General features: G+C 39.4%; 1 long non-coding RNA gene and 1 pseudogene across 2 annotated transcripts; both read left to right on the forward strand.

Annotated features, from left to right (window-relative positions):
• Nucleotides 1–5,414: 5,414 nt before the first annotated feature.
• LOC308506956 (small ribosomal subunit protein eS10-like) lies at nucleotides 5,415–6,155 on the forward strand (annotated as a pseudogene). The gene is made up of 2 exons: nucleotides 5,415–5,547; nucleotides 5,779–6,155. The product of its transcript is annotated as a small ribosomal subunit protein eS10-like (transcript).
• Nucleotides 6,156–13,638: 7,483 nt separating this feature from the next.
• Nucleotides 13,639–42,456, forward strand: LOC308506649. The gene is made up of 3 exons (XR_013994745.1): nucleotides 13,639–13,783; nucleotides 39,181–39,367; nucleotides 40,165–42,456. It is a non-coding gene; the product is annotated as an uncharacterized lncRNA (long non-coding RNA).
• Nucleotides 42,457–72,089: the final 29,633 nt, after the last annotated feature.

A 72,089-nucleotide genomic window follows, 5' to 3' on the forward strand; every position in this document is an offset into this window, starting at 1 on the left:
ACATCTAATTTAAAAATGAAACCAAACAAAAAGCAAAGCTCTTGATATCTTTTTTGCCTGAAAAATTTCCCCTTTCTCTTACTCTTGCAATAGCAATAACTTTTACTACAAGTCAGGTGCTACTCAGTGCTTCACAGGTTTTCAACTCATTTAATTCTGTAAGTATTATCATTTTACCATTTTACAGCTGAGGAAACTGAGACAAGAAGGGATGAAATGACTTAACCAAGGTCACATGAACTCATGGCAGCATATCTGGGAACATGAATATAGGTGTCTGAGACTACTGCTGTGCCTCTCACCACTACACTGCTCTGCCTCTCTCAGCCATCAAGACCATCTCCAAGAAGCCTCCCTTCGTCCTGACCAACCTCACTGCCCTGCTGCTGCCCTCTCTATAAGCTCACACCTGTGCATGATGTACTCTGAGGCAGCTCTCCTGTCAGTTGATGTATCTGTGATTCATTTCCATATTAGACTATGAGATATTTAGGAGCATGAACCTCATCTCATAATTATTTTTGAATTCCTGGTGTCCAGTTTGGTAACAGACACAAAGCCAGTTCTGGTAAATGTTTGATAGATGAATTGAATAAGTGAGTAAACTTAGGGATATGGGGAAAAACTGGGGCCAAATGGGGCCTGATTGGACCTAGTAATAATAGTCATTAATATTTATTGGCCACTTGCTATGTTCTAAGCAGTGTGCTGAGCACTTTTCATGCATTATACAATCCTCTGAGGTCAGTTCTGCTACCTCATTTTACATTTGAGGAGAGTAAGGTTCAGACAGATTGAGTTACTGGAGTTCACACAGCTAGTAATCTGCAGAGCTAGGGTCCCAGCTAAAATCTGTCTGATGCCAAAGGCATCGATGGTAACCTTGGTAAACCTAACAATGTTTTGGTGCTGTTCAAATCCCTGCTCTGCTTGTCTAACCTTGCACACTTGTGATAAGAACAACAGAGGCTTTTTCAGCTGTGTTTTCCCACCATCTTTGCTGTGGATCTCCCTGAAACAATGCTGCATATGGTCTTCTTGAAAAATCTCCATTTTTGTTTTTGCTGTTACATAATCATCACATTGAACCCTTGCTGTAGCATATAGCTCTAGGTATTTTTAATATTTTAGTGCATTCAATCCTGTCAACAACTGAACAAGGAGGGTATTAGGTTGGTGCAAAAGTAATTGCAGTTTTTGCAACTATTTTTAACCTTTTAAACCGCAATTAATTTTGCACGAACCTAATACTTTTAGTAAACTTGTTTTACAAATGAGGAAATTGAGGCCCAGAGAGGCAAATTACAACTTACCCAAGCTTCTACCATTAGCAAGAAACAGGTTGGTTTTTAGTTCCAGACAGTCTGGTTCCAGGACCTACCTTCTCAACCAGCAGTGCTAGGTATTCCACATCCCTTCCTGTGGCTGCCAGCCAATTCTCCAATTAGCATGGGGTCTTCAAAGGCCAAGGCTATGGGCTTGATCGCTGATAGCATTAGTCTGTACTTTAATCCTGGCCAGAAGTCCTGCAAACATCTCACAAACCTAGGCCCTTGGTTACCAAGGAGACCAGGTGGGGATGGATCAGTTTGCCAGCACTACAGGGAAAAACTGCTGCTGATAAAAGGTCAGAACTAGCTTCTCCATATCATTAAAATACCCATTCAAAACTGTTAGTCAGTGAATGTGGCTTACTTGTTTCTCCAAGTACTAAACCTCTCTCCGCTGGCTTTACATGCATAGAATGTTGGCTTTCACATTCATGACTTGTTGAAAGTGTCATATTTCACACTGGCCATTTCATCATAAAGGTAAATAGTGCATGTTTAGATATTTGATGTGCTTAGACAGAGAGCATTTTCCAGTGAAAGCTTCGGAGGTTTGCGAGCAAAGCTTAGAGTCACAGGACATTAGCGCTGCCAGGGACTTTAGGGATCAAAGTCCAGCACCATCCTTTTGTAGTTGAAGGAAGACAAACTGGTGGCCTGCATCCAAGCAGCTAGTGAACAGCAGAACCAGTACTAGACTCCCACCTACCATTCACAGGCCAACTAAAACTATGACATCTGCCAAAAATTCTTTGGGAATTTATTATGGCTTCATTGGCACAGCTCAGGAATTGAAAATGGCTATTTCATCAATGAAGAAGGGAAAAGGATGTGCTATTAAGCCATTAGCATCTCTATAGTCAAACTGAAGTGAAAAATTGATTGACTTTCTGGCCAATATGATAAATCAAGGTAGTCAATAGGAAGTTACTTCCTCAAATAGCTGGGGCCTATATTTGAATTCACTACTCTGTGTGTATTAAGGCTATGTAACTACTCTGTGTATTTCACTGTTCTATAGATAGAATCATATTTAAAATTTTTTTTATCCTTGACTATTATGAAAATTGTCTCACCATTTAATAGATCTTTATACGGTTTGCCTTTCACAAATCTTTTTTTTTTTTTTTAATTTTATTGGGGTGACAATTGTTAGTAAATTTACATAGATTTCAGGTGTACAATTCTGTATTACATCGTCTATAAATCCCATTGTGTGTTCACCACCCAGAGTCAGTTCTCCTTCCATCACCATATATTTGATCCCCTTTACCCTCATCACCCACCCCCCACCCCCTTACCCTCTGGTAACCACTAAATTATTGTCTGACCTTTCACAAATCTTTGAACACAAAACAGTTCTGTCACTTTAAAAGTAAATCTGTAGTATGGGGTTTCCATTTGGGATAATGAAGAAGTTCTGGAACTAGAAAATAATGGTGGTTGCACATCATAAATGTGCTTAATGCCACTGAATTGTACACTTTAAAATGACAAAAATGATAAATTATATGTGATATGTATTTTTCCATAATAAAAAATAAATGTATAAAGAAACCTTGTTATTGGGAATAAGGAAAACATTAGTTCAGTTGCAAATAATATGTTTCATTGATTTATTCAATAACTATATATGGAGTACCTGCTATGAGTCAGATGTATATTTGAAAAATATTTGAAAGTGCTTGCTCACTATAAGGGGTTATGAAAATGTAAGATATGTGTTTGTGTGTAAGTGTGTATGTGTTTGTGGAGTGAGTGCTGGATATTGTCTATTCACTCTTCACTCTCTCCATCTTGCTTTGAGTTTGGGCAGTCTCCCCTGAAGGGACTACAGCCACAGACTCTCTTAACATTTGGCTTCCTGTTAGATTTTGGCAATGGCAGTTTCCAGAAGAAGAGAGGGAGAAAGGTGCATGAAGTTGGGATAACTATTCCCTCAACTCCTATCCTGCCAGGTCATTGTAAGTTGGTTGCATCTATCTACCAAAGGCCAAAGCCCCTAATGGGAAGCTTTTTCTTGCAGCTATCCTCTCAGAGTTTTAGGAAGGGTCTCTCCTCTTTCCCTTTCTGGCTGACGGTAGTAACAGCTTCTAGCTGTTGCTACACCCAGAGTACTATCACAATTCTTCATTTCCTTTAGCCCTACCTACACAGCTGTAAATGATCCTTTTATTAAACAATCCTTGAATGCCAATGAGATCCCAGTGGGAAACCTGAGGAATACAGGATATGTATGCGTATTTGTGTTTGTGTGTATGACTTTGTGCAGCAAATAGTAGACATTTTCTCTGTCCCAATTCATGTTATCTAAGGCAATTAGAAGTGCAAAAATTAAACTTTGTCTTGTCTGAGAAATCCAGAACTATTCATGTCATTCAGGGTCTCAGCTCCCGCTCTCCACACAAGAACCGCAGAATATGGTGAGGCCAAAAAGAAACAACAACGAAGCCATAGATAGGGGAGTCATACCAGCATATTCTTGATGGCGGCTAGTCGAGACACAAAAGCAAACATCGCCAGTACCCCAACAAGGGGTCTTCCTGCACCCCAGTCTCCCTGGCGGCCAGGTGAGACACAGGCAGTAGGATCTACACGATTGCAATGTAATCCTCCTGCTAATGGCACTTGCCTGCCACAATCTGTTTTCTAACCACATTTGCTAGCCGCAATCCCCCGTCTGCTTCTCTGCCAGCCAACCAACCCTCTAGCGAAGCCTCAGCAGTTATATTAGTGGCTAATGGCTAACCGGTAACAGCTGATGGCCAACTAGTCACAGCTGATGGCCATCTGATTACAGCCAATGGCCATCTAATAACTGAGCCAGCACCTTTCCACATGAGGCCCAGAGCCTGGAAACTGCTCTCCTGGCTCTGTTACTACAATTCAGAATAGAGAAAAACTCAATGTTAAAGGCTCTTTCCACTTAAGGTTGCTTCTGGGGTTTTTTTGTTTGTGTTTTTTATTGTGTCTCATGATTTAGAGGATGACCATTCTCCAAATGATTAAGATTGTCTTAAAACTCCCAGTATTTTAGAAAAAAATGGACTTCCAATTAACAGAGTTTTGAAATATCCAATATCTTTTATTATAAAACAGGGAGGCACCATCTCAACTAGGGAGTACTGATTGCTTAAAACCATATGCTTTTGAATAAACCTATATTAGTTTAATGAAGTTTTCCTATAATCAGTATGTGGGGACAGAGTCCCAGAGAGCAGTTTCCAGGCTCTTGGCCTCACGTGGGAAGGTGCTGGCTCGCGTAGTAGATGGCCGTCAGCTGTAACCACATAGCCAATTAGCCACTGATATAACTGCTGTGGCTGCGTTTGTTGTTCAGTCGGTCGGTTTGCAGGCAGAGAAGTGGACAGCAGGTTGCAGGTTGTGTGGATCCAGCCTCCAGTGAGACTAGAGTGCCGCCAGTGAGACGATAATGATATGACTCCCCTATCTATGGCTCCATGGGTGTTCCTTTTCGGCCTAGCCATATCCTGCATTTTTATGTGGGGAGTGGGAGCAGAGACCCTGCATGTCACCTCGCATGACAAATGGCGCAGTGAGCAGGGTCCCCCACACAGTATAACTTACTACAATTGTATTCAAACCCCAAATTATGGGTATTATACACATGAAATACAGCACTGATTTAAGGCAATTAGTTTAATCACTTTCCTGATGTGAAATGAAAGAGGGACACTGCAGAGCAGGGCTGCCCATTAGCACATGATGTGAAGAGGCAAGCCCTCCTTTTTGGCCCTTGCAGTACAGATCCTTACTCTCTTTTGCTGTCCTGTCCTCCTACAGAACATGGCATTTTCCAAAGCAACACCCCATAGAGTTGTACCTTGTTGTTAATCAACATCCTCAAGCTGTGTAGTCCAGGATTTTCTCATCACTCACCTGAACAATTGCCACCACATTTCCTCATAAGCTCATGAATGGTGTTCATTGCATGAGGGTGCATGGGCTGAAGCTGGCCTTAATCCGGCCTGCACTCTGCTCACCAAATCTGTTTGGGTGGCTTCTATAAAGAAGTGCCTTTTCTAATTTACTTAAAAGTAGCAGCAACAGGAAAAAGCCATAACAATGTTGATGCCCAAGAAGAACTGGATTGCCATTTATGAACTCCTTTTTAAGGAGGGAATGATGGTGGCCAAGAAGGATGTTCTTGGCCTATGCCTAAACACCCTGAGCTGGCAGACAAGAATGTGCCCACCATGTTTCCCCCAAAATAAGACCTAACCAGAGAATAAGCAGTAGCATAATTTTTCAGAATGCTCATAATATAAAAATAAGCCCTAATGCGTCTTTTGGAGCAAAAATTAATATAAGACCCAGTCTTATTTTCAGGGAAATATCGTAGGGCTTATTTTATATTACAAGCATCCTGAATAATCATGCTAGGGCTTATTTCCCAGTTAGGTCTCATTTTCAGGGAAACACGGTAACTTTGTATTATGAAAGCCATGCAGTCTCTCAAATCACAAGGCTATGTGAAGGAGCAGTTTGCCTGGAAACATTTCTACTGGTACCTTACCAACGAGGGTATCCAGTATCTCCGTGATTATCTCCACCTGCCCCACCCCCATCCCCAGATAGTGCCAGCAACTTTGCACTGCAGTGGGCCTGAGACTGCTGGTCAAGGCCCAAAGATCTGGAGGGCGAGTGACTGCAAAACTGACTCGAAGGGAAGCTTACAGACCCATCTACAGACAGAGTACTGTGCTTCCTGGTGCTGACAAGAAAGCCAAAGCCGCACCTCGGTCAGCAACCGAATTTCAGTTTAGAAGGGAATTTGGTTGTGGACATGGTCAACTACCTCAGTAAAGTGGGATCGATTATTTGGTGTTGAATTAGCTTGTGGCAAGAAAATAATCTTGTGTGCCCCTGTTTTTGCATAATGTAGCTTGAACAGGAATGTTTTAAAGGTCAGAAAATAAACAGATCAAGACTGGATTGGTTGGGGGGGTAGTCGGGGACATGGTCAACCACCTCAGTAAAGTTGGAGCAATTATTAGGTGTTGAATAAACTTGTGGAGAGAAAATAATCTCAGCAAACTGGGAGAGATTGTGTGGTGTTGAATAAACTTGGAGAGAGGAAAATAAAAAAGCAGCAACAGCAGCCTTGCTGCTAGTGTCTTCTAACTGGTCTTTCTTCCCCTAGTCTTGCCCTTCTTTTATTTATCCTACCACTAGAATACACTTCTAAAATGTGGGTTTGAAAACACTGATGAATGAAATTGAAGAAGACACAAATAAATGGACATTCATTCTGTATAATATTGTTAAAATGTCCATACTACCCAAAGTGATCTATAGATTCAGTGCAATCCCTGTCAAAATTCCAGTGGCATATTTCACAGAAATAGAGAAAAACAATCCTAAAATTTATAGGGAATCACAAAGAACCCCAAATAAGCAAAGCAATTTTGAGAAAGAGGAACAAAGATGGAGGCATAACACTTGCTGATTTCAAATTATATTAGAAATCTATAGTAATCAAAATGGTGCGGTTACTGGCATAAAAATAGACATAGAAACCAATGTAATAGAATGAGTAATCCAGAAATAAACCCTGTATATGTCCTCAAATGAACTTCAGTAAGCGTGCTGAAAACACACAATAGGGAAAGGATAGTCTCTTCAATAAATGGTCCTGGGAAAATTGGATATCTATATGCAGAAGAATGAAATTGGACCTTTCTCATTCCATATACAAAAGTCAACTCAAAATGGATTAAAAACTTAAATGTAAGACCTGAAACCATCAAACTCCTAGAGGGAAACATAGGGAAAGTCTTCTTGACACTGGTCTTGGCAATGATTTTTCAGATATGACCCCCCAAAAAAAGAGAACGAAAGCAAAAATAGACAAATGGGATTGCATCAAACTAAAACACTTCTGCATAACAAAGGAAACAATCAACTGAGTGAAGAGAAAACCAGTGGAATAAGAGAAAATATTTGCAAACCATACATCTGATAAAAGGTTAATATTGAAAATACATAAGGAATTCAACTCAATTTCACAAAACCTAATAACCCAATTTAAAAATAGACAAAAGACCTGAATAGACATTTCTCCAAAGAAGACATACAAATGGCCAAGAGAAACATGAAAAGATGCCCAGCATCACTAATCATCAGGGAAATGCAAATCTAAAGTACAATAAGATACCACCTCATTCCTGTTAGAATGATAAGTGTTAGTGAGGACGTAGAGAAATGGAAATTTTCTTATGCACTCTTGGTGGGAATGCAAATTGGTGCACCCACTTTGGAGAACAATATGGAAGCTCTTCAAAAAATTAAAAATAGAAATACTATATGATCCAGCAATCTCATTTCTGGGTATTTATCCAAAGGAAATGAAATCAGTATCTTCAAGAGATATCTGCGTTCCCATGTTCATTGCAGCATTATTCACAAGAGCCAGGATATGGAAATAATCCATGTGAACCTTGATGGGTGAATGGATAAAGAAAATATATCTATAATTTGTGCCAGCATGGATGAGCCTGGGGGATGTTATGCTAAGTGAAGTTAGACAGGCACAGAAAAACAATTCTATTATATCTACTCATAGAGGTAGAGAGTAGAAAGGAGGTTACTGGGGGTGGGATGGAGAATTGGGAGATGTTGAACAGAAAGAATAAAGAAGAAAAGTGTGTTTGACCATGCTGCTTCTGCTTAAAATATTTAATGGCTCCCCATTCTAGAGAGTGGTATGTCTCAAACTTCTATGTGCACATGAATCACTGGGGATGAGAAAGGGGAGTTGGGTGGATCTTGTTAAATGCAGATTCTAATTCAGTCTGGGATGGAGCCTGGACTCTGCCTGTGTAACAAGCTCCCAGGTGAGGCCAATGCTTCTTGTCTGCTGACCACTTTGAGTAGAAGGGTCCTAGAGAAGTGCTGTCCAATAGAACGTTCTATGATGACAGAAATGTTCTCTATCTGGACTGGTCAATATGGTAGCCACTAGACTTATATGACTATTGAGACTGGTCAATGAAATGTGGTGATTGAAATGTGGCCCATGTGACTGAAAAACTGAATTTAAAATTTTGTTTTATTTTCATTAATTTAGATTTAAATAGCCACATGCCGCTAGTGGTTACTGTATTGGACAGCACATCTATAGAAGATAATATCCATACTGTGCCCTATGACATATGGATCTCTCTGATGACCTGTCCTTTGCCTGTCTCCTGCTCATTTCCTGTCCTTCCTTGTCCCTTATTTTATGGTATAACATCACTGAGCAATCATAATTTTACAAACAGATCAAGTGTTTTTCATGCCTCCACTTTGTACATGCTGTTCCCTTTGCTTGGAATGTCCTTTTTCATGTTTTGTGTCCAATGATGTCACACTTTCTTCTGTGGTTCAGTCCCTGTACCACATCCTCTGTGAACCTTTCCCTGAACCTGTCCTTTTAACAGCAACCATTTACCATCTACAGGTTTTGAAGGCACTCCACACACATTATTTCATTCAATGTGTGCAGTATGCCTGGTATAGGGAAACTGAAGCTTGACATGGCTTACCCAGGGTCACAGAGCTGAAAGCAGAAAATCATAAATTCAAAGAATGTCTGCATGATTCTGATGTCTATTCTTTTCCTACCACACCATGGTGCCTTCTGCAGGCACAGTGCTATGATATGCATAGTAGTAATTACACAAGGGTGAAATTGTCTACAGTCTCTCTTCTCTACAGGATCATAAACTGCTAGAGGTCATGGACTAGGCATCATTTATTTCTGTCTCCATGAGGCCTGGCACATCATGAGTGCATGACTGTGTATGTTTCAGCTCTCCAACTCCATTGTAAAGTCCCTAACTGCAGCGGCTACAGTGTGCTCAACAGGCCTTTAGCAAGAGTCTGAATAAGTGAATGAATAACTAAATGAGTATGCTGATTATGGGCAACATTGGCAAGGATTTTGTTAGGAATCCGAGGGCAATTGTTCTTGCTAAACAGCTTTTGGATTTCAAAATAAAACAATAATTTTCATAATTTATAAAATGCTGTTTTTCTACACTGTGTCACTTTCTGTCTCTTGAGTTGTTTTTATCTAAACTATACATTTGAATTTAGTTAACTTACTTTACTTAGCAAATATTTAACAAATTTATCACAAACAAAGTTCTATGCTAGGCCCTAAGGGGTACAGAAGAATATACATTGAATCAGACATGTTCTTATTCTCAAACTAGCTAAGACTACTGCAAGAGAGAAATGGGTACCCGAGTAGGAAGGAGAAAACAAGAGAGTCTAGAGGGGTATGAGAAGGGATGAATATGGAAAAAAACTAGGATGGTAAAGTTTTGATGTATACTTCCCTTCATATCTGCCTAATTATCATGGCCAGTGTTCTCCTGAATTAACGTCCTGTAAGATACACTTTACTGAGAATATGAAAAAAATGAGAATGTGTATACACCACCAGCAGGAAGCAAGAGTGTAAATTAGCACAATCTTTATAAAGGGATTTGGAGTCCTGTCCAAATTCTTTAAAAACATGCATGCCCTTCATTCTAGCAGTTCTACTTGTAGGAATTTATCCTAAGACAATCATCATGGCTATGCTCTGAGTTTTATTAGCAAAGACTTCATGGTAACATTGTTTATAATGATTTAAAAAATGCAAAACGACAAATATCTAACCCATAGGGAATTAAATACTCCCAATCCATATAACTGTGTCACTAAATGCTATTTAGTCATTAAAAGTGATATGAAATGATATGGAACAATATCATTATATGTTTTTATGTAAAAAAAGAAGGTTACAACATAGAATGTGCCAAATGATTTCCAAATTTTTTGGTGGGAGGGATTTGAGGGTGCTTATATATGCACAGATGAAACAAAGACTTTCAGAAAAGACCCAGAAAATCTCTTAATGTGCTCTCTGGGTGACGGATGGGCTTACATTATTTGTGTCTATGCCTTTCATCTGTTTGTGCCACTTTTTATAACAGAAAAATACATTTAAAAAGAAAATGAAGACACAAATCTGTTTAGTGGTGTCAATTTAGCCTGGTCTCTGATTACAAACTATCTTCTTGAAGATCCAGGTTACCTCATAGGAAATCCATGGGTGGTCAATTGCTTAGAAATGTCTCCAACTTGGGAAAGTCACACTCTCTCTTATCTTCATTCAGTGTCCTCTTTCCTTGATTTCCAATATCCATTATTTTCCTGTCTCTGGTTTCAAACTCAGCCTAAATTGGAGTCATCTCTCCTTTGTCCAACCTTTACTTGATCAATGTTCCTCAGGGTTGGGCCATCTGTGGCAGGAGTAAGCCCACTGGTGCCCAAAGGACTGTGAACTAGGCACATTTCTTGCTGCCCCGTTTCCTTCTGTTTGCTGTGCTCTTTTGATGTAAGAGATACAAAAAAGTGATACCTCATTGCTGAATATCGCTGCAGTTACCTTTGAAGTACTCCCCTTGGGAAGCTATGCACTGATACCAGTGCCTAGTCCACCCTTCAAAGCAATTTTGGAACTCTATTTCTGGAAATGGCCAACAAAGCTGTCGTCGTATTACACTTGATGTCCTGAATGCCATCAAAATGTCTTCCTTTCAATATTTCCTGTATCTTCATGTAAAGAAAGAATTCATTGCAGGCTAGATCAGTGGAGTATGGCGAGTGTTCCAATACAGTTATTTATTCACTGGCTAAAAAATCCCTCACAGACAGTGCCGTGTGAACTGGTGCATTGTTGTGATGCAAGAGCCATGAATTGGTGGCGAAAAGTTGAGGTCGTCTAACTTTTTCATGCAACCTTTTCAACACTTCCAAATAGTAAACTTGGTTAACTGTTTGTCCAGTTGGTACACATTCATAATGAATAATCCCTCTGATATCAAAACAGGTTAGCAACATCATTGCAATAAGCTTGTTAACTTAATTGTCAGACCTCATATAACTTCTAATCCATGTTGGTCTCTTGCTTTTTGTTTTGGGGATGCTCTTGTTGTCTTTCCTCTTTTCTGCTCTCATCTTGAGCTTCATGAATGAGGACTACGTGTCACTTGCTGGGGACCTAGTGATCGTTCCACTCACCAGTAGACCCTGTAACAAAAAAGAAAAAAGCTAGGTACTAAACTTATGGACCTTGGGTTCAAAGAGCATTTTATGAATTTGACTCCAAAGGCAATGGAAGTAAAAACTAAAATAAACGAATGGGATTATATGAAACTGAAAAGCTTCTGCACAGCAAAATCAACTATTGACAAAATAATGAGGCAACCAACTGAATGGGAGAAGATTTTTGCAAACAGTGCATCTGATAAGGGGCTAATATCCAAAATATACAAGGAACTCATGAAACTCAACAACAAAAAAACAAACAACCCAATTGAAAAATGGACAGAGGACCTGAAGAGACATTTCTCCAAAGAGGATATACAAATGGCAAATAGACATATGAAAAAATGTTCAACATCTCTAATCATCAGAGAAATGCAAATGAAAACCACAATGAAATATCACCTCACCTCAGTCAGATTGGCTTTCATCAACAAGACAAATAGTAACAAGTGTTGGAGAGGCTGTGGAGAAAAAGGAACTCTCATACACTGTTGGTGGGAATGCAGACTGGTGCAGCCATTATGGAAGGCAGTGTGGAGATTCCTCAAGAAATTATGAATAGAATTACCATATGACCCAGCAATCGCTCTCTTGGGTATCTACCCAAAAAATCTGAAAGCATTTCTCTATAGAGACACGTGTACTCCAATGTTCATTGCAGCTTTGTTTACGGTGGCCAAGACATGGAAACAACCAAAATGTCCTTCGATAGATGAATGGATAAAGAAGTTGTGGTATATATACACAATGGAATACTATTCGGCATTAAGGAAAGATGATATAGGAGCATTTGTGACAATATGGATGGATCTTGAGAGTATAATGCTAAGTGAAATAAGTCAGACAGAAAAAGCAGAGAACCCTATGATTTCACTGATATGTGGTATATAAACTAAAAAAAACAAAGGAACAAGACAAACAAATGAGAAAGAAAAACTCATAGACACAGACAATAATTTAGTGGTTACTAGAGGGTGAGGGGGTCGGGGGTGAGTGATGAGGGTAAAGGGGATCAAATATATGGTGATGGAAGGAGAACTGACTCTGGGTGGTGAACACATAATGGGATTTACAGATGATGTAATACAGAATTGTACACCTGAAATCTATGTAAATTTACTAACAATTGTCACCCCAATAAATTTAATAATAAAAAAATAAAAAAGTAAAATAAAAAAAAGGAAAAAAGAAAAAAGCAAAGAAGTACTTAGAGCCTATTCTAGCATCTAGACATTATTTGATCTGTAAAACAAACATGTAGAAAGAGAAATAAGCTAAAGTAGCTCCCTGATTTGTTCAAATAAGCTCAAGATATGTTTTAGAAGCATTACATTAGCTCCTTCCTAGAAAATTTATGTTATCATTCTGAAGTATTCTTCAGCTTTGCATAATGTGGGAGAAAGATTGTTAAACACAAAATTAGAAAGTGATTCAGACCAAATTTTTTTCTGCATGAGAGTGTGGCTTAAGCCACCTGCATGTGTTTTTCACAGTACTTTTATAACAGGTCCTGGCTCTGTGATATCTCGCAGCATTGCAGATTTTGTGACAAGGGATTCAGGAGTCAGCCCAACACATGGGTGTGAGGAGAGACCTGTGTACATAGGAAGTACCAAAGGAATGTCAGAGTGGAGCCAGGCCCCAGGAGGCCGTGTCCATGAACCAAGGGGAATAAATCAGCAACTAATCAGCTGACTGTTAGGGGAAGCAAATGCCAAGAGCAAGGAGATGCACACCTGCCTGAAGAAGGGACTACCTGTGACTGGTATGGCCGGGCCACACCTAAGGCCACACCTCCCTCTTTCTTGGTGAGTGTATGCTGCTCATTCATTGGTCATCCAACAATTACTGACTTCCTGTCTCTCCAGCCTCATCTCCCTCCATATCTTGTGTTCTACGTTCCATCCAGGTCCTCAACTACACTACAATCCCATCTGCCTCAGAGCCTTTGCATATGTTCACACTGTCAGGAATTCTCCTTCCTGTTTGCCTAGGTAATTGTAGGGAAAGTAGAGTCAGCCTGGCTCCCTGCCTAGCCATCTGGTGACCCTGACCCGGTGACCCGCCAGGCACATGTGATAAAATGTTGTGCAAGTGCCGCCCATCCTGAAGATGTTGTTTATATATGCTTACGTAAGCACCTTGGCTATGCGCCACTTTTGTCTCTGTATGCTATAAAAGGGGTCCGACCATTTTACGAGGCCGGCTATGTGGGGCTAGGTGAGCTATGGCACTGCCAGGCACAGTACTAAGGGTGAGGAACAAATAATGAACAGAAACACCATGCTGATGCTTATGGAATTTATCTTCTAGCTTGGAAGACAGATGTGAACCAAAGAAACACACAGGCAAGTATTATTAAACACCTACTAAGTGATAAGCTCTGTTCTAGATGCTGAGGGCAATGTGAACCCCTACCTTTGTGGGGTTTGTATTTCTAATTATACCATGAGCAGCTTACAGTGGAGAAATTCATCATGCCATTGGGCTTAGAAGACATGATTTGACCTGGTCTGAGTGGGTGATCAGGGAAGGTTTTCCTGAAGAAGTGACTATTTTAAGCTCTACGGCCTGTGCTTAGGACACAGTAAATTGTGTGTGTGTGTGTGTGTGTGTGTGTGTGTGTAGATCTACATCTCAATCTAGATATAGATATAAAGCCAGATGTAGAGATGTTAGCATATATATATATATATATACACACACACACATATATATATATATATATAGAGAGAGAGAGAGAGGTGTGGGGGGGGTGAGGATTCTGAGACCTGAGTGTGAGAGAGTTACTGTCATGTCGATTTCTGAGTGGGTGGTGTCCCAGGGATAAGGTGTCTGTGACTCTGGTAGCTGGAAGAAAATGCGTGGAGCCAGAGGCAGAGCAGACATGTTTTATTTACAGGCTTTCTGGACATAGTCAGGGTTTCTCACTGTTGTACACAGCTGGACATTTTCAGGTTACAACCCGTAGCCAACAGCAGCCTCATGTCTCAGCAGCCCACAGCAGCAGCTGTCGGGCACGGCCCTCACAACTCCATTTCTCAGCATCCCTCACACACTTTGGGCACAGCCCACATAGTGCCAGGCAGGGTACTAAGGGGACAGGCAGGCAGACTCCTGCTATTCAACGCGATAAGTGCTATGAAGAGCTTGAGCAGGGAGCTAAGGAAACTGTGGCTTTGGAGGAGCATAGTGCCAAGTCTTACAAGCAAGGGGGAGAGAAGACAACTGCAGATTGGGGTGGGTCAGAGAAGGCTCTCACGGGGGAGGCATCTAAGCAGAAGAATAGGAAGGTGTTAGGCCGGTGATGACAGGAAGGAATATGGGTATAGTCACTCCTGTTGAAAGGAGCAGAGGCAAGATCTAAAAGGGAGTTGAGGACAGAGAAGCAGAGACCCAAGAGGATAGAGACACATGGACTGGAGGGGCAGGCCACCAAGCTCAGTGTGGAGGGGTAAGGGTTAACCTTGACTAAATTTACTTCTTTTGAGGAGGACTAAATATTGCATAATGCTTGCAAAAAATGCATTGCATGGAATAGACATCATCTATGGAAGTGTTTGGTTACATTGGAAAGGTTCAATTTGTAAGCAGGGGTAAGCCTGCATTTTCTGACTTCATAAAGCCCTCTTGAAATGTCCTCAAGATCTTTGTTTCTGCAGAGCACAGCCTCAGTTGATCAGGTATCTAATTATATTGGGGAGGATTCTGCTTTAGGGCCTGAGTGGCTGGTAAATTGTCTCTCTGTGAGCTGAAACTACTGGTGAAGAGAATATATAAACAATTTTTAAAATTATAGTTGACATGTAATATCATTTTAGTTTCATATGTACAACAGAGTGATTAGACATTTATATGTCTTACAACATGATCACCCTGATAAATCTAGTACCTATCTGACACTGTACTTAGTGATTACGATGTTACTGAGTATATTCCCCATGCTGTACACTACATCCCCATGACTTATTATATAACCTTCACCTCTTTACCCTATTCCCGCTCCCCCCACTACCCACAACCATTGTGTGCTCTGTACTTATGACTTTCTTTCTGTTTTGTTTTTTTTTGTTCATTTGTTTTCTTTAGATTGCTTTTATAATAGAATCAGTACTTGCAGACTTTTTCTCCTCCTAGAAGCTACCTCTGCTCTTCAAAAGCCCTGGTCATGTGCCTCCACAGCTGATTAGAGATGACATACTTTTGATTTTCTATCACCTTTCCCACACCGTAAGCCTCTCAGTGACCCCTTCAGAGTTTGTCATATGCCTCCTTGGGCTCTCTGCGCAGTCCAGGGAAATCCACAGTATTTGTGTTCTTGTGTACCTAGAACTGGCTTAGTTGTGCTCTGAGAAAGAGAGTGAAAAGTAAAAGCCATAGTCCTTAGCATCAAAGAACTTACATTTAGTTGAGGGCATAAAATACATGTACCTGAAGCAATTAGTATACAGTATTAAGGTTCTTTTATTTACAAGTAACAGAAACCAACTCTTTCTTCTTAAACAAAAGGGGGAAATTACTGGATGGAGTCAGGGAATCACACAAAACAGGAGAGTCTGACAGTCAGGATGTAGTGTGTAAAGAATTCAGGGTGACTCCAGGATCTTAGTAGCAGGAATGTGGACCTTTCCTTTAGAGATCTGTCATACAAGGGTTTGCAACAGGGGCAAATGGGGGAAGGAGTAGCTTCTCTGATCTCGATTATAGACAACTTGACAAGTATAAAGAAGAAAATGAAAACCAAGCAATATCTCACCTCCCAGAGACGACCACTGTTTTGCTTCTAATACATATTCTTCCAGTCTGTTTTTTTTTTCTGTGAGTGCATGAGTATGTGTATTTTTCACAAAATTGAGATCCTACACTTTATGCTATTTTGTGTCTTGTTCTATTCAGTTAACATTGTACTATAAATGTACTGAGTTAATGGCATGGGTGGAATTTGAACAAGTCTTTCATGACTCCAAAAACCAAAGGCAAGTTCTTCCCAACACACCATGCTCTTATTTTGTATTGAGTTAAATTGTACCTTCCCATCCCTCTATCCCCCACACCTCCTCCAAAGATATGCCCACATCCTAAATCCTGGAACATGTGAATGTGAACTTTTTTGGAAAAAGCATTTTCACAGATGTAATTAAGTATCTTTAGTTGAAATTATTGCACATTACCTACACTGCCCCTACATCCAATGACAAGTATTCTTAAATACAGAAGAGAGGAAGACATAGACACAGGGAGAAGGTCATGTGAAGATGGAGGCAGTGATTATAGTGATGCAGCTATAATCCCAAGAACACCTGGAGCTTCCATAAATTGGAAGAGGCAAGGAAAGATATTTCCTTAGAACCATTGGGGTAGGGGGCGTGTGGTCCTGCTGGCATGTTGATTTCAGACTTCTGGCCTACAGAACTGTAAGACAACACATTTCTTTTGTTTTAAGCCATGCAAAAGGTGGTAATTTGTTGCAGCAGCCCAGGAAACTAATGCAATTTTTTTAATCCTCTATCTCAGTACTAGCACATATTAGAGACTGGCACATATTAGGTGTTTTCAAAGAGTTAATTACTTATTAGATTAATACATGCGTGTGTTGAAACAGCTTTAAATCATTTTCAACTAACTTGGACTGAACATCATAAAATCGTACTTGATAGATTCCCATTTTGAGGGTTATCTAGGAAGAGAACTAATATTTGTTGAGGGCCTTCTTTGTAGTAGACACCAAGGTAAGTTTCATTCTTAAATTACATCACAGCGAGAGTATTATAAATTACAGAGACAAGAGCAAGATTTTGGAGTCAAATTTGAGCTCTGATTCTTAATAGCTATATGACTTTCAGCAAATTACTTAAACTCTCTTAACCAAAATTTATTTATCTGAAAAGTGGGGGAAATAATTCCTATCTCCCTGTCCTGTTTTTAGGATGAAAGGAGATAGTGTATGGAATAGTTGAGCACAGTGCCAGGCACATAGAAAAATCTCAACAAACATTAACTATTGTGAGTGTAACATGGTGGTGGGTGCAGAGGGAAGGCTGGAATTCCGAACTGGGGCCCTCACCTAAGAACTGGCGCCAAGTGCCCCCCTTCTAAAAGTTCAGAGAGCTGCTGCATTTGGGCCAGCTGAGTCTCTGCGAGCATGCTGAGACAAGCCCTGGGGGTCAGTTGGGCCTGGTGTAGGAGTTGTGGTTTAAGCTGTCCTGCCAGTATCCTTCTCTGGAAAGTCCACCTCATGGCAGGTAAGGGGCCCTCAGCATCAAGAAGGTATTGTAGGGGTTACTTCTAGCAGAGGGATGAATTCAGGAGGGCAAACTGAAGCTTAATCTCCATGCCAGGGACCAGGCAGAAGGAAGACCTTCAGAGGCCCTCCAAAACACCAACAAATGCACTTCAAAGAAGAGCCCATATTTGGATGCCTGCCATACACTAGGAGTAAATGGTCTGTCAGTGTCAAATAGAGATCCATGGTGACCAATGGAGAGGATTACTAGCTTACAACAGGCAGTCTAGTAAGATGAGACCTGCCTCCCCTTGCTCTACACTTAACCCTAAAGCAGTGCATGCTGGGAAGCAAAAGGTGTTGGTAGAACAATGGGAAACCAGTATACCCTATGAAACCCCAGCAATAGACTCAACCCTGGCTGCATATTGGAATCACTTGGTGAACTTAAAAAAAAAAATCTTGATATGCTCAGATATTCTTATTTAATTTGTGTGGAGAAGAATCCAGGCATTAAAATTTTTAATGAGCAGCCTTGGTTGAGAACCACTTCCCCGAAGTCAGAGTAGTAGCCTGTGCTTGGGAGAAGGTGTAGGATTGCCAGATTTAGCAAATAAAAATAAAAGTATTATGCGGGACATATTTATAAAAATTATTTGTCTAAAATTCCAGTTTTACTGGGCATTCTGTATTTAATCTGGCAATCCTAAAATGGGAGGAAAAGTATTTGAAATGGATAGAAAATTGAAATTTTAAAATGAATACGGCAGAATCTTAAGGACTGAAAGTAACTGTTTAGTAATAAAAGGTGACTGAAATATTAAGGAATTGGGCTGATCTGTCATTCAAAGGAGCTGCTACCCAGTGAGAAATGGGGTGTGTGAGAACAGTTGGGAGCAGTTTTACAAAAAATAAAACCATTTCCTAGTACAATATCATAATGTCCATTATATCTCAATAAAAAACAAAACCCATTTTATGTTCTGTCCCCAGTGACTTGAAACTCCCAGTAAACTAGGTATATCATTCTGACCAATAATCTTGCCCCAGAGATGAGCAATCAGAAGCCAAAAGTATTTATGTGATTTGTGCAAATTAAACAAAGCTGATAAGTGATAGAGCCAGGATTTGAACCCAAATTAATTTGAGAAAAAGAAGAAGAAGGATAAGAAAAAATAGAAAGTTGTTTCTACTGTGCCAAAATGACTTTCAGAAGTTTTCTTTGATACTAGTAATACTAGTAGATTGATTCCCTAAAACACAGTTGACCTATGGGAATCTCCCAGGGACACCCACTCTCTTTAAAGGGCAGAGAAAGAGAGGCTGGGGCTGGAGTTGCACATTTTGGAGACTTCAGGGCCCAAGCCCTGCAGACTGATCTTGCTCCTGCCTTCCTGCACTGCCCTAAATGAACGGGATGAGGGGCTGAACTGGGCGTACTTTAGTCTTCTTGTCCTCTCAGTTGCTGACCAGCCAAATGGAGGTGGCTACTTGAATGTTTATTTTGTGGAATTTTCTGCTGCTCCATCATGATGTCTACTGCTTATATCTCTGTGCTTTAATTAAATGCCATCTCACTGTGCTTGAGCCCCAGAGTTCTTTTAGTAAAGAGTTCAATTTTGTAAATCAATGGAGAAAAATAAACAAAACCACCTGTTCTGCAAGACTTTGCTGCCAAGTGTGAAGCTCTCCCCTCACTTCCTCCCTCCTCCATCCAAAAGTAACTCGTAGATTGGGGGTTCCTAGCTGCAGGACCTTGACTTTGGGGCAGAGCAGCTGTCGTGACAAGCGGGGGCAGCCACTCAGGGTGTGGGGGAAGATGGGCTGCTGAAGGTGTCAAGTCCCAAAATTACCTTAGGTTCACATATGTGAGAGGCACAAATCTGCTTAGTGAGTAATATCAGCCTTCTCCTCGCCCATTCCCACCACCTGTTAAAGGAAAATATGTCTTTTCCCCCTCAGCTTCCCTCTTTCCTCACCCACATGGAGAATTCTAAGTTTGCCAGCCTGTCTCCTGGAATTATGAGATGTGGGAAAAGGAGCATGGGTACAGAGACACAGGGCTAGAAACATAGGAAGGAAGAGAGAAGGGAACTAAACCTACTAGGCTTGTGGACTGGGCTTTGAAGAACAGTTTTGGTAAAGTTGACAGTAAGATACAAAAGCAGTTTTAGGCTGGGAGACAAAAGGATTTTTTCCCCTAAATAGTTTATTGAGGTGAAATTCACATAACAAAACTAGCCATTCTAAAGTGAACAATTCAGTGGCATTTCATTACATTCACAACATTGTACAACCACTACCTCTATCTTGTTCTTATTTCCATTACTCCAGAGTAATATACCCTGAGAAAGAGTAGTTTAAGATGTGTTGATATGGATTATGAATTGGATCCCTTAATGCTCTTCAAGAGATATAAATGAAAATTGGAGTTTATTCTTAATAACTTAGATATTGTGGACTTTGACCTATCGAAATTGGGCCATGTGGGCACTGGGGTTATTTGGGATCCGTACATGCATATAGTCATCCCATGGTGACCCCATTGCCCCCGGGGGCAGGAGCACCTCACCCCAAACACATTAGACCCTGCACTTCCCAGACTATGAGTTCCCTACAATGCCCGTGATAGATATTCATAATTGCATGATTTCACCAGGTCAGATGTTGGAGGGAGAGAGGCACTGTCTCTGATTTGTCCTGCACCTACATCCTATTACTGCTTTACCCCAAAAATAAGACCCAGCTGGACCATTAGCTCTAATGAGTCTTTTGGAGCAAAAATTAATATAAGACCTGGCAATATTATATTATATTATATTATATTATATTATATTATATTATATTGTATTGTATTGTATTGTATTATATTATATTATATTATTATATTATATTATATTATTATGTTATGTTATGTTATGTTATTATGTTATGTTATGTTATGTTATGTTATCTTATATTATATTATAGTATATTATATTGACCTGGTCTTATGTTATAATTAAATAAAACCAGGTCTTATATTAATTTTTGCTCCAAAAGACACATTAGAGCTGATTGTCCGACTAGGTCTTATTTTCGGGGAAACATGGTAGGAGAATCTGGTCTTCGTATCCCTCAAAAAAGGCCCCACCAGCAGCCTTGAAGTGCGAGTTCTGAGTGTACCCAGAATCTTAGAAATAGCCCTCAGGTAAGCTTAAATACTCACTCTCATCCACACATACCCTGAACTTCCCACTTCATCTTCCTGAGTACCTATCCCCCCACCGCTCTCCCCTGGATAACCAGATGCTAAGAGCCTTTTACCTTTCTCCATGCTCATACAACTATATACAAATATATATATACACACACACATATATATATATATATATATAACATTATATATATTATATTATATTTATATAATCTCCATATATTTAGGGTTTTGTAAAGTTCATTGCTTGCTTTGGAAAAATTAGATTATGCATTTTCTGCATCATCTATTTGTTAGTCAAAAATACCTTGTAGAAATCCCTTTCCCTGGTACGGTTATGATTCATTTTTTTTGTATTGGCTACATAATAATCCACGATGAAAATCTTCCATAATTTATCCATTATTATCAATATAAAAATGTCAAATATGTCTTTTTCTTAGAGGTTAAGAGTTTTCTATCTTGATAAGATCTCCCCAACCCATTTATTTACCTATTTACCTAGCTTTTCTTCCAAGTTATTTATTGTTCTATTTATATAAATGTAAAAAAGTCCTATTATATCTAGAATTTGTTTTTATATATGGGATAAGAAGGGATTCAACTGTTTTTTCAGAGAATAGTAAATTGAGATTATATCATGTATTAAATAATCTATCCTTTCCCTGCTGACTTGAATTATCAACTTTGTCGTGTATTAAATACATGTATAATGTATAATTAAATACATGTATAATATATATACATGTACTGGGATCCATTCTTTTCAGATTTTTTCATCCCCTATTCCATTCCTCTCATTGATTGATCTTGCCTTGTACTAATACACAATGAATTGATTACAATGGCTTTTTAGAGTGCTCTGATATCTGATAAAAATACACCTTCCTTCCTTACTGTTATTCTTTTTCCTATTTTTCTTCTTTTGTGGACATTTATTGTTCCATGTAGGTTTTTTTTTTTTATTAGTTTCAGGTGTACAAGACAAGGTAATACTTAGACGTTCATCATTTATATCCCTCACACTGTGAACCCCCCTCCCCCCATCCACTATCCCTCCGACCTCACACTGAACCATCACATTATATATATAAAATTATAGTTGGAATTCCTTAATGTTTAGCTTCTGGTGTACAATGCCATGATCAGGTATCCACAGTATCCCTGAGGTGGTTTCCCAAATAGGACGCATGTCCATCGGATACCCAACAAAATCTTTACAACATTATTGAATACCTTCCCCAAATTAATTTTCAAAAAAACCCTGAGGCCATCTTGTGGTTACCAGCTGCTTCCAAATCCCTTCACCTTTCCCCTTATCCCCAACCCCCCCACACACCCATCTAACAACTCTCGGTTTTTTCTTTGTGTCCCCAAAACTGTTTCTGATTAGTTCATTCACATAGTCTTTTCTTTAGATTCCATATATAAGTGAGATCATATGGTACTTGTCTATTGATTTGCGGATGTTGAACCACCCCTGCATACCAGGGATGAATCCCACTTGATCATGGTGTATGATCTTTTTAATGTATTGCTGAATTCTGTTCGCTAATATTTTGTTGAGAATTTTTGCCTCTATGTTCATTAGAGATATCGGCCTGTAGTTTTCTTTTTTTGTGGTGTCTTTGTCTGCTTTTGGAATCAGGGTGATAGTGGCTTCGTAAAAAGTGTTTGGGAGTCTTCCTTCCTTCTGGATTTTTTGGAAGAGCTTGAGGAGAATAGGTGATAATTCTTTTTTGAACCTTTTGAAAAATTCACCTGTAAAGCCATCTGGTCCAGGGCTTTTGTTTGTTGGGAGATTATTGATTACTGATTCAATTTCCCTGGTGGTAATCAGACTGTTCAGGCTTTCTGTTTCTTCTTGAGTTAGCCTTGGAAGGTTGTGCGCCTCTAGAAAATTGTCCATTTCTTCCAGATTGTCAAATTTGTTGGCATATAGTTGCTCATAGTAATTTCTTAAAATTTTTTGTATTTCTGTGGTGTCTGTTGTCACTTCTCCTCTTTCATTTCTGATTTTATTAATTTGGGTCCTCTCTCTCCTTTTTTTAATGAGTCTGGCTAAAGGTTTGTCAATTTTGTTTATCTTCTCAAAGAACCAGCTCTTGGATTCATTGATCTTTTGTATTGTTTTTCTGGTTTCTATTTCATTTATTTCTGCTCTGATCCTTATTATCTCCTTCCTTGTGCTCCCTTTGGGTTTATTTTGCTGTTCATTTTCCAGATCCCTTAAGTGTGAAGATAAACTGTCAATTAGTGATGTTTCTTGTTTCTTTAGGTAGGCCTGCAGTGCTATGAACTTCCCTCTTAGGACTGCTTTCGCAGCATCCCATAGATTTTGGGTTGTCGTGTTCTCATTCTCATTTGTCTCAAGATATCTTTTGATTTCTTCTTTGATCTGCTGCTTGACCCATTTATTATTTAGCAACATGTTATTCAGCCTCCATGAATTGGTGTATCTTCCTGGTTTTTTTCCCCTGTAGTTCATTTCTAATTTTATAGCACTGTGGATAGAGAAGACAATTGGTATGATTTCAATTTTCTTAAATTTATCAAGGCTTGTTTTGTGGCCTAACATATGATCTATCTTGGAAAATGTTCCATGTGCACTTGAGAAGAACGTGTATTCTGCAGCATTGGGGTGAAATGCTCTGAAAATATCAATTAAATCCAACTGCTCCAAAGTATCATTTAAGGCTGTTGTTTCCATATTGATTTTCTGTCTGGAGGACCTGTCCCTTGTTGTCAGAGGTGTGTTGAAGTCCCCTACTATGATAGTGTTGCTGTTGCTCTCTGTCTTTATGTCCATCAGTACCTGTTTTACATATTTAGGTGCTCCTATGTTAGGTGCATAGATGTTTACTAGGGTTATGTCCTCTTGTCGGAATGATCCCTTTATTATTATATAGTGCCCATCTTTGTCTTTTAATATGTTCTTCATTTTAAAGTCTATTTTGTCAGATATAAGTATTGCAACTCCAGCTTTTTTTTTTTGCTTCCATTTGCATGAAATATGTTACTCCAACCCTTCACTTTCAGCCTGTGTGTGTCTTTTGATCTGAAATGAGTCTCTTGTATACAGCATATAGAAAGGTCTTGCTTCCTTATCCACTCAGCCACCCTATGTCTCTTGATTGGAGCGTTTAATCCATTTACATTTAAAGTGATTATTGATAGGTACATAGTTATTGCCATTTTTAAATTTGTAGTAAATTGTTTTCATCTTTCTTCTATTTACAGAAGTCCTTTTAGTATTTCTTGCAATGCTGGCTTGGTTGTAATAAATTCTTTCAGTTTGTTCTTTTCTGGGAAGCTCTTTATCTCTCCATCAACTTTAAATGATAGCCTTGCTGGATAAAGCAATCTAGGTTGTAGGCCTTTGTGTTCCATCACTTTGAGTATCTCCTGCCACTCCCTCCTGGCCTTCAATGTTTCTGTAGAAAAGTCATTTGATAGTCTTATGGGAGTTCCCTTGTATGTAACCTTCTGCCTTTCTCTTACTGCTTTCAAGATTCTCTCTTTGTCTTTAAGCTTTGCCATTTTAACTATAATGTGTCTTGGTGTGGGCCTGTTTGGGTTTATCCTGGTTGGAACTCTCTGCACTTCCTGGGCTTATATGTCAGTTTCCTTCACCAGGTTAGGGAAGTTTTCAGACATTATTACCTCAAATATGTTCTCAATCCCTTGCTTCTTCTCTTCGCCTTCTGGTATTCCTATGATGCTCATGTTGTTGCGCTTGATGTTATCCCAGAGGTCTCTTAACCCATCTCCATTGTTTTTTATTCTTTTTTCTTTCTGTTGTTCAGTTTGAGTGATCACTGCTAACTTGTCTTCTAAGTCGCTGATTCGATCCTCTGCTTCATCTAACCTGCTGGTCATTCCTTCAAGTGAGTTCTTAATTTCGGTAATTGTGTTCTTTAGTTCTAGCTGGTTGTTCGTTAAGATTTCTACATCCTTTTTTAGTTCTAACTGGTTGTTCTTTATGATTTCTATATCCTTCTTTATGTCTTCTCTAAGCTCCTTAAACATTTTTATCAAGAGTGTTCTGAACTCTGTCTCTGACATGTTGGTTACCTCTGCTTCATTTGGTTCCAGTTGTGGAGGTTTCTTCTGTTCTTTTATTTGGGACATGTTTCTTTGTCTCCCCATTCTGACTGACTCTCTGTGCTTGCTTTGATGTAGTAGGAAGATCCCCTAGAGCTCTTAGTTCTTGCTGGGTTATCTTATGTATTATGTGTCCTTTATATTTGACTTGGACTACTTCGTTCTTCTCCTCTGCATGTACTCCACAGGTGGTTCATGTGTTTAGTATATCATCCTGTTCAAGAAGAACTTTAATTGCTTTTTGCTTGTGAGTAGGTGGGTTTAACTCCTTGGCCGTCTAGTTGTGAAACTTGGCTCTGCCCACCTCAGGGTGTTCTGCTGGGTGAGGGCTGGCCACTTAAATGAGGTTTGGCCTCTATGGGTTCTTGTGCCTTCAGAGAATTCCCTCTGTGTGTGTGACTTGTAGGTCAAACCCGGTAGTACTCTGGTTTGGTCCAGAGTTGGCTTCTGGATATGTTGAATCTTGTGCCTCTTAAACTGGGCCCTGTTAGGGTAGTTTCAGCACAAATCAAGTTACCAAGTACAACAACAACAACAACAACAAAGAAAACAAATCAAGTACATTCACATGTAAAATACAACCGACAATCCCCACTCAACATAGGCAAAGATATCAAAGAAATAAAGACAGAACAAAGCAAATCACAACAAGCAGAAAGAAAAAAAGAAGAAGAAAAGAAAGAAAGAAAAAAAATAAAAAGAAGAAAAGAAAAAAAGAGAAAAAAAGAAAAAAAGAAAGAAAAACAAAAACCACCAAGCAAAACAAAACAGAAAGCAGCACCAGTCTTGGCTTAAGCCCACCAAGTAATCTCCAGGTTGTCCTCCGCTGTGCCAAAGAGTCCGCTGCCTATTGCACAGGCAGCGCTGGTCACCTGGTGCCCAGAGTGAATTTGGAGTGTAGATTTAAATGCGAGGGGCTGAGGGGTCTGGATGACAGTTTTCAGAGAGACCGTGCAGTTTCTGTCCTTTCCTGCACAAATGCACGCTGAGAGTAGCTCCACCAGCCCTGTGCTCAGTACTCCTGAGTCTTAGGGCCCTCCTTCCGTGGGTGTGTGGGAGGGGGCGGGCGGGAGATCTCTAAGCTGCTGAAAGCTGGGAGCTGCGTCTGCCACTTACTGCTGAACTCATGGAGTACTTCCGCGGTTGCCTTGCCTCGCCCCAGGCCAGCCAGAAAGGGTGGGGGCTGGGGATGGAGGGGTCTTCTCCATCCCAGGCCAGCCACGTCACACTCCTCCCGCAGTCCCATAAAGGTGGTGGCTGGGGTTGTGGGAGTCTCCTCTCTCCTCGTCCAGCAAAAATCCCCTTCTCCCAGCCTCTTCCGAAGGTCAGAGCTGGCTGCCAATCTTCCCAGCACCTGAGCACAGACGCCCCTCTGTAATCTGACACTACTCTTCAGTTCAGGGGTCAGTTTAAGTCTCTGGAAGGGCAGGGGGGAGGATTCGAAAAGCGCGGTGAGGGGCCCAGGTGTGGCGTCTGAGTTCTTTGTCTGCCCTAGGGCCCACGAGCTGCCCGCCCCGGCGGGAGCGATCAGCTGTGGGACGCAGGGAAAGAGCCCACCTCCTGGACCCTACGCTCTCCGCTGCACCCTGGGCTCCCGTGGGACTCTAGAGCTCCGGGTGCTCCCTGCCGCTGCTCCTGTGGGCACGCTCCTCTTGCCCTTCTCGCTCCTCCCCCGCTCGCCCAACTAGCGCACCTCAAAGCAAATCTTCCTGGAGTCTCAGCTCAGTCCTGGGAGCCGCGCAGTGCAGTGGTTGTTGTACGGCCTGGGCTTCGCTGTGGGGAGGTTAGTGTTTTCACTTCGCGCCCCTCTCTCCTCCCCCGCTTGCCTAACTAGCGCACTCCAAAGCAAACCTTCCACGCGTCTGTGCTCAGTCGTCCTGGGTGCCGCGGCGGCGATTGCCGCTGGCCTCGGCTCCGCGGGGGTAGGGGTGGGGGGGTGCGCTTCCACTTCGCTGTCCTGCCTCCTCCCCTGCTTGCAATCCATGCTCACCTTCAGGTAATTCCTCCACGAGTCTCCCCTCTGTTCTGTGTGTTCTATATCTCCCTGTGTCTTTAGAGCTGCGATTTACTGCCGCTGCCTCAGCCGACGCCGGCCTGATTCCACCACGAGACCGCGCATTTCCACTCCGCTCCCTTCCTTCTTCCCCTGCTCGCCCAATTTGCGCACCTTCAAGTAATCCTTCCACGAGTCTCTTAGGAGTCTTAGCTGTTCTGCGTGATGAACAAAGAGTTGTTTGATGGGTTATATGTCCCGTTTGTAATAAGATCCGAGGAGAACTCAGAAAATGTGCGCCTCTGCCGCCATTCCTATGACGTCACCTCAAAAGTTGTTCCATGTAGGTTTTAAGTACACTTTTATGTTGTTGTTGTTAGCTGTGGGTTTGTCGTATATGGCCTTTATTATGTTAAGATATGATCCCTCTATTCCCACTTTCTTAAGGGTTTTTATCATAAAAGGTTGCTGTATTTTATCAAATGCTTTTTCTACATCTATTGATATGATCATGTGATTTTCATTTTTCATTTTGTTAATGTGGTGTATCACATTAATTGATTTGCAGATGTTGAACCACCCTTGCATACCAGGGATGAATCCCACTTGATCATGGTATATGATCTTTTTAGTGTATTGCTGAATTCTGTTTACAAATATTTTGCTGAAATTTTTGCATCTATGTTCATTAGAGATATCGGCCTGTAGTTTTCTTTTTTTGTGGTGTCTTTGTCTGATTTTGGGATGAGGGTGATAGTGGCTTCATAAAAAGTGTTTGGGAGTCTTCCTTCCTTCTGGATTTTTTGGAAGAGCTTGAGGAGAATAGGTGATAATTCTTTTTTGAACGTTTTGAAAAATTCACCTGTAAAGCCATCTGTTTCAGGGCTTTTGTTGTTGGGAGATTATTGATTACTATTCAATTTCCCTGGTGGTAATCAGACTGTTCAGGCTTTCTGTTTCTTCTTGAGTTAGCCTTGGAAGGTTGTGCGCCTCTAGAAAATTGTCCATTTCTTCCAGATTGTCAAATTTGTTGCCATATAGTTGCTCATAGTAATTTCTTAAAATTTTTTGTGTTTCTGTGGTATCTGTTGTCACTTCTCCTCTTTCATTTCTGATTTTATTAATTTGGGTCTTCTCTCTCCTTTTTTTAATGAGTCTGGCTAAAGGTTTTTCAATTTTGTTTATCTTCTCTAAGAACCAACTCTTGGATTCATTGATCTTTTGTATTGTTTTTCTGGTTTCTATTTCATTTATTTCTGCTCTGATCCTTATTATCTCCTTCCTTGTGCTCCCTTTGGGCTTATTTTCCTGTTCTTTTTCCAGATCCCTTAAGTGTTAAGATAAACTGTCAATTAGTGATGTTTCTTGTTTTTTTAGGTAGGCCTGCAGTGATATGAATTTCCTTCTTAGGACTGTTTTTGTGGCATCCCATAGATTTTGGGTCGTCGTGTTCTCATTGTCATTTGTCTCGAGATATCGTTTGATTTCTTCTTTGATCTGCTGCTTGACCCATTTATTATTTAGTAACATGTTATTCAGCCTCCATGAACTGGTGTGTCTTCCTGTTTTTTTTACCCTGTAGTTCATTTCTAATTTCATAGCACTGTGGTCAGAGAAGACAATTGGTATGATTTCAATTTTCTTAAATTTATCAAGGCTTGTTTTGTGGCCTAACATATGATCTATCTTGGAAAATGTTCCATGTGCACTTGAGAAGAACGTGTATTCTGCAGCATTGGGGTGAAATGCTCTGAAAATATCAATTAAATCCAAGTGGTCCAAAGTATCATTTAAGGCTGTTGTTTCCATACTGATTTTCTGTCTGGAGGACCTGTCCCTTGTTGTCAGAGGTGTGTTGAAGTCCCCTACTATGATAGTGTTGCTGTTGCTCTCTGTCTTTATGTCCATCAGTACCTGTTTTATATATTTAGGTGCGCCTATGTTAGGTGCATTGATGTTTACTAGGGTTATATCCTCTTGTCGGATTGATCCCTTTATTATTATATAGTGCCCATCTTTGTCTTTTAATATGTTCTTCATTTTAAAGTTTATTTTTTCAGATGTAAGTATTGCAACTCCAGCTTTTTTTTTCGCTTCCATTTGCATGAAATATGTTACTCCAACCCTTCACTTTCAGCCTGTGTGTGTCTTTTGATCTGAGATGAGTCTCTTGTATACAGCATATACAACGGTCTTGCTTCCTTATCCACTCAGCCACCCTATGTCTTTTGATTGGAGCATTTCATCCGTTTACATTTAAAGTGATTATTGATAGGTACATAGTTATTGCCATTTTTAAATTTGTAGTAAATTGTTTTCATCTTTCTTCTATTTACAGAAGTCCTTTTAGTATTTCTTGCAATGCTGGCTTGGTTGTAATAAATTCTTTCAGTTTGTTCTTTTCTGGGAAGCTCTTTATGTCTCCATCAACTTTAAATGATAGCTTTGCTGGATAAAGCAATCTAGGTTGTAGGCCTTTGTGTTCCATCACTTTGAGTATCTCCTGCCACTCCCTCCTGGCCTTCAATGTTTCTGTGGAACAGTCATTTGATAGTCTTATGGGAGTTCCCTTGTATGTAAACCTCTGTGTTTCTCTTGCTGCTTTTAAGATTCTTTCTGTGTCTTTAAGCTTTGCCATTTTAACTATAATGTGTCTTGGTGTGGGCCTGTTTGGGTTTATCCTGGTTGGAACTCTCTGCACTTCCTGGGCTTATATGTCAGTTTCCTTCACCAGGTTAGGGAAGTTTTCAGACATTATTACCTCAAATATGTTCTCAATCCCTTGCTTCCTCTCTTCGCCTTCTGGTATTCCTATGATGCTCAGGTTGTTGCGCTTGATGTTATCCCAGAGGTCTCTTAACCCATCTTCATTGTTTTTTATTCTTTTTTCTTTCTGTTGTTCAGTTTGAGTGATCTCTGCTAACTTGTCTTCTAAGTCGCTGATTCGATACTCTGCTTCATCTAACCTGCTGGTCATTCCTTCAAGTGAGTTCTTAATTTCGGTAATTGTGTTCTTTAGTTTTAGCTAGTTGTTCGTTAAGATTTTTACATCCCTTTTAAGTTCTAACTGGTTGTTCTTTATGATTTCTATATCCTTCTTTATGTCTTCTCTAAGCTCCTTAAACATTCTTATCACCAGTGTTTTGAACTCTGTCTCTGAAAGGTTGGTACCTCTGCTTCATTTGGTTCCAGTTGTGGAGGTTTCTTCTCGTCCTTTATTTGGGACATGTTTCTTTGTCTCCCCATTCTGACTGACTCTCTGTGTTTGCTTTGATGTATTAGGAAGATCCCCTAGAGCTCTTTGTTCTTGCTGGGTTATCTTATGTAGTATGTGTCCTTTATATTTGACCCTGACTACTTCGTTCTTCTCCTCTGCATGTGCTCCAAAGGTGGTCCGTGTGTTTAGTATATTGTCCTGTTCAAGAAGAACTTTAATTGCTTTTTGCTTGTGAGTAGCTGGGTTTAACTCCTAGGCCGTCTAGTTGTGAGACTTGGCTCTGCTCACTGCAGGGTGTTCTGGTGGGTGAGGGTTGGCCACTTAAATGAGGTTTGGTCTCCATGGGGTCTTGTGCCTTCAGAGAATTCCCTCTGGGTGTGTGACTTGTAGATCAAACTCGGTAGTAATCTGGTTTGGTCCAGAGTTGGCTTCTGGATATGTTGAATCTTGTGCCTCTTAAGCTGGGCCCTGTTAGGGCAGTTTCAGCACAAATCAAGTTACCAAGTTCAACAACAACAACAACAAAAACAACAAAGAAAACAAACAAAGTACATTCACATATAAAATACGACCGACAATCCCCACTTAACATAGGCAAAGATATCAAAGAAATAAAGGCAGAAGAAAGCAAATCACAACAAGCAGAAAAAAAAAACAACCACCAAGCAAAGCAAAACAGAAAGCAACACCAGTCTTGGCTTAAGCCCACGAAGTAATCTTCAGGTTGTCCTCCGCTGTGCCAAAGAGTCCACTGCCTATTGCGCAGGCAGCGCTGGTCACCTGGTGCCCAGAGTGAATTTGGAGTGTAGATTTAAATGCGAGGGGTGAGGGGTCTGGATGAAAGTTTTCAGAGAGACTGTGCAGTTTCTGTCCTTTCCTGCACAAATGCACGCTGAGCGTAGCTCCACCAGCCCTGTGCCCAGTACTCCTGAGTCTTAGGGCCCTCCTTCCGTGGGTGTGTGAAAGGGGGCGGGCGGGAGATCGCTAAGCTGCTGAAAGCTGGGAGCTGCATCTGCTGCTTACTTCTGAACTCAGGGAGTGCTTCGGCGGTTGCCCTTTACCCGCCCCAGGCCAGCTAGAGAGGGTTGGAGCTGGGGATGGAGGGGTCTTCTCTCTCCCAGGCCAGCCACGTCACACTCCTCCCGCAGGCCCGTAAAGTTGGTGGCTGGGGGTGTGGGAGTCTCCTCTCTCCTCGTCCAGCGAAAGTCCGCTCCTCCCAGCCTCTTCCTAAGGTCAGAGCTGGCTGCCAATCTTCCCAGCGCCTGAATACAGACGCCCCTCTGTAATCTGACACTACTCCTCAGTTCAGGGGTCAGTTTAAGTCTCTGGAAGGGCAGAGGAGGTTTCAAAAATTGGGGTAAGGGGCCCAGGTGTGGCGTCTGAGTTCTTTGTCTGCCCTAGGGACAACGAGCTGCCGGCCCCGGCAGGAGCGATCAGCTGTGGGACGCAGGGAAAGAACCTACCTCCTGGACCCTGCGCTTTCCGCTGCACCCTGGGCTCCCATGGGACTCTAGAGCCCCGTGTTCTGCGTGCCGCTGCTGCTGTGGGCACGCTGCAGGGCCGCGGCTGTACGGTGGGGGGTGGGGAGAGCGCGGCGTGTTTCCTCTTGCCCTCCTCGCTCCTCCCCTGCTTGCCCAACTAGGGCACCCTTAAGCAAACCTTCCACAAGTCTCTGCTCCGCCCTGGGAGTCGCGCAGCGGTGGCCCTCGGCCTGGGCTCCGCCGTGGAGGGGGGGGCACGGTTCCACTTTGCGCCTCTCTCTCCTCCCCCGCTTGTCCAACTAGCGTACCCCAAAGCAAACCTTCCACGAGTCTGCACTCTGTGCTGGGCGCCGCTGTGGCAGTCGCCGGCCAGCCTCAGCTCCGCTGTGGGGGGGGAGCACGCTTCCACTTCGCTGTCCTGCCTCCTCCCCTGCTCACAATCAGTGCTCACCTTCAGGTAATTCCTCCATGAGTCGCCCTGCTGTTCTGCGTGATGAGCAAAGGACTCCTCGTTGTTCTATAACTCCCTGTGTCTTTAGAGCTGCGGTTTACCGTCGCTGCTGCAGCCACCGCTGGCCTGATTCCACCACGAGACAGCGCGTTTCCACTCCGCTCCCTTCCTTTTTCCCCTGCACGCCCAATTTGCGCACGTTCAAGTAATCCTTCCACGAGTCGCTTAGGAGTCCCTTAGCTGTTCTGCGTGATGAGCAAAGAGTTGTTTGCTGGGTTATATGTCCCGTTTGTAATAAGATCCGGAGAACTCAGAAAATGTGCCCTTCTGCCGCCATTCCAATGACGTCACTTCTGTAGGTATCTTTTGATCTGTCCTCTAATTTCCTCTTTGACCCAGTCGTTCTTTAAAAGTATGTTGTTTAATCTCCATGTATTTGTGTTTTTTCCTGCTTTCTTTTTGCAGTTGATATCCAATTTCAAAGCCTTGTGATCAGAGAATATGCGTGATATGAATTCAATCTTCTTAAATTTTCTGAGGCTGATGTTATGTCCCAATATATGGTCTATCCTTGAGAATGTTCCATGTACACTAGAAAAGAATGTATAGTCTGATGTTTTAGGATGACGTGCTCTATATATGTCAATTATGTCCATTTAATCTAATGTGTCATTTAGGGCTGCTATTTCGTTATTTATCTTCTGTTTGGATGATCTATCCATAGCTGTCAATGATGTATTTAAGTCCCCTAGTATAATTGTGTTTTGGTCAATTTCTCCCTTTACTTCTGTTAGTAGTTGCTTGGTATATTTTTGTGCTCCCTGATTGGGGGCATAAATATTGATGACTGTTATGTCTTCTTGTTGTATATTCCACTTTACCATTATGAAATGTCCATCTTTGTCTCTTGTCATCTTTTTCACCCTGAAGTCTGTTTCATCAGAAATCATTATGGCTACACCTGATTTTCTCTGGGTACCATTTGCTTGGAGTGCCAATTTCCACCCTTTCACTTTGAGTCTATGCTTGTCCTTGTAGCTGAGATGTGTCTCTTGGAGACAACATATGGTTGGGTTTAGTTTTTTGATCCAATCTGCTACTCTGTGTCTCTTTATTGGTGAGTTCAGTCCATTTACATTTAGGGTGATTATTGATATGTGAGGATTTCCTGACATTCTATCTTTAGTTTTCTTGTAAGGCTGTGTCTCCATTGTTTCTTTGCCTTTTTGTTGTTGTCTATTATTTCTGTGTGGTGGTATTCTATGATGTTTCCCTCTGTTTCTTCTTTAATTACAGTATATATTTCAGTTCTAGATGTTTTTTGAGTGGTTACCCTTAAGTTTATGTAAAAGAAAGTTTGATATTTAGAGTATTCCAGTTTCTTCAGCACGCTTACTTTCTCTATTCCCATATTCAGGTTCAGGCCTTTACTCTCCCCCTTTTTATGTTTCAGTTGCCACAAGTTGTCCCTGTTGATGGTGGTCTAATAGCCTCCTTTAGTATTTCTTGTAGTGCAGGTCATGTATTAGAAAATTCCCTCAGCTTTTGGATGTCTGGAAAGGTCTTTATTCCTCCTTCATATCTAAAGGATATCTTTGCTGGATATATTATTCTTGGCTCATGATTTCTGTCTTTCAATAGTTTGAATATTTGGTTCCACTCCCTCCTGGCTTGTAGAGTTTCTGCTGAAAAATCTGATGATAATCTAATGGGCTTTCCTTTGTAAGTTACCGTCTTCTTTTCCCTGGCTGCCTTGAGGATTCTTTCTTTGTCATTGATTTTAGACAGCTTCAATACAATGTGCCTTGGTGAAAGCCTGTTGGGATTGAGGTAATTAGGTGTTCTATTTGCTTCTTAGATTCGAGATCCAGATCTTTCAAGTTAGGGAAATTCTCATCGACGATTTGTTTGAATATATTCTCTGTTCCCTTCCCTCTTTCTTCTCCTTCTGGTATGCACATTATTCTTATATTGCGCTTTTTGATGGAGTCAGAAAGTTCTTGTAGAGTTCTTTCATTTCTTTTAAGTCTCAAGTCTCTTTCTTCTTCCAGCTGTGTAAATTCCAGGTTCCTATCTTCGATGTCACTGATTCTTTCTTCCATCTGGTCAGCTCTACTACCTAAGCTGGATATTTTATTGTTAATTTCTTCTATTGAGTTTTAATCTCCAGAAATTCTATTTGGTTCATTTTCAAAATTTCAATCTCTTTTGTAAAATGCTCATGGTGTTCTTTGATTGTGTTTCTGAGTTCATTAAACTGCCTTTCTGTGTTTTCTTGCATCTGGTTCAGTTTTTTCAGAATTGCAATCTTGAATTCTCTGTCATTTAAATCACAAAGGTCCATATCTCTAAGTTCCTTTTCTGGAGACTTTTCACTTTCTTTCTGAGCTATCTTGTTGCCTTGGTTATTCATGGCAATCACTGATTTACTATTTCTCTTCCTAGACATCTACAGGAGTGGGTCTGCAACAGGTTGATAGGTATGCGAAGAGCTTTTGAAGTTCCAAAGCTCTTTCTGCACCAGATTCAGAGCCCAAATGTTTCAGCAGTTCTGTTTACTCCTGCAGGGATCCGCCCAGATAGGTGGGGCCAGGGGCAGGTTGAGTTGTGAGATGTGGCCCAGAGCAATGGCGGCGACCACAACCACAGCCAGTCCTGCTTCCACAGCTCCCTCCCCCTTGCCGGAACCAGTTGAGCTGTGAATCTGTCTGCAGTCCACAGTTCTCAGAGCAGCAATTATTCTGTTTTTTGACCTGACACTGCTACTTTATTGCTTCTAGCACCGGGCAGGTGGGGGCGGGGCGAGCTCTGGGAGGGTAGGGAGGGGGTGGCTAGTCTCCGTGCCTAAGGTTTCCGTTCTCCACTGGGCAGTGAGGGCTCGAACCACCGATTTCAGCCCTCCTCCCTCAGTCTTCGCTCCGAGGTCTGCTGTGAGTGAGTGTTGGGTTCAGCCATGCTATATGCTGCTCCCTCAACCCTGTGGGCCGTAAGAGGAGCCCTAGCAGTCCAAGTCCTTCCCTCTCCCGCAGCTGTGGCAGTTCCGGAGCAGCGAGCTTTGAGCACTGAGTTAGGTCTGCGTCCTGCGTCCCCGTGGCTCCGTCTCCGCACTTCTCCTCTCCCTCCTCCCCCGCTCGAGCGATTCACCCACCTGGATGTGAATTCAGTAGTGGGCCTCTTCGTCTTTCCTGTCTGCTGTGCAGGGAGTCCTTTGAGGAGTTATTGTTGTCCAATTCGTTGTAAATTCCAGGGGAGCGCTGCAGAGGCTCACCTCACGCCGCCATTTTTTTCCAACTCCCTCTATGTATCTTTTGATCTCTCCTCTTATTTCGTCTTTGACCCACTCATCTGCAAAAGTATTTTGTTTAATCTCCAAATATGTGTGTTTTTTACTGCTTTCTTCTTGCAGTTGATATCCAATTTAAAAGCCTTGTGATCAGAGAATATGTGTGGTATAATTTTAATATTCTTAAATTTTCTGGGGCTAGTTTTATGTCCCAATATATGGTCTATTATTGAGAATGTGCCATGTACACTAGAAAAAAATATACAGTCTGATGTTCTAGGATGAAGCACTATATAAATGTCAATTATGTCCATTTCATCTAATGTGTCATTTAGGGATGTTTTTTCTTTTTTTACTTTCTGTTTGTATAATCTATCCATAACTGTCAATGATGTATTTAGGTCCCCTAGTATAATTGTGTTTTGGTCAATTTCTCCCTTCCGTTCTGTCAGTAGTTGCTTGGTATATTTTGGTGTTCCCTGATTGGAGGCATAAATATTGATGACTGTTATGTCTTCTTGTTGTATAGTCCCCTTAATCATGATGAAATGTCCATGTTTGTCTCTTGCTACCTTTTTCACCCTAAAGTCTGTTTCATCTGATATCAGTATGACTACATCTGATTTTCTCTGGATACCATTTGCTTGGAATGCAAATTTCCACCCTTTCACTTTGAGTCTGTGTTTGTCCTTGTATCTGTGATGTGTGTCCTGGAGGCAGCACATGGTTGGGTTTAGTTTTTTGATCCAATCTGCTACTCTGTGCCTTTTTATTGGTGAGTTCAGTCCATTTACATTTAGGGTGATTATTGATATGTGAGATTTCCTATCATTTTATCTGTATTTTTCTTGTAAGACTGTGTCTCCATTGTTTCTTTTACTTTCTGTTGTTGTCTATTATTTCTGTGTGGTGGTATTCTATGATTTTCCCTCTGTTTCTTCTTTTATTACAGTATATATTTCAGTTCTGGATTTCCTTTGAGTGGTTTGTATTAAGTTTATGTAAAAGTAAGTATGATATTTAGAGTACTCCATTTTCTTCAGCATGTTTACTTTCTCCATTCCCATATTACGGTTCAGACCTTTACTTTCCCCCCTTTTATGTTCTGGTTGCCACAAAGTATCCCCATTGATGGTGGTCATATAGTATTTCATATAGTGCAGGTTGTGTGTTATAAAATTCCGTCAGCTTCTGTATGTCTGGAAAGGTCTTTATTCTTCTTTCATATCTAAAGGATAGGTTTGCTGGATATATTATTCTTGTCTCATATGGTTTGAATATTTGGTTCCATTCCTTCCTGGCCTCTAGAGTTTCTGCTAAAAAATCTGATGATATTCTAATTGGCTTTCCGTTTTAGGTTACCATCTTCTTTTCCCTGGCTACCTTGAGGATTCTTTCTTTGTCATTGATTTTTGACAGTTTCAATACAATGTGTTTTGGAGAATGCAATTTGGGTTTGAGGTAATTAGGCATTCTGTTTGCTTCTTGGAATCCAGGATCCAGTTCTTTCCACAAGTTTGGGAAGTTCTCATTCACTATTTGTTTGAATACACCCTCTGTTCCTTTCTCCCTTTCTTCTCCTCTGGTATACCCACTATTCTTATATTGCTCTTTCTGATGGAGTCAGAAAGTTCTTGTAGAGTTCTTCATTTCTTTTAAGTCTCAAGTCTCTTTCTTCCTGCATGTCATTTCCAGATTTCTGTCTTTGATATCACTGATTCTTTCCTCCATCCGGTCAACTCTACTACGTAAGCTGGGTATTTCATTCTTCATTTGTTTTATTGAGTTCTTAATCTCCAGAAATTCTATTTGGTTGTGTTTCAAAATTTTAATCTCTCTGATAAAATGTTAATTTGTTCTTTGATTGTGTTTCTGAGTTCATTGACCTGTCTGTGTGTGTTTTCTTGCATGTCATTGACTTTTTTTAGAACTGCAATCTTGAATCATGTCTCACGTAAGTCGTATATTTCCATGTCTTTAAGTTCGTTTTCTGGAGACTTTTCACTTTCTTTCTGAGCTGCTTTGTTGCCTTGGTTATTCGTGGCAATTACTGATTTATTATTTCTCTTCCTAGACATCTACAGGAGTGGGTTCTGCAACAGGTTCATAGGAAGAGGTCTTTCTTTTGTTTTCCAGTAGGTGTTGGTAGAATGTTGTATTTCTCTCTTTGACTGCATCCTTTTATTCTCTCTCACACTGTAGTGTTATATTTTCTCTGAATTGTTCTGGTTTCTCACACAATGGGGGATTCCCTGAAAGGCAGGCTTCTCCTATGTGAACAGTTCACCTGGGTCATAGGGCGTCACCTCCACGGGTGGTATATGGACAGCTTCTGAAGTTCCAAAGCTCTTCTTGCACTAGATTCAGAGCCCGTGTGCTTCAGCAGGTCTGTTTTCTCCTGCAGGGATCCACCCAGATATGTGGGGACAGGGGTGTGGTCGTTTCTGAGAGGTGGCCCATAGTAATGGAGGTGCCACTGCCACAGCCAGTCTTGCTTCCATGGCTGCCTCCTCTTTGCTAGAACTAGTTAGGCTGTGATTCCATGTCTGTGGACCACAGCTCTCAGAACTGCAAATATTCTGTTCTTTTGCTCTGACACTGCTATTGTTCTGCTTCTAGCACTGGGCAAGAAGGAGAGGGGTGAGCTCTTGGAGGGTAAGGAGGTGGAGGCTAGGCTCAGTGCCTAAGGCTTCCAGTCTCTGCTCAGCAGTGAGGGCTTAAACCACCATTTTCAGCCTTCTTCCCTCAGTCTTTGCTCCGACGTCTCTGCCGTGAGCATTGGTTTTTGCTGTGTTATATGCTTTCCCTTCAGCCCTGTGGGCCATAAATGGAGCCCTAGCAGTCTGAATTCTTCCCTTCCCCACAGCTGCAGTAGTTCCGAGATGCAGCGAGCTCGGAGCATGAAGTTAGGTTTGCATCCTGTGCCTGCACGGCTCCGTCTCCGCATTTCGCCCTTCCCTCCTCCCCTGCTCCTGCAATTTGCCCACCTTTAGGTGATTTCAGTAGTGAGCCTCTTAGTCTGTCTGCTGCACTTGGAGTCCTTTGTGGAGTTATAGTTGTTTAATTTGTTGTAAATTGGAGGGGAGATTTCCAGAGGCTCACCTCATGCTGCCATTTTTATGACATGCAGAACTTTTCATTATAGATTATTTTTATTAGAATTTTCTTGGAGCATTCCTTGCCTATTTCAAGAAACCTTATCTAGAACTTAAATAGTTCACATTCTCAGACAGCCTACAATTATGGATTTAGATGTATACACATTTAAAAAGGAAAAAAAACTGTATTAAAATTACACTGATGGTAACCACTTTGAGCCCCTCTGTAATTGCAGAAGTCAAATGTGACTTGTATTCACTTTTGTTATTTGTATATATTTTAATATAGGTTTTTCCTTACTTAAAATGTGTATACTTTTTTTTGCACCCTCCGTGTGTGTGTGTGTGTGTGTGTGTGTGTGTGTGTGTATTGCCCGACAATTCAGTTCACGAACTTGTGGCAACCATGTTGCTAACTTTTTTTTGATATCAGAGGGAATATTCATTATGAATTTGTACCAACTGGACAAACAGTTAACCAAGTTTACTATTTGGAAGTGCTGAAAGGCTGCATGGAAAAGTTAGACAACCTCAATTTTCGCCAACAATTCATGGAGCTTGCATCACGACAATGCACCAGCTTACATGGCACTGTCTGTGAGGGAGTTTTTAGCCAGTGAACAAATAACTGTATTGGAACATCCACCCTAGTCACCTGATCTGGCCCCTAGTGACTTCTTTCTTTACCTAAAAATACAGGAAATATTGAAAGAAAGACATTTTGATGACATTCGAGAGATCAAGAATAGTATGATGACAGCTCTGATGGCCATTCCAGAAAAAGAATTCCAAAATTGCTTTGAATGGTGGACTAGGGGCTGGTGACACTGCATAGCTTCCCAACGGGAGTACTTCAAAGGTGACTCTAATGGTATTCAGCAGTGAGGTATGTATCACTTTTTCTAGGATGAAATCATGAACGTAATTGTCTGACTTCTTATCTCATGCATTAAAGCTCACTTTTATTTCTTATCATATTCTTCTTCCTTGACCTTGAGTTCTCTGTACTGATTCATTTGTTGATTAATTAGAATCCTTTCTCTAGTATTTTCCCCAGATAGGGTATCGGAATAATATATCCTCTGAATTTTTGCATACCACAAATATCTTCCTTTCTCACTGACAGATGAAGGATATCTTGATCAGATAGGAATCTTAGTTCGCAGTCCTTTTTACTCAAAAGACCATACATTTATTCTTTATTTCTGACTAATTCTTTGTATGGTTTCTATGTCCGTCTTTATGCTTACTATTACTTTGTTGAGGTTCTCACTAAGTTCCTTAAGCACATCCTTTAAGAATGGATAGAGTATTGACTTGTGGAAATGAGCAGGAATTAGGAAAGACATCCTGACTTCTTTCCCTCCTAGCCACAATTCCAGCCTGTCTATCTTACATAATCCAGACAGATGTTGGCAACTGGTAAGGGGATATAAAGGAAGTTAAGCAGCTTTCTCTTTTCTGGCCCATACGAGAGACTGGAACTAGTGTCTGACGGACTCAGGTGAAGCTCTGAACACAGAGTATCCTGGGAGAGCTAGCCTGAAGGATTGTGCCCCTAAGAGAATGTCAGTATGCACTGGTAAATCCCATCTCAAGGGTTGAAAAGGTAGCTGAAGTCATTTCATCCTTCAGGTTGGGAGCCAATGACAATACGGGAAACATAAAGGCTTTCTTCCTCAGGTGCCTTAACAGTGGTCTGAAAACCTACCATTTGGTTCACTGCCAACCCCAGGTGTCTCAGAGACGACAAAGCCTTCTACTGCTCTTGGAAGTTATCTCCATTGAAGGTTTTTTGAAGATGTCCTGAGCCTCAAGAAGTAAACAAGGAAAATAATGCATGAGAGCAGGACAACAGTTTGAGATAGAGAGAAATAACAAAGCAATCAGACAATAAAAAATAAAAGCGGAGGGGGAAAAAATGGCGGCGTGAGGTGAGCCTCTGTAACGCTCCCCTGGAATTTACAATGAATTGGACAACAATAACTCCACAAAGGACTCCTTGCACAGCAGACAGGCAAGACGAAGAGGCCCACTACTGAATCCACCTCCAGGTGGGTGAATCGCGCGAGCGGGGGACGAGGGAGAGGAGAAGTGCGGAGACGGAGCCCCGCGGGTGCAGAACACAGACCTAGCTCAGTGTTTGGAGCCCGCTGCTCCCAGATCTTCCGCAGCTGTGGGAGAGGGAAGGACTCGGACTGCTAGGGCTCCGCTTACAGTCCACAGGGCTGAGGGGGCAGCATATAGCACAGCTGAACCCAACGCTCACTCACGGCAGAACTCAAAGCAAAGACTGAGGGAAGAGGGCTGAAATTGGTGGTTTAAGCCCTCACTGCCAAGCAAAGAACGGAAGCCTTAGGCAAGGAAACTAGCCGCCCCTCCCTACCCTCCCAGAGCTCGCCCCACCCCCACCTGCCCGGTGCTAGAAGCGATAAAGTAGCAGTGTCGGATCAAAGAACAGAATATTTGCTGCTCTGAGAACTGTGGACCACAGACACAGATTCGCAGCTCAACTAGTTCCGGCAAAGGGGAGGGAGCTGTGGAAGCAGGACTGGCTGTGGTGGTGGTCGCCGCCATTGCTCTGGGCCACCTCTCACAACTCACCCCGCCCCTGGCCCCACCTATCTGGGCGGATCCCTGCAGGAGTAAACAGAACTGCTGAAACATACGGGCTCTGAATCTGGTGCAGAAAGAGCTTTGGAACTCCAAAAGCTCTTCACATACCTATCAACCTGTTGCAGAAGCCACTCCTGTAGATGTCTAGGAAGAGAAATAGTAAATCAGTGATTGCCATAAATAACCAAGGCAACAAGATAGCTCAGAAAGAAAGTGAAAAGTCTCCAGAAAAGAAACTTAGAGATATGGACCTTTGTGATTTAAATGACAGAGAATTCAAGATTGCAATTCTGAAAAAAACTGAACGAGATGCAAGAAAACACAGAAAGGCAGTCTAATGAACTCAGAAACACAATCAAAGAACACCATGAGCATTTTACAAAAGAGATTGAAATCTTGAAAATGAACCAAATAGAATTTCTGGAGATTAAAACTCAATAGAAGAAATTAACAATAAAATATCCAGCTTAGGTAGTAGAGTTGACCAGATGGAGGAAAGAATCAGTGACATCAAAGATAGGAACCTGGAATTTACACAGCTGGAAGAAGAAAGAGACTTGAGACTTAAAATTAATGAAAGAACTCTACAAGAACTTTCTGACTCCATCAGAAAGAGCAATATAAGAATAATGGGCATACCAGAAGGAGAAGAAAGAGGGAAGGGAACAGAGAATATATTCAAACAAATCGTCGATGAGAACTTCCCAAACTTGTGGAAAGAACTGGATCCTTGAATCCAAGAAGCAAATAGAACACCTAATTACCTCAATCCCAACAGGCCTTCACCAAGGCACATTGTATTGAAGCTGTCTAAAATCAATGACAAAGAAAGAATCCTCAAGGCAGCCAGGGAAAAGAAGACGGTAACTTACAAAGGAAAGCCCATTAGATTATCATCAGATTTTTCAGCAGAAACTCTACAAGCCAGGAGGGAGTGGAACCAAATATTCAAACTATTGAAAGAGAGAAATCATGAGCCAAGAATAATATATCCAGCAAAGATATCCTTTAGATATGAAGGAGGAATAAAGACCTTTCCAGACATCCAAAAGCTGAGGGAATTTTCTAATACACGACCTGCACTACAAGAAATACTAAAGGAGGCTATTAGACCACCATCAACAGGGACAACTTGTGGCAACCGAAACATAAAAAGGAAGAGCGTAAAGGCCTGAACTTGAATATGGGAATAGAGAAAGTAAGCGTACTGAAGAAACTGGAATACTCTAAATATCAAACTTTCTTTTAAATAAACTCAAGGGTAACCACTCAAAAAACATCCAAATCTGAAATATGTACTGTATCAAAGAAAAAACAAAGGGAAACATCATAAAATACCACCACACAGAAATAACAGACAACAACAAAAAGGCAAAGAAACAATGGAGACACAGCCTTACCAGAAAACTAAAGACAGAATGACAGGAAATCCTCACATATCAATAATCATCCTAAATGTAAATGGACTGAACTCACCAATAAAAAGACACAGAGTAGCAGATTGGATTAAAAAACTAAACCCAACCATATGCTGTCTCGAAGAGACACATCTCAGCTACAAGGACAAGCATAGACCCAAAGTCAAAGGGTGGAAATTGGCACTCGAAGCAAATGGTACCCAGAGAAAATCAGGTGTAGCCATAATGATTTCTGATGAAACAGACTTCAGGGTGAAAAAGATAACAAGAGACAGAGATGGACATTTCATAATGGTAAAGGGGACTATACAACAAGAAGACATAACAGTCATCAATATTTATGCCCCCAATCAGGGAGCACCATAATATACCAAGCAACTACTAACAGAACTAAAGGGAGAAATTGACCAGAACACAATTATACTAAGGGACTTAGATACATCATTGACAGCTATGGATAGATCATCCAAACAGAAAATAAATAACAAAATACCAGCCCTAAATGACACATTAGATGAAATGGACATAATTGACATATATAGAGCTCTTCATCCTAAAACATCAGACTATACATTCTTTTCAAGTGTACACGGAACATTCTGAAGGATAGACCATATATTGGAACATAACATCTGCCTCAGGAAATTTAAGAAGAGTGTAATCATACCAACCATATTCTCTGATCACAAGGGTTTGAAATTGGATATCAACTGCAAAAAGAAAGCAGGAAAAAAACACAAATACATGGAGATTAAACAACATACTTTTAAAGAATGACTGGGTCAAAGAAGAAATTAGAGGAGAGCTCAAAAGATACATAGAAACAAATGACAATGAAAATACATCCTATCAAAATTTTTGGAATGCAGCGAAAGCAGTTTTAAGTTTTAAGAGGAAAATTTATATGATTACAGGCCTATCTCAAGAAACAAAAAAATCCCAAATAAATAACCTCATGTTACACCTTAAAAAACTAGAAAAAGAAGAACAAGCGAAACCCAAGGTCAGCAGAAGAAAGGAAATAACAAAAATCAGAGCAGAACTAAATGAAATCGAGAACAAAACGACAATAGAAAAAATTAATGTGACAAAGAGCTGGTTCTTTGAAAAGATTAACAAAATCGACAAACCCATGGCTAGACTCACTAAGATAAAAAGAGAGAAGACACTAATTAACAAAATCAGAAATGAAAAAGGGGAAGTTATCACGGACACCACAGAAATACAAAGGATTATCCAAGAATACTATGAAGGAATATATGCCACCAAATTTAATAACTTAGAAGAAATGGACAAGTTCTTAGAAACATATAGCCTTCCAAGGCTGAATCATGAAGAACTGGAAAATCTTAACAGGCCGATCACCAGTAATGAAATTGAATCAGTCATCCAAAACCTTCCCAAAATCAAAAGTCCTGAACCATATGGCTTCACCAGTGAATTGTACCAAACCTTCAAAGTGGATCTAATACAAATCCTGCTCAAACTCTTCCAAAAAATTGAAGAAAAGTCAGTACTCCCCAACTCATTTTATGAGGCCAACATTACCCTGATACCAAAACCTGGTAAGGACAACACAAAAAAAGAAAACTACAGACCTATTTCTCTGATGAATACAGATGCTAAAATCCTAAACAAAATTCTAGCAAATCGAATACAACAATGCATTAAAAAGATTATTCATCACGACCAAGTAGGGTTCATCCCCGGGGCACAAGAATGGTTCAACATTCGCAAATCTATCAATGTGATACATCACATAAACAAAATAAAGGACAAAAATCATATGATTCTATCAATTGATGCAGGAAAAGCATTTGATAAGATACAACATCCATTTATGATTAAAACACTTACTAAAATTGGTATAGAAGGAAAATACCTCAACATAATAAAGGCCATATACGACAAGCCCTCAGCTAATCTCATAATTAATGGTGAAAAGCTGAAGCCCTTTGTCTACGTTCAGGAACACCAAAAGGTTGTCCCCTATCACCTCTGCTTTTCAACATAGTGTTGGAAGTCCTCACCAGAGCTATCAGGCAAGAGAAAGAAATAAAAGGCATCCAAATTGGGAATGAAGAAGTTAAATTGTCACTCTTTGCAGATGACATGATGCTATATATAGAAAACCCTAAAGACTCCACCAAAAAGCTATTAGAAACAACCAATGAATACAGTAAAGTTGCTGGCTACAAAATCAACGTACAAAAGTCCATTGCTTTCCTATATACCAATAATGAAATCTCAGAAAAAGAGATAGAAAAAACAATTTCTTTGCAATTGCAGCAAAGAGAATAAAATACCTAAAAATAAACTTAACCAAGGATGTAAAGGATTTATATGCTGAAAACTATAAGACATTTTTGAAAGAAATTGAAGAAGACACAAAGAAATGGAAAGACATTTTGTGCTCATGGATTGGAAGAATCAACATAGTTAAAATGGCCATATTACCCAAAGCCATATACAGATTTAATGCAATCCCCATCAAAATCCCAATGGCATTTTTAAAAGAAATAGAACAAAAAATCATCAGATTTGTTTGGAACCACAAAAGACCCCGAATAGCCAAAGCAATATTAAAAAAAAAGAACAATACTGGAGGTATCACACTCCCTGATTTTTGCATGTACTACAGGGCTACAATAATCAAAACAGCTTGGTATTGGCGGAAAAACAAACACATAGACCAATGGAATAGAATTGAGAACCCAGAAATAAAACCACATAAATATGGACAGATAATTTTTGACAAAGAAGCTAAAAACATACAATGGAGGAAAGACAGCCTGTTCAATAAATGGTGCTGGCAGAATTGGATAGCTACGTGCAAAAGAATGAAACTGGACTGCTATCTGTCACCATGTACCAAAATTAATTCAAAATGGATCAAAGACTTAAGCATAAGACCTGACACAATAAACTGCATTGAAGAAAACATAGGTACTAAACTTATGGACCTTGGGTTCAAAGAGCATTTTATGAATTTGACTCCAAAGGCAATGGAAGTAAAAACTAAAATAAACAAATGGGATTATATGAAACTGAAAAGCTTCTGCACAGCAAAAGAAACTATTGACAAAATAATGAGGCTACCAACTGAATGGGAGAAGATTTTTGCAAACAGTTCCTCTGATAAGGGGCTAATATCCAAAATATACAAGGAACTCATGAAACTCAACAACAAAAAAACAAACAACCCAATTGAAAAGTGGACAGAGGACCTGAAGAGACATTTCTCCAAAGAGGATATACAAATGGCAACTAGACATATGAAAAAATGCTCAACATCGCTAATCATCAAGAAATGCAAATGAAAACCACAATGAGATATCACCTCACCCCAGTCAGAATGGCTTTCATCAACAAAACAAATAGTAAAAAGTGTTGGAGAGGCTGTGGAGAAAAAGGAACTTTCATACACTGTTGGTGGGAATGCAGACTGGTGCAGCCGCTCTGGAAGGCAGTGTGGAGGTTCCTCAAGAAATTACGAATAGAATTACCATATGACCCAGCAATCGCTCTCCTGGGTATCTACTCAAAAATATAAAAGCATTTCTCTATAGAGACACGTGTACGCCAATGTTCATTGCAGCTTTGTTTACGGTGGCCAAGACATGGAAACAACCAAAATGTCCTTCAATAGATGAATGGATAAAGAAGTTGTGGTATATATACACAATGAAATACTATTCGGCGTTAAGGAAAGATGATATAGGAGCATTTGTGACAACATGGATGGATCTTGAGAGTATAATGCTAGGTGAAATAAGTCAGACAGAAAAAGCAGAGAACCCTATGATTTCACTGATATGTGGTATATAAACTAAAAAGAACAAGACAAACAAATGAGAAACAAAAACTCATAGACACAGACAATAATTTAGTGGTTACCAGAGTGTAAGGGGGTGGGGGGTGGGTGATGAGGGTAAAGGGGATCAAATATATGGTGATGGAAGGAGAACTGACTCTGGGTGGTGAACACTCAATGGGATTTATAGACGATGTAATACAGAATTGTACACCTGAAATCTATGTAAATTTACTAACAATTGTCACCCCAATAAATTTAGTTAATAAAAAAAATAATAAATAAAAGCGCTTAAAAAATTAAACTCGAGTGACTTCATAGGAATGGCGGCAGCAAGGCGCACTTTTTGAGTTCTCTTCAGGATCTTATCACAAACAGAACATATAACCCATCAAAGGACTCTCTCCTCATCACACAGAACAGCTAAGAGTGTCGAGCAATGATTACTTGAAGGTGTGCAAATTGGGTGAGCAGGGGAAGAGGAAAGGGACTTGAGTGGAGACGTGTCCCACATCTGCAGCTGTGGGGATGCAGACCGCAACTGCAGTGGAGGAAACGCGGTCTGCATCTGCGGTGGACAAAATGGGGTCCGCACGTGTGGCTGTGGGGACGTGACCCGCATTTGCAGCAGTGGAAACACGGCCGGCATCTGCAGCTGCAGAGAAGCAGGGGATCCCAGCATGAAACAGAGAACACAAAAGCCAGGAGGGCCCAGCTTGAGAGGCACAAGATTCAACATATATAGAAGCCAACTCCAGACCAAACCAGAGTACTACCAGGTTAGACCTACAAGTCACATACCCAGAGGGAATTCTCTACAGGCACAAGAACCCATAGAGGCCAAACCACATTTAAGTGGTCAACCCTCACGCAACAGAACACACTGCGGTGGGCATAGCCAAGTCTCAAAACTAGTCAGCCTAGAAGTTAACCCCACCTACTCACAAGCGAAAAGCAATTAAAGATCTTCTTTAACAGGACAACATACACAACACAAGAGTCACCTTTGGAGCACACACAGAAGAGAAGAACGAAGTAGTGCAAGTCAAATAGGAAGGACACATACTGCATAAGATAACTCAGTAAGAAATAAGAACTCTAGGGGATCTACCTAATACATCAAAACAAACACAGAGAGTCAGCCAGAATGGGGAAACAAAGAACCATGTCCTAAATAAAAGAACAAAAGAAACCTCCAGAAATAGAACCAAATGAAACAGAGGTAACCAACCTATCAGAAAGAAAGATCAGAACACTGGTGATAAGAATGTTTAAGGAGCTTAGAGACAACATAAAGAAGGATGTAGAAATGATAAGGAACATCCAGTTAGAACTAAAGAACACAATTACAGAAATAAAGAACTCACTTGAAGGAATTAACAGCAGATTAGATGAAGCAGAGGATCGAATGAGCGATGTAGAAGACAAGTTAGCAGAGATCACCCAAACAGAACAACACAAAGAAAAAATAAAAAACAAAGAAGATGGTGTAAGAGACCTCTGGGATAACATCAAGCACAACAATATGCACATCATAGGAATATCAGAAGGTGAAGAGAGGAAGCAAGGGATTGAGAAAGTATTTGAACTAATAATGTCCGAAAACTTCCCTAACCTGATGAAGGAAACCAACATACAAGCCCAGGAAGTGCAGAGAGTTCACCAGGATAAACCCAAACAGGCCCACACCAAGACACATTATAGTTAAAATGGCAAAGGTTAAAGACAAAGAGAGGATCCTAAAAGCAGCAAGAGAAACACAGAGGGTTACGTACAAGGGAACTCCCATAAGACTATCAAATGACTGTTTCACAGAAACATTGAAGGCCAGGAGGGAGTGGCAGGAGATACTCAAAGTGATGGAACACAAAGGCCTACAACCTAGATTGCTTTATCCAGCAAGGCTATCATTTAAAGTTGATGGAGAGATAAAGAGCTTTCCAGAAAAGAATAAGCTAAAGGAATTTATTAACACTAAGGCAGCATTGCAAGAAATACTAAAAGGACTTCTGTAAATAAAAGAAAGATGAAAACCATCTAACTACAAATTTAAAAAATGGCAATAACTATGTACCTATCAATAATCACTTTAAAAGCAAACGGATTAAATGCTCCAATAAAGAGACATAGGGTGGCTGAGTGGATAAGAAAGCAAGACCCCTGTATATGCTGTATACAAGAGACTCACCTCAGATCAAAAGACACACACAGGCTGAAAGTGAAGGGTTGGAGAAAGATATTTCATGCAAATGGAAACGAGAAAAAAGCTGGAGTTGCAATACTTATATCTGACAAAATAGACTTTAAAATGAAGAACATATTAAAATACAAAGATGGGCACTATATAATAATAAAGGGATCAATCCGACAAGAGGACATAACCCTAGTAAACATCTATGCACCCAACATAGGAGCACCTAAATATGTAAAACAGATATTGACTGGCATAAAGACAGAGATCAACAGTAACACTTTCATAGTAAGGGACGTCAACACACCCGTGACAACAAGGGGCAGGTCTTCCAGACAGAAAATCAATATGGAAAAAATAGCCTTAAATGATACGTTGGATCACTTGGGTTTAATTGATGTTTTCAGAGCATTTCACCCCAATGCTGCAATTTATATGTTCTTCTCAAGCACACATGGAACATTTTCCAAATATACCATATGTTATGCCATGAAACAAGTCTTGATAAATTTAAGAAAATTGAAATCATACCAATTGTCTTCTCTGACCACAGTGCTATGAAATTAGAAATGAACTAGAGGAAAAAATCTGGAAGACACACCAATACATGGAGGCTGAATAACATGTTACTAAACAATGAATGGGACAAGCAGGAGATTAAGGAAGAAATCAAAAGATGTCTTGAGACAAATGAAAATGAAAACATGACGACCCAAAATCTATGGGATGCCACGAAATCAGTCCTAAGAGGGAAATTCATAGCATTGCAGGCCTACCTAAAGAAATAAGAAACATCACTAATCAATAGTTTATCTTCACACTTAAGGGATCTGGAAATGAAACAGCAAAATAAGCCCAAAGGGAGCACAATGAAGGAGATAATAAAGATCAGAGCAGAAATAAATGAAACAGAAACCAGAAAAACAATACAAAAGATCAATGAATCCAAGAGTGTTTCTTAGAGAAGACAAACAATATTGACAAACTTTAGCCAGACTCATTAAAAAAAAGAGAGAGAGGACTCAAATTAATAAAATCAGAAATGAAAGAGGAGAAGTGACCACAGACACTGCAGAAATACAACAAATCATAAGAAAGTACTATGAGGAACTATATGCCAACAAATTTGACAATCTGGAAAAAATGGACAACTTTCTAGAGGAGTACAACCTTCCGCGGCTCACTCAAGAAGAAACAGAAAACCTGAATAGACTGATTACCACCAGGGAAATTGAATCAGTAATCAACAATCTCCCAACAAACAAAAGCGTTGGACCAGATCGCTTTACAGGTGTATTTTACAAAATGTTCAAAAAAGAATTATTACTTATTCTCCTCAAGCTCTTCCAAAAAATCCAGAAGGAGGGAAGACTCCCAAACACTTTGTATGAAGCCACTATCACCCTGATCCCAAAATCAGACAAAGACACCACAAAAAAAGAAAACTACAGGTCGATATCGTAATGAATATAGATGCAAAAATCCTCAACAAAATATTAGCGAACAGAATTCAGCAATACATTAAAAAGATCATACACCATGATCAAGTGGGATTCATCCCTGGTATTCAAGGTTGGTTCAACATCCGCAAATCAATTAATGTGATACACCACGTTAAGAAAATGAAAAATAAAAATCACATGATCATATCAATAGATGCAGAAAAAGCATTTGATAAAATACAGCAACCATTTACGATAAAAACCCTTAAGAAAGTGGAAATAGAGGGATCATATCTCAACATAATAAAGGTCATATGATAAACCCGCGGCTAACATCATACTCAATGGGGAAAAGCTAAAACCATTCCCCTTAAGATCAGGAACAAGGCAAAGTTGCCCACCTTCTCCACTTCTATTCAACATAGTGCTGGAAGTTCTATCCACAGCAATCAGACAAGAAAAAGAAATAAAAGGCATCCAAATTGGTAAGGAGGAAGTAAAATTGTCATTATATGCAGATGAGATGATACTATACATATAAAACCCTAAAGACTCCACCAAGAAACTATTAGAGCTGATAGATGAATTTAGTAAAGTAGCAGAATACAAAATTCAGATTCAGAAATCAGTTGTATTTGTATATATCAATAATAAAACATCAGAAGGAGAAACTTAAAAAAAAAAAAAACATTTACAATTGCTCCAAAGACTATAAAATACCAAGGAATAATTTAACCAAAGAAGTAAAAGATCTGTACTCAGAAAATTATAAGACACTGAAGAAAGAAATGAAAGAAGAAACAAATAGATGAAAACACATACCATGTTCATGGATAGGAAGAATTAATATAGTTAAAATGTCTATACTACCTAGGGTAATATACATATTCAACGCAATTCCTATCAAACTACCAACAGTGTTTTTCACAGAAATAGAACATATAATCCTAAAATTTATATGGGACCATAAAAGACCCCCGATAGCCTCAGCAATCTTGAGAAATAAGAACAAAGTGGGAGGTATGATGATACCTGACATCAAATTATACTACAAGGCTACAGTAATCAAAACAGCATGGTACTGGCATAAAAACGGACACATAGATCAATGAAACAGAATAGAGAATCCAGAAATAAATCTATGCCTATATGGCCATTAAATCTATGACAATGGGAGCAAGAATGTACGGTGTGGAAAAGATAGTCTATTCAATAAATGGTGCTGGGAAACCTGGACAGACACATGCAAAAAAATAAAACTGGATCACCTCCTTACACCATATACAAAAATAAATTCAAAATGCCTTAAAAACTTAAATGTAAGATCTGAAACCATAAAATTCCTAGAAGAAAATATAGGAAGAAACTTCACAGACATTACCCAGATTAAGAAATTTACTGATATATCCCCTTGTGCGAGGGAAGTAAGAGAAAAAATAAAAATGTGGGATTACATCAAACTAAAGTTTTTTCACAGCAAAGGAAACCATCAATAAAATAAAAAGGGATCTACTGAATGGGAAAAGATATTTGCCAATGATATATCTGGTAAGGGGTTAACATCACAAATCTATAAAAAGCTCACTTAATTCAACTCCAAAAAAACAAACAACCCAATTAAAACATGGGCAGTGGATATGAAGAGACATTTTTCTAAACAGGACATACAGATGGCAAACAGACATATAAAGAAATGCTCAACCTCACTAACCATCAGAGAAATGCAAATAAAAACCACAATGAGATACCACCTCACCCCATTCAAAATGGCTATCATCAATAAATCAAGAAACAACAAGTGCTGGTATGGATGTGGAGAAAAGGGAATGCTTGTGCACTGTCGGTGGGATTGCAGATTGGTGTAGCCACTGTGGGAAACAGTATGAAGTTATCTCAAAAATCTGAAAATGGAACTACCTTATGATCCAGCAATTGCACTCCTAGGTATCTATCTGGAGAAACCCAAAACTCCAATTCAAAAATCTATATGCACTCCTATGTTTATTGCAGCACTATACACAATAGCCAAGACATGGAAACAACTGAAGTGCCCATCGGTAGATGACTGGATTAAGAAACCGTGGTAGATTTATACAATGGAGTATTACCAGCCATAAAGAAGAAAGAAATCTTACCATTTGCAGCAACATGGATGGATCTAGAGAACATTATGTAAAGTGAAATAAGTCAGACAGAGAAAGACAAATACTATGTGATCTCACTTATATGCAGAATCTAAAGAAAAGAATAAGTGAATGAACTAATCAGAAACAGTTTTGGAGGCAAAGGGGAAAAACTGAGGGTTGCTAGATGAGCGGGGTGGTGGGGATAAGTGGGAAGGTGAGGGGATTAGAAAACAGTCGGTAACCACAAGATGGCCACGGGGTTTTGAAAATTAATTTGGGAAATGTAATCAATAATGTTGTAAAGGTTTTGTAAAGTTTCCGATGGACATATGTCCCATTTGGGAGACCACCTCAGGGATGATGTAGATGCTTGATCATGGCACTGTACACCTGAAACTGAACAATAATGAATGCCAACTATAATTTTACATATATGTGTATATATATGTATGTATGTATACACTTGCAAGAAGCAGAGTACAGAATTAGGAATAGAGACAGTGGAAAAGTAATGGCTCGGTGCGATGTCAGAGGGATAGTGGATGGGGCAGGGAGGTTCACACAGTGTGAGGGATATAAATGATAAACGTCTAAGTATTACTTTGTCTTGTGCACCTGAATCTAATAAAAAAATAAAAATAAAAATGATACTGAAGCCACAAAGCCAATGAAAGAGAAAACAGCAAGAGTAGGGACAGGTGGGAAAGAGGCAACAATTCAATCACAATTCAAGAAAATGTCCTACAGATGAAGAAAGACAAGAAACCATCTTGGAAGTTGTCACCAAATTCTACACCCAAGCAAATCTCGGTAAATTTCTGAATTCCAAAGGTAAAGCAACAAATCTTTCAGGTTTACTGGTAAAAGAACAAGGAAAGAGAAACAGAGTGGTACTCAGTGTTGCTATATTGAAAGGTAGGTGAGACTGATTTTGGACTTCTGACCTCCAAAATTGTGAGAGGATAAATTACTGTTATTTTAAGTCACCAAGTTGTGGTAGTTCTTTACAGCACCTACTAAAACTAATACACTATTTATGCTAACTATTTGATTGAATTATTGCAATAGCTGTGCTTAAAATTTTTATTTCTGCTGTTTTTTGTAAGGTCATTTTCCTCATCATTTTTCGTCCTTTTGGAAAATAGCATGCAAAATTAATGGACCCAAGATTCAAGTTATGAGTAGTAACTTTTGATTCCTTTCTATTTGCATTTACTGAGCAGTAAAGAGTTTTTCTGCTCAATATTCATCTTATAATCAGGTCTATGGAGCTTCACTACAATTTACATTTTAATTCTTAATTTCTTTTTTAATCTTTAATAAAGAATCTGAATTCAGAGTAATATAGATCTGAGGGTTGGGTAAGAGGTATTTTGTTTTTCTCATAATAATTTGTTTAAAAAAAAACAATTATTGTAGAGATGTCATCAAAATGGCAGCGTGAGGTGAGACTCTGTAAATCTCCTGTGGAATTTGCGACTAATCGAACAACAATAACTCCACAAAGGACTCTCTGCACAGCAGACAGGCAAGACGAAGAGGCCCACTACTGAATTCACCTAAAAGTGGGTGAATCACAAGAGTGGGGGACGAGGGAAGGGAGAAGTGCAGAGACGAAGCCTGTGGGAACAGGATACAGACCTAGCTCAGTGCTCTGAGCTCGCTGCATCCCAGAACTACTGCACCTGTGGAAGAGGGAAGCACTCGGACTGTTAGGGCTCTGTTTATGGCCCACAGGGCTGAGGGTACAACATACAACAGGGTTGAAACCAACACTCACGGCAGAGATGTCGGAGCAAAGACTGAGAGAAGAAGGCTGCAAATGGTGGTTTAAGCCCTCACTGCTGAGCAGAGAATGGTAGCCTTAGGCACTGAGACTAGCTGCCCCCTCCCTGCCCTCCCAGACCTCGCCCCGCCCCCACCTCCCCGGTGCTGGAAGCAGAACAGTAGCAGTGTCAGAGCAAAAGAACAGAATATTTGCTGTTCTGAGAACTGTGGACTGCAGACACAGATTCTCATCCCAATTACTGCCATCAAAGGGGAGGGAGCTTTGGAAGCAGGACTAGCTGTGGTGGTGGTTGCCACAATTGCTCTGAACCACCTCTCACAACTCAACCGGCTCTTGGCCCCACCTATCAGGGCAGATCCCTGCAGGAGTAAACAGAACTGCTGAAATATACGGGCTCTGAATCTGGTGCAGAAACAGCTTTGGAACTTCAAAAGCTCTCCACATACCCACACGGACACTGTGCCCTGAGACCCAGGTGAACTATTAACAGAGGAGAAGCCAATCTCCCAGGGAACTCCCCCATTGTGTGAGAAGCTGGAATAGTGCAGAGAAAACATAGCACTACCATGTGAGAGAGAGAAAAAGGCTGCAGTTGGAGAGAAAATGAAACATTCTGCTCACAAGTACTGGAAAACAAAAGAAAGCTGTTCCTATCAACCTGTCAACCTGTTGCAGAAGCCACTCCTGTAGATGTCTAGGAAGATAAAAAATAAATCAGTAATTGCCATGAATAACCAAGATAACAAGGCAGCTCAGAAAGAAAGTGAAAAGTCTCCAGAAAAGCAACTTAAAGATATGGAAATCTGGGACTTAAATGACAGAGAATTCAAGATTGCAGTTCTAAAAAAGAAGAAGAAAAAAAAAGAGTGCAGTTCTGCAAAATCTCAACAAGATGCAAGAAAACACAGAAAGGCAGTTGCATGAACTCAGAAACAATCAAAGAACAACATGAGTATTTTATGAAAAAGATTGAAATTTTAACAAAGAACCAGATAGAATTTTTGGAGATTAAGACTCAATAAAGAAATTAAGAATGAAATAACAAGCTTAGGTAGTAGAGTTGACGAGATGGAGGAAAGAATCATGACATCGAAGATAAAAATCTGGAAATGACAAAGATGGAAGAAGAAAGAGACTTGAGACCTAAAAGAAATGAAAAAACTCTACAAGAATTTTATGACTCCATCAGAAAGAACAATATAAGAATAATGGGCATACCAGAGGGAGAAGAAAGAGAGAGGGGAACAGAGACTATATTTAAACAAATTGTCAATGAGAACTTCTCATACTTGTAGACACTACTGGATCCTCGAATCCAAGAAGCAAATAGAACACCTAGGCTTTCTCCAAGGCACATTGTATTGAAGCTGTCTAAAATCAACAACAAAGAATGAATCCTCAAGGCAGCGAGGGAAAAGAAGACAGTAACCTACAAAGGAAAGCCCATTAGATTATCATCAGATTTTTCAGCAGAAACTCTACAGGCCAGGAGGGAGTGGAACCAAATATTCCAACTATTGAAAGAAAGAAATTATGAGCCAAGAATAATATATCCAGCAAAGATATCCTTTAGATACGAAGGAGGAATAAAGACCTTCCAGACATACAGAAGCAGAAGGAATTTTCTAATACACGGCCTCCACTACAAGAAATACTAAAGGAGGCTGTTCAACCACTATCAATAGGGACAATTTGTGGCACTAAAATATGAAAAGGGGGAGAGTAAAGGCCTGAACTGGAATATGGGAATGGAGAAAGTAAGCGTGCTGAAGACAATGGAAAACTCTAAATATCAAACTTTTTTTTATATAAACTTAAGGGTAACAACTCAAAAAAAATCCAGAACTGAAATATATACTGTAATAAAAGAAGAAACAGAGGGAAACAGCATAGAATACCACACAGAAATAATAGACAACAACAAAAAGACAAAGAAACAACGGAGACACAGCCTCACCAGAAAATTAAAGATAAAATGACAGGAAATAGTCACATATCAATAATCACATATCAATAACCCTAAATGTAAATGGACTGAACTCACCAATAAAAAGGCACAGAGTAGAGGATTGGATCAAAAAGCTAAAACCAACGACATGCTTTCTCCAAGAAACACATCTCTGCTACAAGGACAAGCACAGACTCAAAGTGAAAGGCTGGAAATTGACACTCCAAGCAAATGGTATTCAGAAAAAATCATATGTAGCCATACTGATATCAGATGAAACAGAGTTCAGGATGAAAAAGGTAACAAGAGACAAAGATGGCCATTTCATAATGGTAAAAAGGACTATACAACAAGAAGAAATAACATCATCAATATTTATGCCCCCAATCAGGGAGCAGTGATATATACCAAACAACTACTAACAGGACTAAAGAAAGAAATTGACCAAACACAATTATACTAGGGGACTTAAATACATCATTGACAATTATGGATAGATCATCCAAACAGAAAATATATAACAAAATAGCAGCCCTAAATGACACATTAGATGAAATGGACATAATTGACATATATAGAGCATTCCATCCTAAAACATCAGACTGCACATTTTTTTCTAGTGTACCTGAAACATTCTCAAGGATAGACCATATATTGGGACATGAAATCAGCCTCAGCAAATTTAAGAAGATTGAAATTATACCAAGCATATTCTCTGATCACAAGGCTTTCAAATTGGTTACCAACTGCAAAACGAAAGCAGCAAACAACACAAATACATGGAAAATAAACAACATACTTTTAAAGAATGATGGGGTCAAAGAAGAAATTAGAGGAAAGATCAAAAGATACGTAGAAAGAAATAACAATGAAAATACCTCCTACCAAAATTTTGGGAATGCAGCAAAAGCAGTTTTAAGAGGGAAATTTATAACATTACAGGCCTATCTCAAGAAACAAGAAAAATGCCAAATAAATAACCTTATGTTACACCTTAAAGAACTAGAAAAAGAACAAGTGAAACCCAAGGTCAGCAGAAGAAAGGAAATAACAAAAATCAGAGCAGAACTAAATGAAATTGAGAACAAAAAGACAATAGAAAAAATTAATGTGACAAAGAGCTGGTTTTTTGGAAAGATAAACAAAATCAACAAACCCTTGGCTAGACTCACTAAAATAAAAAGAGAGAAGACACTAATTAACAAAATCAGAAATGAAAAAGGGGAAGTTATCACGGACACCACAGCAATACAAAGGATCATCCAAGAATAGTATGAAGGACCATATGCCACCAAATTCAATAGCCTAGAAGAAACCGACAAGTTCTTAGAAACATATAGCCTTCCAAGGCTGAATCATGAAGAACTGGAAAATCTAAACAGGCCGATCACCAGTAACAAAATTGAATCAGTCATCGAAAACCTTCCCAAAATCAAAAGTCCGGGACCAGATGTCTTCACTAGTGAATTCTACCAAACCTTCAAAGAGGATCTAATACCAATCCTGCTCAAACTCTTCCAAAAAATTGATGAAGAGTCAGTACTCCCTAACTCATTTTATGAGGCCAACATTACCCTGATACCGAAACCTGGTAAGGACAACACACAAAAAAGGAAACTACAGATCTATATCTCTGATGAATACTGATGCTAAAATCCTAAACAAAATTCTAGCAAATAGAATACAACAATGCATTAAAAAGATTATTCATCACAACCAAGTGGGGTTCATCCCCGGGGCACAAGGATAGTTCAACATCCGCAAATCCATTAATGTGATACATCACAGAAACAAAATAAAGGACAAAATCATATGATTATACCAATTGATGCAGAAAAAGCATTTGTCAAGACACAACATCCATTTATGATTAAAACAATAAAATAGGTATAGAAGGAAAATACCTTAACATAATAAAAGCCATATATGACAAACCCTCAGATAACCTCATAATTAATGGTGACAAACTGAAGCCCTTTGCTCTACGTTCAGGAACACAACAAGGTTGTCCCCTGTCACCTCTGCTTTTCAACATAGTGTTGTAAATCCTTGCCAGAGCAATCAGGCAAGAGAAAGAAATAAAAGGCATCCAAATTGGGAATGAAGAAGTTAAATTGTCACTCTTTGCAGATGACATGATGCTATATATAGAAAACCCTAAAGATTCCTCCAATAAGCTGTTAGAAACAATCAACAAATACAGTAAAGTTTCTGGCTACAAAATCAATGTACAAAAGTCCATTGCATTCCTATATGTTAACAATGAAATCTCAGAAAAAGAAATACAAAAAACAATTTTCTTTGCAATTGCAGCAAAAAGAATAAAATACCTAGCTAGGAATAAACTTAACCAAGGATGTGAAGGACCTATATGCTGAAAACTATAAGACATTTTTGAAAGAAATTGAAGAAGACACAAAGAAATGGAAAGACATTCCATGCTCATGGATTGGAAGAATCAACAGAGTTAAAATGGCCATATTACCCAAAGCAATATACAGGTTTAATGCAATCCTCATCAAAATCCCAATATTATTTTTAAAGAAATAGAACAAAAAATCATCAGATTTGTTTGGAACCACAAAAGACCCCGAATAGCAAAAGCAATCTTAAGAAAAAAGAACAATACTGGAGGTATCAGTCTCCCTGACTTTAGCTTGTACTACAGGGCTACAATAGTCAAAACAGCATGGTATTGGCAGAAATACAGACACATAGACCAATGGAACGGAATTGAGAACCCAGAAATAAAACCACATAAATATGGACAGATAATTTTTGAGAAAGAAGCAAAAAACATACAACGGAGATAAGACAGCCTCTTCAATAAATGGTGCTGAGAAAACTGGCAAACCACGTGCAAAAGAATGAAACTGGACTGCTACCTGTCACTATGTACCAAAATGTATTCAAAATGGATCAAAGACTTAAGCATATGACCTGACACAATAAACTGCATAGAAGAAAACAGAGGTACTAAACTTGTGGACCTTGGGTTCAAAGCATTTTATGAATTTGACTCCAAAGGCAATGGAAGTAAAAGCTAAAATACTCGAATGGTGTTATGTGAAACTTAAAAGCTTCTGCACAGCAAAAGAAACCATCAACAAAATAAAGAGGCAATCAACTGAATGGGAGAAGATTTTTGTAAACAGTGCCTCTGATAAGGGTCTAATATCCAAAATATACAAGGAACTCATAAAACTCAACAATGAAAAAACAAACAACCCATTTGAAAAATGGGCAGAGGACCTGAAGAGACATTTCTCCAAAGAGGACATCCAAATGGAAATAGACATACGAAAAAATGCTCAACATCACTAATAATCAGATAAATGCAAGTAAAAACCACAATGAGATATCACATCACCCCAGTCAGAATGGTTATCATCATCAAGACTTATGGTAATAAGTGTTGGAGAGACTGTGGAGAAAAAGGAACCCTCATACACTGTTGGTGGGAATGCAGACTGGTGCAGCCGTTATGGAAGGCAGTGTGGTGATTCTTCAAAAAATTACTAATAGAATTACCATATGACCCAGCAATCCCCCTCCTGGGTATCTACCCAAAAAATCTGAGAACATTTATCCATAAAGACACGTGTGCTCCAATGTTCACTGCAGTTTTGTTTATGGTGGCCAAGACAGGGAAACAACCAAAATGTCCTTCGATAGATAAATGGATAAAGAAGTTGTGGTATACATATATAATGGAATACTTTTGGCGGTAAGAAAAGATGATATAGGAACATTTGTGACAACAGGGATGGATCTTGAGAGTATAATGCTAAGCGAAATAAGTCAGAGAGAAAAAGCAGAGAACCCTATGATTTCACTGATATGTGGTATATAAACCAAAAACAACAAAAGAACAAGACAAACAAATGAGAAACAAAAACTCATAGATACAGACACTAGTTTGGTGGTTACCAGAGGGTAAGGGGGGACGGGGGTGGTAGCTGAGGGTAAAGAGGATTAAATATATGGTGATGGAAGAAGAATTGACTCTGGGTGGTGAACACACAATGGGATTTATAGATGATGTAATACAGAATTGTACACCTGAAATCTATATAATTTTACTAACAACTGTCACCCCAATAAATTTTTAAAAAAATTATTAATGATGTTTTTAATAAGGTAAATGTTCAAAACAATTGGCTTTTACTTTTTGTGAAGTTTATATTTCCCACATTAAAATTATAGGCTGGAAAGCAGTAAGGCAACTGGTTGCTCTTTTTACTTTTCTGGAAAATGTTCCAGGACTATTGAGCAGAATGTTTTAAACTGTGTGTGCTCAGAAGAGGAGCATGAGTTTAGGGATCCTGGGACTAGCCACTCTCTCCACCTTGTTTGTTGACTGAATAAAACCAATTGTTGGTGATGGTCAGAGGATTCCTGAAAAGAGATTCAGGCCTTTTCTCCTTATAAAAGTGCAAATACAGGCAATTCCCATTATTCGTAATAGTTATGTTCTTTATGTAGGTCACCACAGAAATCATGAACTGTGACTCCTAGGGGAAATGCTGGGTTAGGTTCCATCCATTAACACTGAAGTCACAACCAGGAGCACAGGAACTCATGCCTGAATGAAGCTCATCTAAATGCACATCTTTTCTCCATAAGGCTCATTACAAGCTTCTTGCGCTGAGGAACACTAGACAGCAAGAACCTCAGCACTGTACTTGAGCATCCTTTTAAACAGCAAAATCACCAACAAAAAGCAAACAAAAACGTCAAAAAAAGTGGCATAAAATATACCACAAAAAGGACTCATGTTTGCAATACGAGATATGAAACAAAAAGGCAGAGGTCGTCTTGCTTGACCTCAGCTGGGAAGGTGTACTTTGGTAACAATTTTTTTGCTGCTCTGCACCTCTCCCTGAATGACCGCAAAAGCACTGGAGGGGTTGCAAATAATGTTTAGTGAGTAGAAAAATTAAAAAATACAGAATCGTGGGGTGGCCAAATGGCTCAGCTGGTTAGAGCATGAGCTCTCAACAATAAGGTTGCCGGTTCAATTCCCACATGGGATGGTGGGCTGTGCCCTCCACACTAGATTGAAGGACAACAACTGATGTGTCCTGAAAAAACACAGTTCCCCAATATTCCCCAATTAAAAAAAAATTCAATAAACCTTAAAAAAAAGTCTTCCTTCCAATAAAAATAAATAAATAATACAGAATCATGAATAATGAGGGCCAAATGCACTCCCAACAAGTACAAGCTAACAAAGCAGGTTTTATGGACGCTTTGATGTGAAATGACCTTATTTAGAACTGTAAACTGAGCCTGTGCTCAGAGTGAGATGTGATTCTTGTCAAGAAGTCCAGTTAGGGAGCCGCGCATGGAAACGAATGATTGAACCTGTGGTGCTATTACAGAGCGGGGTTTGAGCACCTCAGGGCTTACCTAAAGGAGCCATATTGATTCCCTAGACTGAAAAAAGCAGGTGGGTCAAGGTGAACCACAGAGATCCTTTCTGACTGCAGGTTTCTAGAAAGGAGAAGAGAAGAGTCCAAGGGTCCTAGGCTCCCCAAGACAGAAGTGATATAAGCAAAGGCAGGGAAAAAAAGGGAAGCTTGCAGAGCAACAAAGGGCTGTTTGCTTCCTTCACAATTTTGTTTCGAGTCTATGCTTTGTGTACTATCAAACACTGTAGAAAGATTTTAGACATTATTATAGTTTGATTAATTTTTCTTGACCTAGTCACATGGGAAAATAAAATATAAAGAGGATTCAGTTTGGAAAGGACAAAATGTTTTGTGGAATTATTAAATTTCCTGAATATAATTTTTATTATGCAAGATCTAAAGCTAAAATGAGCATGTGGTTTTATCAAGTCTTATTTCTTCATTTTCCAGAAAGGATTGAATAATTTTCTTGGATCTAAGGATGACAAGACTAGAGTCTCCTAATGTCAATTTCCACTCTGTATCATTTTTTAACAATAGACTAATTTTTAGAATAGTCTTAGGTTCACAGCAAAACTGAGCAGAAAGTACAGAGAGTTCCATATACCCCCTGCCCCAATCCTTCCTTATTACCAATATCCTCCTGCAGAGGGGTACATTTGTTGCTATTGAACCTACATTGACACATCATTATTATCCAAAGTCCATACTTTACATTAGAGTGCAGTGTTGGTAACGTATATTTTATGGGTTTGGATCAATTTATGACATGCATCCTTCATTATAGCATCATATAGAGTAGTTTCACTGCCCTAAAAATCCTCTGTGCTCTGCCTATTCACCCCTCCCTCCTACAAACCCCTCACAACCACTGATCTTTTTACTGTCTCCATAGTTTTGCCTTTTCTGGAATGTCATATAGTTGGAATCACACAGTATGTAGCACTTTCAGTATGGTTTCTGTCACTTAGTAATATACATTTAAGTTTCCTCCATATCTGTTCATGGCTTTATAGTTCATTTCTTTTTTTTTTTTTTCTGATTTCTCTAATTTTATTTTATTTTATTTTATTTTTTTCATAAATTTATTTATTTATTAGTTTCAGGTGTACAAAACAAGGTAATACTTAGACGTTCATCATCCATATCCCTCACACTGTGAACCCCCCTCCCCCCATCCACCATCCCTCCGACCCCACACCGAACCATCACATTATATATATAAAATTATAGTTCATTTCTTTTTAGTGCTGAATAATATTCCATTGTCTGAATATATCACAGTTTATTTATCCATTCACCTACTGAAGGACATCTTGGTTGCTTCCAACTTTTGCCAATTATGAATAAAGCTGTTATAAACATCTGTGTGCAGATTTTTGTGTGGATATAAGTTTTCAATGCCAAGGAGCACAACTGCTGGATTGTATGGTTAAGAGTATGCTTAGTTTTATAAGAAATCTCCAAACTGTCTTCCATAGTGACTGTACCATTTTGCAGCCCCAGTGGCAGAGAATGAGAGTTCTTATTGCTCCACATTCTCACCAGCTTTTGGTATTGGCAGTGTTTTGGGTTTTGGCCATTCTAGTAGGTATGTTGTGGTATCTCATTGTTTGAAGTTGCATTTCCATGATGACATACGGTGTGGAGCATCTTTTCATATGCTCACTTACAGTCTGTACATCTTTTTTGGTAAGGTATCTCTTAAGGTCTTTGGCCCATTTTTTAATCAAGTTGTTTGCTTTCTAATTGTTGAATTTTAAGTGTTTATTATTTTGGATGCCAGTCCTTTATCAAATATATCTTTTGTCAATATGTGCTCCTGGTCTGTGGTGTGCCTTCTCATTGTCTTGAGTGTATCACTTTTTGGCATAATGTAGATGCTCAATGAATATTAGTTAAATGAATGAATTAGTTAATGGTAATATATCTATGAAATTAAAATAGAAGCTTATGGTTCTGTTTTAGGTTCTGGTTACTTGTGGGGTGTTCATTCTGTTCATTCATCAAGATGTATACATTTTTTTTTTATCTATGTAAGTTAAAAGCCTCTAAGTTTAAAAACATAGAAGCCCAAAGAAAGTATAATTTGAAAAACAAATTTCCAGTTTATATGAAATGTCTAGCTCTCTGATAGAGAGGAAATTAGAATTTTCAAGAGAATTTAGAAATAATCTAGTCAAATTCTCATATTTCACAGGTTTTTAAAAAACTTTTTAGATGACAAAAGTTAATTATGAAGTCACAGTCTGACCTGTCACTTAAACTTAAAACTTTCAATAGCAACAAAGTCTCAAAAATAAGCCAACTGACCTAGAATCTGATAGACTTGCTCTATAAGCCTCACTTTTCTATAAGCCTCACTTTTCTAGTCCGTAAAATGGTGATGATAACACACTGACCTTAACATACTGACCTCATAAGGGTGTTAATGTGTTGGTGCAGAGTATGTGCTCAGTCAATGGCCGTTGTTAATGTCACTGCTGTTGTTACAGCCCCAACCACAGGATTTTAAATATAGAATATACCTAATGAATACTTATGGAATTCTATCCTATATTCTCACTTGGAAGGACTGGAGGAGGTGGTGGTAGTGATTTTAACATTGGAACCTAAGAAAAAATGTGATGGCACCTGTTCACAAAATTTAAAAGATCTACTTGGAATTTAAAATAGCAGCCAGCTATAGAAGTGCGCATTTGTAATTAAATGGGTGGCATTATTTCCAGGATCTTATAGTGTTAATATTTCACAATGAACGTTCAGCATTTACTTTGTATGCCAAGTCCCCACCAATCACTTTTATGCACTTTCCCCCTAACCAGCTTTACAGAAAGAAGACTGTCAACTGGGATGCCTCATTTCCCCTAACTCTAAGCTAAGCTTCCCAATGCTCATTCCAGCTCCTGACCCCAAGGCTGATTGTCTGGGTAAGATCCTGGGGGGTGGGAACAGCCAGGAGCTGCAGGGCAACCTCCATGGAAACTTGGCCCAGGGCTTATCTCTTATGTCTATAGTTTCTGAAGGCATTACATTTCTTTGTATTTTTTAATAAACATGTACTAGTGTGGGTTTGTCAAGTACAAACATTTAAAATACACTACATTTTAAAAAACCTTGTTTTGACCTTTTCTCATTTCTACCAGGAGCTTAAAAAACTAAAAGCGGCCCCAAAAGACCCTGTCAAAACACCAACAGTAGCATGATAATAACAACACAATAACAACCAGCAGTTACTGAGTGTAAGGGCTCTGGGACTTGATACCCACGTTCAATTCCATCCTCATCATGGCTAGTGACCTCAGAGAGTTCCTTCAGTTCTCTCTTACATTGAACACAAGGATGTTAGTAACAATATCTTCTTAATAAGGCAGTCATGATAATCATATTCATTAAAATATTATGCACTTAGAATAAAGCCCCGCACCTAATAACTACCTACTAAGCAGTCAAACATATATAGATAATTGTTTTATCTTAAATGTGGTTTCCCTGGACATTTACAACACCTCAATGAATTGGGTAGCATTTTTGTTTTAATTTCATAGATAATGAAACTGAGGCTTGGAGAGATTAATTAATTTGCCTGTGGCCACACCACAATAAATGGCAGAGAAAGAACTCAAACCCAGGCCTCTTTGACAGTCAAGTCCATGTCTATTACCTCTCTGCCTTGCTGCATTATTTATAATAGTGGAAAATTGAGAAACAAACTGAAAGCCCAGTAAAAGTTAATGGTTAAATAAATAAGATGCACCTACATGGTGAAATATAGCTGATAAGTATATTGGTAAACTGGATGGACTGACTCCAGGGCCCTGCTCCCTGGCCAAGCAATATACTACCTCCCTGTCATTGCCAGAGCACACCATGATAACTCTGATCATGGTGGTAAGTTCTGTCCATGAGACCCTCCCCACTCCCAGCTTTGTCTTGCTGCGGTTCTGAGAATGGAAACCCCTGATGAGAAGTGCCTTTTTATCTCTCATACTGTCCTAGAAAATCTCCATTCTCTGAAATTCCTACCCTTTCCCCACCTCCAAAAAGTCTCCTGCGTGAATTCAGTCCTGGAGTCTCTTTTTTGCTGTTCTCCTTTAACAGTTTTTGGATGCATTTGCAATTTAGTCTGGTACAAGTGTCTTTTTCCCATTTCACTCAACCCCACACTAGAAAGTAAGCACTTGGAGGACAGGAATTGTGTCCTATGTTCTTGGCCCACTCCCAGGGCCTAATACAGTATATTCAATAAATATTGTATAATAATAATGGCTAACATTTTAAACCACTTGCTATATAGACTCAGGCCAGTGCTAAGAATTTTTTTAAATAAAAAAATTTTAGATAAAAAAAAATTTAGAATAATAATTGACAAACACTGCATTTTATGTGTTTTCAAGAAACCAAGACAAATTGAAAAGGAGAAGAGCCACACCCTCCCTCATAGCTCCTACCCCTACCAGAGAGGCCAGCAGAACAAATGATGGATAACAGGTTCAAGCCAGCTCCAGGCTAAATGTGAAGCATCTAAGGGGAGATGAGACCTGTTATACCACTTAAACTCCCTAATCTATATTTAACCTCTCTTGTAAAATGGGTCTAGTGTTAGTACCTACTTCATGGGGCACTTGGGAGGATTAAAGAGATAATATAGATGTTTAGTGTTTAGCACAGGGCCAGGCACATATTAATCATTTAACAAACATTAGCAATATTTCTGGGAAATGGAGCAAAGGGTACAGGCAGAGATAGAGAATGGGACATTGCCATTTCTACAGTCTCCACCTGTTTCTAGTAAGAGAGAACAGGCCAGATTCCACCAGGCTCTCCCAAATGTGGTCTACTGGAACCACATAGGACAGTTTAACTAATGGTTGTCAAGAGTTGCCACGTGCCCCCTCATACTCAGTGACCCTAAGCAAAACACAGAAACACTTGATGACTGAAGCAAGGGGGTCCTTAACCTTGAATCTTCCCTCTCTTGCACAGGTCACAATTGTTCCAAAGTTGGGCTGATCAGGTGGGGGTGGTTGGTACCCTGGACCACTGCTTTTCTCTCAGCCCAATGAAGAGGTGGGTGGAGCAGCCTGAAGGCACCTGGCTCTTCAGGAATTTTCCTGGGACTGGGTTGAGGGACGATGAGTGGGGAGAGGATGGAGAATGGGAAATCTTATAGTTTGATTGATTAAACACAGATATAAGATGTACTCTATGCCAATATTAGAAATGTAACTCGTATTAACTCATTTCATCCTCCAGGCAATGAGCATGAGGGTGGTGCCAAAATGTCTAGTAATGCTGTTTTGGGGGAAGAAGGAAATTGAGGCTTAATAACTTGGCCAAGGTCATCAAGCTAGTAAGTGGCATAGCCAGTTATGTTGCGGTCATAGATTAATTTGAAGAAAATGTACTGTTCCAATCTATGAATATGATCTATTTCTCTGATTTTTTAGGTGTTCTTCAATGTTTTTTGATAAGCATTATAATTTTCTCTACAAAGATCTTATATATTAATAGATTTTATGTTTATTCATAGATACTTTTTAAAAGATTTTTATTAACATATAGCTATTATACAATATTATATTAGTTTCAGGTGTACACCATAGTTATTCAACATTTATACACCTAAAGAAGTGATCACCATGATAAGTACAGAAACGATCTGACAACATACTATGCTATTACAATACTATTGGTTATATTCTCTATGCTGTACATTACATCCCTATGACTTATTTGTTTTGTACTTGGAAATTTGAACCTTTTATTCTCCCTCACCTTTCCCCCCCCTTTCTTTAAATTACATTTATTGGGGTGACAATTGTTAGTGAATTTACATAGATTTCAGGTGTACAATTCTGCATTACATCATCTATAAATCCCATTGTCTGTTCACCACCCAGAGTCAGTTCTCCTTCCATCACCATATATTTGATACCCCTTACCCTCATCTACCTCCCCCCACCCCACTTACACTCTGGTAACCACTAAATTATTGTCTGTGTCTATGAGTTTTTGTTTCTCATTTGTTTGTCTTGTTCTTTTTGGTTTATATACCACATATCAGTGAAATCATAGGGTTCTCTGCTTTGTCTGTCTGACTTATTTCACTTAGCATTATACTCTCAAGATCCATCCATGTTGTCACAAATGCTCCTATATCATCTTTCCTTAACGCCGAATAGTATTCCATTGTGTATATATACCGCAACTTCTTTATCCATTCATCTATTGAAGGACATTTTGGTTGTTTCCATGTCTTGGCCACCGTAAAGAAAGCTGCAATGAACATTGGAGTACACGTGTCTCTATAGAGAAATGCTTTCAGATTTTTTGGGTAGATACCCAGGAGAGCGATTGCTGGGTCATATGGTAATTTTATTCGTAATTTCTTGAGAAACCTCTCCGCACTGCCTTCCATAGCGGCAGCACTAGTCTGCATTCCCACCAACAGTGTATGAGGATTCCTTTTTCTCCACAGCCTCTCCAACACTTGTTACTATTTGTCTTATTGATGAAAGCCATTCTGACTGGGGTGAGGTGATATCTCATTGTGGTTTTCATTTGCATTTCTCTGATGATTAGCGATGTTGAGCATTTTTTCATATGTCTATTTGCCATTTGTATATCCTCTTTGGAGAATGTCTCTTCAGGTCCTCTGTCCATTTTTCAATTGGGTTGTTTGTTTTTTTGTTGTTGAGTTTCATGAGTTCCTTGTATATTTTGGATATTAGCCCCTTATCAGAGGCACTGTTTGCAAAAATCTTCTCCCATTCAGTTGGTTGCCTCATTATTTTGTCAATAGTACTTTTGCTGTGCAGAAGCTTTTCAGTTTCATATAATCGCATTCGTTTATTTTAGTTTTTACTTCCATTGCCTTTGGAGTCAAATTCATAAAATGCTCTTTGAACCCAAGGTCCATAAGTTTAGTACCTGTGTTTTATTCTATGCAGTTTACTGTGTCATGTCTTATGCTTAAGTCTTTGATCCATTTTGAATTAATTTTGGTACATGGTGACAGATAGCAGTCCAGTTTCATTCTTTTGCACGTAGCTATCCAATTCTGCCAGCACCATTTATTGAACAGGCTGTCTTTCCTCCATTGTATGTTTTTAGCTTCTTTGTCAAAAATTATCTGTCCATATTTATGTGGTTTTATTTCTGGGTTCTCAATTCTATTCCATTGGTCTATGTGTCTTTTTTTCCACCAATACCAAGCTGTTTTGATTATTGTAGCCATCTAGTACATGCAAAAATCAGGGAGTGTGATACCTCCAGTATTGTTTCTTTTTTTTAATATTGCTTTGGCTATTTGGGGTCTTTTGTGGTTCCAAACAAATCTGATGATTTTTTGTTCTATTTCTTTAAAAAATGCCATTGGGATTTTAATGGGGATTGCATTAAATCTGTATATGGCTTTGGGTAATATGGCCATTTTAACTATGTTGATTCTTCCAATCCATGAGCACGGAATGTCTTTCCATTTCTTTGTGTCATCTTCAATTTCTTTCAAAAATGTCTTATAGTTTTCAGCATATAAATCCTTCACATCCTTGGTTAAGTTTATACCTAGGTATTTTATTCTCTTTGCTGCAATTGCAAAAGGAATTGTTTTTCTATCTCTTTTTCTGAGATTTCATTGTTGGTATATAGGAATGCAATGGACTTTTGTACGTTGATTTTGTAGCCAGCAACTTTACTGTATTCAATGATTGTTTCTAATAGCTTTTTGGTGGAGTCTTTAGGGTTTTCTATATATAGCATCATGTCATCTGCAAAGAGTGACAATTTAACTTCTTCATTCCCAATTTGGATGCCTTTTATTTCTTTCTCTTGCCTGATAGCTCTGGCGAGGACTTCCAACACTATGTTGAAAAGCAGAGGTGATAGGGGACAACCTTGTCGTGTTCCTGAACGTAGAGCAAAGGGCTTCAGCTTTTCACCATTAATTATGAGATTAGCTGAGGGTTTGTCGTATATGGCCTTTATTATGTTGAGGTATTTTCCTTCTATACCAATTTTAGTAAGTGTTTTAATCATAAATGGATGTTGTATCTTATCAAATGTTTTTTCTGCATCAATTGATAGAATCATATGATTTTTGTCCTTCATTTTGTTTATGTGATGTATCACATTGATGGACTTGCGAATGTTGAACCATCCTTGTGCCCCGGGGATGAACCCCACTTGGTCGTGATGAATAATCTTTTTAATGCATTGTTGTATTCGATTTGCTAGAATTTTGTTTAGGATTTTAGCATCTGTATTCATCAGAGATATAGGTCTGCAGTTTTCTTTTTTTGTGTTGTCCTTACCAGGTTTTGGTATCAGGGTAATGTTGGCCTCATCAAATGAGTTAGGGAGTACTGACTCTTCATCAATTTTTTGGAAGAGTTTGAGCAGGATTTGTATTAGATCCACTTTGAAGGTTTGGTAGAATTCACTGGTGAAGCCATCTTGTCCAGGACTTTTGCTTTTGGGAAGGTTTTTCATGACTGATTCAATTTCGTTACTGGTGATTGGCCTGTTAAGATTTTCCACTTCTTCATGATTCAGCCTTGGAAGGCTATATGATTCTAAGAACTTGTCCATTTCTTCTAAGTTATTGAATTTGGTGGCATATAGTCCTTCATAGTATTCTTGGATAATCCTTTGTATTTCTGTGGTGTCCGTGATAACTTCCCCTTTTTCATTTCTGATTTTGTTAATTAGTGTCTTCTCTCTTTTATCTTAGTGAGTCTCGCCAAGGGTTTGTCAATTTTGTTAATCTTTTCAAAGAACCAGCTCTTTGTCACATTAATTTTTTCTATTGTCTTTTTGTTCTCGATTTCATTTAGTTCTGCTCTGATTTTTGTTGTTTCCTTTCTTCTGCTGACCTTGGGTTTCACTTGTTTTTCTTTTTCTAGTTTTTTAAGGTGTAACATGAGGTTATTTATTTGGGATTTTTCTTGTTTCTTGAGATAGGCCTGTAATGATATAAATTTCCCTCTTAAAACTGCTTTCGCGGCATCCCACAAATTTTGGTAGGATGTATTTTCATTGTCATTTGTTTCTATGTATCTTTTGAGCTCTCCTCTGATTTCTTCTTTGACCCAGTCGTTCTTTAAAAGTATGTTGTTTAATCTCCATGTATTTGTGTTTTTTCCTGCTTTCTTTTTGTAGTCGATATCCAATTTCAAAGCTTTGTGATCAGAGAATATGCTTGGTATGATTTCAATCTTCTTAAATTTGCTGAGGCTGATTTTGTGTCCCAATATATGGTCTATCCTTGAGAATGTTCCATGTACACTAGAAAAGAATGTATAGTCTGATGTTTTAGGATGAAGTGCTCTATATATGTCAATTATGACCAATCATCTAATGTGTCATTTAGGGCTACTATTTCGTTATTTATCTTCTGTTTGGAAGATCTATCCATAGCTGTCAATGATGTATTTAAGTCCCCTAGTATAATTGTGTTTTGGTCAATTTCTCCCTTTAGTTCTGTTAGTAGTTGCTTGGTATATTTCGGTGCTCCCTTATTGGGGGCATAAATATTGATGACTGTTATATCTTCTTGTTGCATAATCCCCTTTACCATTATGAAATGTCCATCTTTGTCTCTTGTTATCTTTTTCACCCTGAAGTCTGTTTCATCGGAAATCATTATGGCTACACCTGATTTTCTCTGGGTATCATTTGCTTGGAGTGCCAATTTCCACCCTTTCACTTTGAGTCTATGCTTGTCCTTGTAGCTGAGATGTGTCTCTTGGAGACAGCATATGGTTGGGTTTAGTTTTTTGATCCAATCTGCTACTCTGTGTCTCTTTATTGGTGAGTTCAGTCCATTTACATTTAGGGTGATTATTGATATGTGAGGATTTCCTGTAATTCTATCTGTAGTTTTCTGGTAAGGCTGTGTCTCCATTGTTTCTTTGCCTTTTTGTTGTTGTCTATTATTTCTGTGTGTCGGTATTCTATGATGTTTCCCTCTGTTTCTTCTTTTATTACAGTATATATTTCAGTTCTAGATTATTTTTGAGTGGTTACCCTTAAGATTATGTAAAAGAAAGTTTGATATTTAGAGTATTCTATTTTCCTCAGCACGTTTACTTTCTCCATTCCCATATTCCGGTTCAGGCCTTTACGCTCCCCCTGTTTATGTTTTGGTTGCCACAATTTGTCCGTGTTGATGGTGGTCTAATAGCCTCCTTTAGTATTTCTTGTAGTGCAGGTCGTGTATTAGAAAATTCCCTCAGCTTTTGGATGTCTGGAAAGGTCTTTATTCCTCCTTCATATCTAAGGGATATCTTTGCTGGATATATTATTCTTGGCTCATGATTTCTCTCTTTCAATAGTTTGAATATTTGGTTCCACTCCCTCCTGGCTTGTAGAGTTTCTGCTGAAAAGTCTGATGATAATCTAATGGGCTTTCCTTTGTAGGTTTCGTCTTCTTTTCCCTGGCTGCCTTGAGGATTCTTTTTTTGGTGTTAATTTTAGACAGCTTCAATACAATGTGCCTTGGAGAAGTCCTGTTGGGATTGAGGTAATTAGGTGTTCTATTTGCTTCTTGGATTCGAGGATCCAGTTCTGTACACAAATTTGGGAAGTTCTCATTAACAATTTTTTTGAGTATATTCTCTGTTCCCTTCTGTCTTTCTTCTCCTGGTATGCCCATTATTCTTATATTGCTCTTTCTGATGGAGTCAGAAAGTTCTTGTAGAGTTCTTTCATTTCTTTCAAGTCTCAAGTCTCTTTCTTCTTCCATCTGTGTAATTTCCAGGTTTCTATCTTCAATGTCACTGATTCTTTTCTCCATCTTGTCAACTCTACTACCTAAGCTGGTTATTTCATTCTTAATTTCTTCTATT

The sequence above is a fragment of the Rhinolophus hipposideros genome, assembly GCF_964194185.1.
Source record: "Rhinolophus hipposideros genome assembly, chromosome: 13".
Classification (NCBI taxonomy): domain Eukaryota; kingdom Metazoa; phylum Chordata; class Mammalia; order Chiroptera; family Rhinolophidae; genus Rhinolophus; species Rhinolophus hipposideros.